Genomic DNA, 60,948 nt, shown 5'->3' with positions numbered 1-60,948 from the left:
TGACTGGTCTATTTGGCAGCCCGTTACCACCACCTAGCGACATTATAGCGTTTACATAAAGTGTGCGTTCTCGTGTAAAGGGTCAATAAAAACTGAGAACGCAACAGGACTTTGCAGTTTTATCTGGAGATGGTCGCCGTGTAAAAGAGGCCTAAATCTCCATTGAATGGTAGTCCGTGGCTCAAATGCAGAAAACTTGATGTGAAAAGGGTTGAAAACCACTGCTATAGTGTCTGTTCAGCAGCAGTGTTAAAGAGCTTTTTATTGTGATAGTAATTATTGCTGCAGAGTTTGTTTCTGTTGAGTAACAGGGGTCTCCTCATCTCTAATTAAATACATTTTCAGGTTGGCATACCAATTTCATCAAATCAGGAGAGAACTCACACACAATAAAGGATATAAAAGTTAAACAGAAAGTGATGAAACAAACATTCAGAACTGTAGCACAATGGAATACAATAGAAGCGGATTTAAATTGGTGTCCCACCTGAAAACACATGTTCTGTTAGTGTTATTGAACAAACACTATATAGCAGTGATTTCTGTTCAGAATCTAGAGCTTTAACTTTTAACAAACTTTTTTTTAACAAAAAACATCACTTACAGTACCATAAACTAACGTTTTTTCCCCCAGTCATGAGTTCGCATGTGTTGTTTCACAGCACCCGTCTGAGTAAAGCTTTTACCACAAACTGTACACATATAGGGTTTTTCCCCTGTATGAATCCTCATGTGTTTTTTCAGAGACCCCGTCTCACTAAAGTTTTTACCACAAATTGTACACATATAAGGTTTTTCCCCTGTATGAATCCTCATGTGTTGTTTCGCATAACTCATGCATTTGAAGCCTTTACCACAAGCTGTGCACATATAGGGTTTTTTCCCCCCTTCATGAGTTCTCATGTGTCGTTTCACATCACTCATGTCACCAAAGCCTTTACCACAAACTGTACACGTATAGGTTTTTTCCCCTGCATGGATCCTCATGTGTTTTTTCACATTCCCCATACTAACAAAGCTTTTACCACAAACTGTACACATACAGGGTTTTTCCCCTGTATGAGTCCTCATGTGATTCTTCACACTACTCAACCCACCAAAGCCTTTACCACAAACGGTACACAGGTAAGGTTTTTCCCCTGTATGTGTCATCATGTGTCTCTTCACACAATGCATATGATCAAATCCTTTACCACACACTGTACACATATACGTTTTTTCCCCTATATGAATCTGCAAATCACACATTTTATGAAAGCCTTTACCACAAACTGTACACGTAAAGCGTGTTACCCCATGAGTGATCGTGTGGCTCTTCAGTCTGGCCTTACGATTAAAGCTTTTGCTGCAAACTTTACAAGTAAAGGTATTTTCCCTTGTATGGATCAGTGTGTGCCCCTTCAGATCACTCTTTAGTCTAAACTTTTCACCACACTCTGTACAAGTAAACTTCTCTGGGTGACTCATGGAGCATGTTTGTTTTGATGATTTCAGGTCTTGGGACCGCTTGTTACTCAAACACAGTCTTTGTTGTTTCTTGTGTGATCTCAATTTGTTTAAAACTGACTGATCTTCCCTAGTCTCCTCCCACTCATCACTGTCTTCAGTGTCAGATTCAGAACAGTGTGAAGGGAGGAGCTGATCATCACTAGTTGGTTGTGATGTTCCACAGTCCTCTACACCAACGTGTTTTTTCACGTGTTCAGTCGAGTTTCTGGCTACAGGCTGATCCGTCTCTCTATCATCATCACTTCTCACTGCTAGGAATGTCAACGTTGACCCATCAGCCTCCTCTGGTGTTTGAAGAAGCTCCTCGAGTTTCTCTTCAATCTGTGGAGGTTGTGGTTCGTCCTGGACCAGACTGGAGCTCCTCTCCGGAGAAACCTCCTCTTTACACACAGTGAGGTGCAGGAACTCTAGAATAAGATACAATGAGAGTTGAACACACACACACACACACACACACACACACACACACACACACACACACACACACACACACACACACACACACACACACACACACACACACACACACACACACACACACACACACAGAGGTGCAGGAACTCTAGAATAAGATACAATGAGAGTTGATCATACAGTGCATACACACACACACACACACACACACGCGTCCGGATCTACCACTCGGTGATCAGAAAGGCTGACCGCGACCATTACAGCATTGGCTATAGACCGTTGAATAAAGCTTGTTTTGACCAGAAATGCCATCTGGGACAACGAATTGGAGATAAAGGCGATCGAAAGAAACAGACAGAGTGGGCGCACACTTCAAGATGCCTCACCCCATTGCAGCTTGACAACATCAGCTAGCAACCCAGTGCTAATGTAAGTAGCATCACGATGTGATCGATCACAAGCACTATGATAGATCAATTGGCATAGATCTACGCTAATGGCGCTGGGTCTGATTAATTCAATTGGCATAGATCTATGCCAAAGGCGGGAATGGGTTAAGAAATGCAGACAAATTGCACAAAAGTTTCACTATTAGAAGCAGCATTTGAAATACATCTGAACTGCATCACAAGGTTAGGCTAGCAGTTTGGATGGGAACGTTTGTGTTTGTACTGGCTAAATATGGCATTATGAATTTCTATCGAATATCTTAGTTACAATGAAATTGAGTTGACGTGTTTGCCGTTAAAAAAAAAAAAAAAAGTATGGTAACTTGCATTGGGCCAGTCCCGCGATCTACCCCAGTCACCAAGCCCCCTGTGTCCCCACTGAGATGCTCTAAACCTGAGTCACCAAGCCCCCTGTGTCCCCACTGAGATGCTCTAAACTCCAGTCACCAAGCCCCATGTCCCCACTGAGATGCTCTAAACCTGAGTCACCAAGCCCCCTGTGTCCCCACTGAGATGCTCTAAACTCCAGTCACCAAGCCCCATGTCCCCACTGAGATGCTCTAAACCTGAGTCACCAAGCCCCCTGTGTCCCCACTGAGATGCTCTAAACCTGAGTCACCAAGCCCTTTGTGTCCCCACTGAGATTCTCTAAACCCCAGTCACCAAGCCCCATGTCCCCACTGAGATGCTCTAAACCCCAGTCACCAAGCCCCCTGTGTCCCCACTGAGATGCTCTAAATCCCGGCCGAAAGTTCATGGTGACAGCCTGGGAGAATCAGGCTCTGTGTAGCCTACTCGCCAGCGCGGAAAGTCATTTTCATGTAAAGTCACTAACTGATTTAGTGCAAGGATCTGGTGCGGGCGAAGGAAGACCGACATACAGTACACAGAGTAAGATTAATTTCATTGGTTTAGATTTACAGTACATTCCTGATGTTACATCATCAAAATATTAGCTAATCATATATCCCAATTTCCCCCTTTGTGGATGTCACAGGCCTTTTTTTTTATGTTTTTTTTTGTGGCTTTCACCTTTATTTTATATATTTTATGGAAGGACAGACAGTAGGCTGACAGGAAATGGGGAGAGATAGGGGGAAGACATGCAGTAAAGGCCGTCGGGATCGGGAGTCGAACCCGCGACCCACTGCCAGACTGAATTACCAGCCAAGGTGCCTGGACCACTGAGCCATGGCCCAGGCCGTCACAGGCCTTTTAACCGTCTGCCTGCCGCCATTCATTAATCCCTCGATTGCGTATTGCCAAGGTTTTATCGCGCGTAACACTTACTTTGAAGATCCAAATATCCGTAATCGCATTGTTCCTGTGAAAAGCTGCTGTGTGTGGTATCATGACCGGTTGTTGTTGTCTCGCTCGGCGGTGGAAAAAGCTGACCGCGAGTATCACAGCGCCTGCTACAGGCCGTTGAAAACGCTTGTCTGGGACAAAGCGTCCTCTGCAATGTCGCTTCTGTGAGATAAAGCCGTCTGAAACCAGAGCCGGCAATGTAAGTGGATGCGCGCGCATTTTCAAAATGGCCGCGCCCATTGTGTCAGAAGCATAACAAAGCTAACTGACGGTAGATTTCGATACGATCGTATTAAAACATGCATTAATTAATACATCGCTGTTAAAACGGCTTTTCCGTTTGTGGCAGGCCACAAGATTCTACGTTTTAAAATTCCTATGTTCCCGGCAGGCCTCGTGTTAAGGGTTTTCATATTGATTAAGTTTGATCACACTCTTCACCACCGTATGAATATCTCTTTTGCTAGGCGGTAAACAGGAAATGAACCGGAAGTGAAAAAGTCTGCCTCCATCCGCCCGCTTCAATATAAACAGGTTTTTTTTAAATAGATTTATCTCAAATGTGTTGTTTACTTCCAGCTCAGTTTCGCACGAAAAGTAGCAGTGGCCAAATAATTAAGACTAAGTACCAGTCTTAGTCTAAGAAATCGCCTTAAAATAATATAGTGGGCATGTGCAGGTTCGAAAACATTTAAACCGGCTCGACATTTCATTTAAAACCAAATCAAACGATAATACCGGGTTTTGACCACTCAGGGCCATCATACTGAGGAAGATCTGTCGTATATTCTGGCCCAACAAAATTTCCAACAAAGATCTCTACATCAAGACTGGCTGCCGAGACGCAACCCCAGAAGTTAAGCACCGTCGTCTAAAATGGCTTGGACACGTACTCCGAATGCCCCCTGAGCGGATCCCCAAAGTGGCCCTCAGATGGACACCCCCAGGGAAAAGGAAACGAGGCCGACCTAAGATCACCTGGTGCAGAACGGTAGAGGCTGAGTTGCTGGAGATGGGTCTCTCAAGGGGCATGGCACAATTGGTTGCCAAAGACCGTGATAGGTGGAGGAACATTATCGATGCCTTATGCCCCATTGGGGGCGAAGAGCATAAGTAAGTAAGTAAGCTTCAAAGATCAGTGGGACTGGAATACTGAAGAAAAGGCGGCGATCAGAGCACTCAAAATGTTATAAAAATGAGGAGAGGGTGTGGTCTTGTCCTCACCAATGATTTTACATTGGTAGTAATAAAGTTCTTACCTGACTGAGCGCTGCTCCACACCTTACGAACTGGTAATGTCAACGCTGACCCATCAGCCTCCTCTGGTGTTTCAAGAAGCTCCTGTTGTTCTTCTTTAATCTGTGGAGGTGGTGGTTCCTCCTGGACCAGACTGGAGCTCCTCTCCTGCTGTTCAGGAGAAACCTCCTCTTTACACACAGGGAGGGGTGGGAGGTCTAGAAGGAGGAGAGAGGAGGTAACATCAGCTCAGAGAAACTCAATGGCCCTTATTTATCAAAGTGGTGTAGACCAAATAATTGGCGTACGGCGAGATCACCGCAATTGTCGGCATATATCACACCACCGTGACTTTAACTTGAACATACGGCCAAATTTCACACCAGGTCTGAGCACATGTAGGATTCGGCTGCACCCGTTTGTTCCATCCGACCATCCGAAAGGCATCTACCTAAACATACGTATTCACTCTGGCCTATAGCTATTAAAAGGTTATGTTCTCTGCTTAAACAAAAACAGGTTCCATGTTCCCCACACACAGAATCCAATAACACTGTGCTTATGTTGCTTATTAGGTTTAAATAAGCACATTTATATTATATAAAAGAATCCAAACTTTCCAAAGTGTCAAAATATCACAGCTGTTTTGCAAAGATATTTCAAATTACTCAAAATCAATGTATTAAAGGGAATTCCACTAATTTTCAACATTTTACTATGTCATTAATATACCTTAGAGCTGTTGTGTGGAAATAATAAAAAGTCCCCCCATTCTGTGTTTCCTAGAACTGGAGGTCTGAAAAAAATCATTAACATGGTGAATCGCATCTTGATGTCATCATGAGTGGAATGCCCCTTTAATTATTATTATTATTACTACTACTACTAATATCAACAACATCAACATTACAAAGTGTTTTACACACAAAAATAAATACAGGTACAATACATGCCTAAAGGACAACTTTGCCCATTTTCAACCAACTGTATCTTCATATAATTGGTCCTCACTAATGGTGCAGAGACTGCTGTGAAACCTGCAAGGAGGGTGTCAAATCCGCCTCAGTGCGACTCGAGAGCTAGCCTGTAACTCACCAATGCCGAGATGTTTGCTGTTCAGCGGCAACGACGATGCAACCCAAAGAAGGATTCCGCACTTCTGGTCAGAGGAAGGAGGAGCCAGGCCCGGAGGCAAGCCACAGTGCCTGGAGCCTCCTGGTGTCGCCAACATCTCATCAGCCACCTTCCCCACTGACTGTCTCTGAACCCCCAAGAGACTGCAGGGGGCTGTAGCACACTTGGACACAGGCCGGGGGCTGATCAGCCGTGGTCGGGTTGCCTGCCACTTGGACACAGGCCGGTGTCTGCTCAGCCGTGGTCGGGTTGCCTGGAGGAGGGTGTCTGTGTTGTACAGGGTTTCCTGCAAACCTTTTTTGCCCTGGTGCCGCACCGTGTCTAAAATTTCTGGCAGTGTGCCAAGACAAGCCAAGAAAAGAAAAACGTCGAGTGAAATAAGTAACATTATACTGCATGTGTGTCAAGAAACCTCTCTAACTTCTCTTCTATTTTGAGGGCAATAATAAGTCATCAAAATAATATCGGCGCGCGCGCTTCGGCCGTGTTTCGAGTTAGCACAGACACCAGGGGAAAGCTTTTCCTGCAGGAATGCATTATCATCTACATCTCGGACATTTATGACGAACCAAACCATTTGAAAATCGGCTGAAAGCTTAGAAAGTTATAGTTATTTTAAAAAGTACATGCACCATAGACACAATGTTATGAGTGAGCGAGCTGACTGTAGCAGCTCGCTACAGTCAGCTCGGACTCCATGTAGTGACATTGCTCTCCATTTTATAGCAGTATAGTTGTACAGTATGACTTATTTTTCCATGTTAAGTTGTGATTTGGGGAGCAAGGTTATGTCCAGCCAGTCATTCTGGTGTTGTGTTAAAGTGCACTTACCTGCAGAGGCTGGGGCCACAGTGGAGGCAGAAGGGATGGCCGTGGAGGCTGCCCCTGTGCACGTCTGGACATGTTTCAAAATATTTGTCTGGGTTCCATACCCTCCACAGTAGCAGCAGTGGAAATGGGGAGTTTTGATACATACTCCATAACACCTGTACATTGTATAATCTACAACAAGAAAAAAGAAAAATCCAGTTCACAAATGACTTCATTCTTCAGGCAAAATAATTATGTAGGCCTACACTGTATTGACATTTGCGTTAGAATATTAGTTCGTAGTAGCTAATTAGTTAGATTAAAACTATATTCGTACATTTTGGAAGATATGCAACATTTATTTAGATTAAATAAAATACCTCCATGTTTAACGGCTGTCCTCCTGTGGGTCTGCTGATGTGCCACAGTTTGTCCATAGTCCCCCACCTTGTTGCAGAATATGCACTTGTACTTTAGGCCTTCACATATCGGTGGGATAAGGGCATCGCCCTTATAAACAGTTGGGTGAATCTGGAAGCATATGAAGATTTTGTTTTTATTTGCACTTCCAACACTAAACATTCATATCTATAAATGCACCAAGTCTCAGTCTGTACGTCTGTCTGTACATCTGTCTGTATGTAATCCACGTAACTCGAGAACCATTTGCCCCACCGACTTCAAATTTTACACACACGTACCATGCCACCGCAGGGTGTGTAGTGGCCGGTTTCGATTCGGTCTGACCCACGGTTGTCCAGAACCGCCCCAAAAAGGCCTCTACCCAGGCTCTGGACAGGGTCCAGGGTCCATATATGGAGCTGGCCTGTTCTGACATCATTCTGACGTCTGCATAGACTCCATATTTGGGCATGCCTGACAAAGAACTCCATATATGGGCATAAAAGGGACACAGACATAATATCTGGGTGGGGCATGCATTTCCAACTTGCATCGTTCCAAGTAGGCCAGTGCCCGTTACCGCCGTAGAGGCCCAACAAGCACCGCTCTAGTCACATAAATGACAGGAATCATTTTGAAGGAGATTTTTTATATTAATTTAAGAGGCAACACATCACAACAGCAGTTACAAAGAGGATAATTCAAGCTTTCCGCACAGCTGCAATGTTGGCGAGTTTGACGTTGTTTAATACCATCAGATAGGACTTTTCTGTTTGGATGAATGGGCTGTCAATGGGAAGTTGCACCTAGTTAGCACCTTGCTGGCAAGATAGCCGCGTTCTGAATATTTGCAATGGTCCCGAGCGCAGAACCCGCTGCCTTCGTAGCTACTCTGAACATGTACAAATGCAAAATCTAACGTGCTTACCCTAATGCCCCACTTGTCAGGTTGGCTTGCGTCTAGCGTAGAGTTCTCAAACTCTGCCCGAACCCGACCTGGCCGAGCCAGGCCCAAAAAATATGCTAATTAGTCGGGCCGGACCGAGCCACGGGATCTGACTTTCCTTGATTTTTTTCCCTGCTTTTTTTAAGAACTATACCTGTACGTGCCCGTCACCTGTACCAGCCTGCTTGAGAATGATGCAACTTGGGAACCTAATAATACCCGTTGTCAAGTGGACTGGTTAAGTAGGCTAATAAATTGTCAGGTGTGGGGTTGCCATGGCAATCAATTGGCTGAGGCAGAGGCTGGAAATTGCACAGGTGAGGAGATTCCCACTGGCAGAGCCTGAGCAGAGCCTTTTGTGGTGGTTCTGGAGAACCGTGGATCTGCCCGACTCGATACCAGGCACTGCACTCCCTGTGGGGGTGTGGAACGCATTTGTCGAATATGAAGTCGGTGGGGCAAATCGAGTTACGTGCATTACAACCGTACACACACGCAGAGACGCACGCACGCAGATACGTGGCACATTTATAGTAGGATGTTATTATAATAAAAATCACACCTGTGTGAACTGAGTGGTGCAAGGTCTTATATAGCCTGATCAGCTGTGGTCTGACGTAATGTCAGTGACCATAGTAACCATGCTCATTCTTTTGGGCCCCACGTACAGGTACACACAAACACGGATACAAACAAAGCTGGTTGTTGGAGTGGTTTGCACCACTCAAAAATAGCAATTCTGGTATTTGTGTAATATGTATACATGTATTTAGTATGAAGAGGGCTGCGCTAGGCGATTTACTTGTGACAGGAGGGGGAGGAGTGGATGCGCGGGGGGGGGGGGGGGGGGGGGCAGCGCACTGGCAATGGCATTTCAGCAGCACGCACTGCAGGCAGCACAGCAGAGAGAAGTGAACGGTGGTTCTTGAGACTTGCTACCGCTGGCGGGCCTCTGGTTTGCGCACCAAATGACCAGTTTTATAAGATCAATCGGATTATCACACGATAGCTGAAGCGTCAGGTTTTCGTCTATCTCGTTAACCCAGCTGGCTGCGATGAATAACCTAATCATTAATCAACGTCACCAGTCACCAAACGATCCATAGAAGTGATATAACGCTACACGTAACAAGCAACTTAGCAAGTGTATGATGATCACGCAATGTTACAGTCCACTGCAGGCTACAGGCTATTTGATTTGCAAAATGCTGAGGATTATAATAGCTTTTTTCGGGCTTCGGCTTAACATTATGGTATTTGTTTGTTTTTCGGGTCGGGCCGAGCACGTTGAGAACTCTAGTCTAGCGTTTAAAACCCGTAGGTCTGTAGTTTTCAATAAAAAAAGCGTTTGATCCACTCTGTCTCGGAATCTGTCATCCATCTTGGATCTCTCCTCATCTCCTCCAATGAGTGCAACTGGCTGCGCAACCCTGACCGCCAGGGGCGCTGTTGCGCATTTACAATCGAGGAAATATCCAAGATGGATGAGGTTTTTGAGCGAGCAGCAGGAAAAGCTATCGGATGTTTACTTCAGTTTGAACGGGAACTACAAGTCTACTACACATCTCACAGCAGAGCAATGGAGGTTGTTTTTCCAACCGATCATAGTCATATCCAAGTCAAATTAAGTTCTAATCAAGCCCCATATATCACATTTTGAGCACATTATGAGCCATAATGCAAATAAAGACGGCGTGCGTGCGTGCAGGGATTTTGGACGTTTTTACATGTACGTGAAAATGCTAAAGAAATGCTGTATAGGCCTAAAAAGAAATCTTTCAACTGGATTAAACCACAATTAATCAAATCTCATTATCTTGGGCATGGCATCTAACCAGTTAATTAGCAAACTAGGCTGGATCATTCACTCTCATCTCATAGATAGGCATAGAACTTAGAAGATATTCTCAGCAGGGAGGACATTCATAGTTGGGGTGGTGCACTGTATGACATTGGCAATTTTTTTTAAGACAATATTTACACTATCAGACAGACTCAGTCAAGGTGTAGATTAAAGTCGAATGCACTGATGCAAGATGGAAAGCAATACCTTTGCATGCACAGAACATGTCAAGTTAGCTTGTAGAGAGAGAGAGAGAGATCTACTTAGGTGGGTGATTAAATAGATTGTCAGTCTGTCTTATCAGATATCAGACATGACCAATAGAGTCACCATCTCTTATTGACCTGGTGCAAAACTCACTCATTTTGTTAAATGCTATCAAAGGGTTGCATCATTCAGTATCATAATGGCACATAGGCCTATATGTGGCATATACAAATATATGATCATATATTTTAGTTTTTTTTTTTTTTTCTAGGGAATGTCTGTATTCCTCTAAATCAATGTTTTAAAAAAGGCCAAATCGACTTTAAAAATGCTTTTATTTATTTGTTCGCCGCCGCCGACCGAACGCATCATGACCCTGTCCGAGTCTCACTCTTGCCATCTGCTGAAAGTTGGCAGCCCTGGTTACAGTACATAGGGCAGTACACTGTTTCTTAGCATCATCTAAGTGCTGGTTCAGCATCTAACTTAGATGCTTAGATGATCTAAGCATCTACGCTGGTTATCTAAGCAATCTACTGTCCCTGGTTGGACAGTCGATTGTTTACTTTGGTAACACGAGACAATTCAAATGACATATTTCGGAAAAAGCTCCTATTAGCCTACCATCTTCTCAACTTCCTCCGCCATCTTGAAAGTAGCGTCAGCCGTCAGTCATCTGACCAGTGTTGCCAGATTGTGTGAGAGAAAAAGCAACAAGGTCCATGAAAACAAGCCCAAAAGAAGCCTGACTAGGTCATTTGAAAATAGCTGATGTACAAGTTCACAACGTGTCGCAATGCGACGTGATGTGAGATTCTATTTTTTTCCTTCTATTTTTTTGTTTTGGAATGTTCAAAACAATCATGGAAAAGAAAATGTGACAAAATGTGGAATATTGTTTGAAAATGTTTAACAACAATCTTGTATGGGGGTTCCTTCCAGGCACAAAATAGGCTATATAGCGTCCTCAGCTGGATAAATTATACATTAATCTGGAGGTCCTTGACATGGAAATGTGTGAGAACAACATTAGGAAATAAACCCAAATAAGCAAATATACATGTTAGAAACAAGCCCAAAAAAGCGAAAAACAAGCCCAAAGTAGCTTATAATAAGCGGACATGGCAACACTGCATCTGACGCAATGAACCCATCCGCCCCTGCCCCCTGTCTGTTGTCTATACTCTATCCCCCTTTCTGAAACCAGCTCCTCGCCACTCGCTCTACACACTTGCCCTCGATATGCGCGTTCACGCGAGGCTGCGCCATATTAAGTGTCGTCCGAAACCAAGCAGCCTTGAGTGGAAGTGGCTTATAAAGCCCTCAAGAGCGAGTCTGTGCCGATCTAGACTCGATTGCCTTGTGCAGCCCTGTTCTCTGTCCGCATGGAAAACGCGACCTACAAATGTAAGTACCACCACAAATAAATGATAAATAAACTCCTCCTAAACAATCTTCATCTGATGCAGAATAGACAACACTCCAACTGATGTTCACAAGGGCTCTTTATTTACCCCACCGTGAAAAAAACGATAAATGAAAGTTATGAAACCACACAAACAAAACAACTTATGATTTATAAACACCATGGATGTATATGACATGTCATTTTTGACACGCTGTATTAACTTTTTCCATATTAATGAAATCCACATGTCACAAACATACACGATAAAATGCAATATAACTGTACAAACAAAATAACAGGTAACACAATTGCGTGATGGTAACCATGGCAACGAATGGTGTCTGTTTCCTGTTTCTGCACAAGGAGGGCGAGTGTATTTCCAAACAGTTTTTTATACCCAGCACCCTAATCAATGGAACTTGATTCAGCTGGAGGGGCACTTTCTGACGAGGGAACCTCCCGAGAGCACTTCAAGTCAAGGGACTGGTTTCAGAAAGGGCTATGGTTGTCTGCTCTATCTGGCAGTGTTCTGTTGCCAGATATTAGCTAGAAGATATAAGACTTCCGGTAGACGAACTCTTCAAAATAAGAGTACACTCTAGTAAACAGAACCCATTGAAAAACCATTCATTTGCACATTAAATCTATGAATTAGGCATTTAAACCATGCTCTACAACTCGCATTATGTTTCTGTGTCAAAAATAAATAAATAATAATATTAAAAATCACACCCGTGTGAACTGAGTGGTGTAAGGTCTTATATAGACTGATCAGCTGCGGTCTGACGTAATGTCTGACGTAATGAAATCACACCCGTGTGAACTGGGTGACCATAGCAACCATGCTCATTTTCTTTGGTACGGACAGACACGTAAACTAACAAAGCCAGTTGTAGGAGTGGTTTACACCACTCAAAAATATATCTAAATGTGGAGCTGTTCACTGGAGTGCATGGCCTTTACAAAATTGGACGCTGGACAAAAAAAAACGGCTGACGGCTCTTCGTATCAACTGGTCTGACATGCGCACACGTTCAGGCAGACCTCCTCTACAACACGCTAAGCAGGTGTAAAATAAAAAGCGACGGGCCCTTCCAGTGCGGCAAGAGCGGCGTCACCCCCATGACAGCTCATGGTGGACATTTTCTCAAAATCAAAAATGTCCCACCTAAATATATAGGTATATAGGTCAATTTTACCAGAAACCATGTATACACAGGTTAGGGAAAGCTAATATTTGACCAACCATTGTAGGTTAGGTTATTTGTATATTTGTATATGGCTACAGAGCGTTGCAGTCCCGCCCCCTTTCATGATGATGCCAGGCCCAGGAAATGAATCCCAATGCATTTTTCCCATAGACATTTCACAAAGTATTTATTTTAAGACCTTTTAAGCGTAGTACGAAGCCAACTCGAGTCGTGACAAATCATGACAACAAACACAATATTTTGGACCAAACAAATAATTACAAAGAAGAAAAACAACAAAAAAAGTGTTGTAACCTGCCGTTTCTTTCTACATTCTAATTCTTTGTTTGGCCCAAAACATCGTGTTTATTGTCATGATTTGTCACGACAAGAGTTGGCTTTGTCCGCGGCATAAACGTCTTTAAATAAATACTTTCTGAAAAGTCTATGAGGAAAATGAACAGGGATTTATTTTCCGGGTCTGCGGGACTGCGACGCTCTATAGGGGGGAAACAACCTAAAGCATCCGTCTTATACAGAGCAACTGAGGGGGTTGATCCCATGGCTGGACCTGGCTGATCACTGTGTGTCAGTGTTCCAATAATACCAATCGATATAGGCAGATCTTCATGCTTTAGACAGATCTATTAGGCTACTTCACCGTGTACAGCATCTGCGTGATTTCAAATAAACCATAATTAGAACAGACGAATATTACAGACACACATTTCGCTCCACAGTGTTTGAACAGTGACTTACCTGCTGTCAAAAACCATAGCCCTTCTGGGTCAAGCCTCCCTACAGATGCCAGTGAACCTGCCACTTATAAAGCCAACAGCGCCACCACATGGTCACACAAATTCACCAGACATAATTGACTTAATTTGGCTGTTACAATAACTTTAAACTGTAGTGCACATGAATCAAGCATCACAGTACGGCACGCATATCAGACAATTGGCTGACAGTGGTTAGACATTTTCTTAGATATGTGACTGACCTTCATGAAATAAATACAAATAATTAATTTAACCATGCAGTGGCCTCAGAAAGGCTGATACGCAACACAGGTTACTGTTTCTGTGACATTTATTTAAAGAGAGCAATTTAAAGAGAGACTTGAATGTAGGCCTATTATATATGTCCACTTAAATTATGTCAAAATGAGCGGAGGAGGCGCCTCTCTCTCTCTCTCTCTCCCTGCTCTTCTTGTCTCTGAATTGAAGAGGGGTGTGGGGGGGGGGTATATGTCTGTCTGTCCGTCCGTCCATCCGCCATGCAGTGTCTACAGTGAACAGCAAAGATAATAGGTCTACTAGGCTATAGCAGTGGTTCCCAAAGTGCGGTCCGGGGACCCCTAGGGGTCCTTGAGGGAGTTCCAGGGGGTCCTAAATGATAGTTAGGAACCAATGGAACAAAAGGATTTGGTTCCATTTGTACACTCTCAGAGTTAAATTATCAGTGATTTAAATGGGGGTGTCAGAGACAGAAATGCCATTAAATGGCGGTCCGTATAGACTAATGCATGTTAAACTGGGGTCCTTGAAATTAAATGGGTTGAGAATCACTGCTAGAGTCATAAATATATATCCTCAGTGATGTATCCCAAGGTCATCGGGGTTTCGGGTCTCGCAAACCATCATACCCCTCACTCGGGTGATCAAGTCCCGACTTACGTCCCAGTTAGAGTTCTCAATTGTTAGGGTCGGCCCGACCCTAACAATTACCATAATGTTGGGCCCGAAAATCCGAAAAGGCCAGAGTGAAAAAAAGAAAAATGCCACTATGGCCGCGGCGCTGTGGATTATTGAGACGAGTGTGTCTCAACGCACTAAAAGTCGCCGAAATAATGGATTTATGTAACTCACGTTAATTGACTGAAAACATTCTAATGGTTTCCAGCAATTTCCAGGGGTGAGTAAACATCTTCTGAATCAAGTGCAGCGATCCTCTGAAGTGACGCAGTTAATATGTCCAATACTGTCCTGTTAACAAAGTGCAACTTTTTCATCATTCACCGTTGTGCAACAGTCCAGAACAGAGCGATACAATATTATGACAACTGTCAACTTGGCTATAATCTACTAGGTACTGTATAGTTTAATCATTGCCTCTCAAACCCACATACCACACGTAATGTGCATTACCTAACCAAAAGAACAGACATACAAACAATCAACATGCCGCTCGATGGCGTGTCGACAGCTTGCAGATCTTTTATTTTGGGCAGTGGGCACACGAGGCGCGCTGCGCTACTATGGGGAAATTAAATAGCTGTACAGCGAGCTGCGCTACGATTTGGAAACCAAATAGCTGTAGCCTACAGTGGACTGTAACATCATGTAACTATATTACGTGTATGCAGTGAACATTAACATTAGCGCTTTCATAGTTATATATGGAGCATTTACCGTGGTGAGTGGTGACGTTGATTAGGTAGCCTAATTTAGCTTATTCACCCAGCTGGGTTCAACAAGCTATTGCGGATGAATCGATGGTCTTATAAAACATTTAAGCATATGGCAAGTTAACTTAAGTTATCTAGTTGATGCTGAGCACTAAGCAGCTCATTTGGTTGGTAAGCCAGAGGCCAGTCAGCGGTAGCAAGTTCAACAACCACCGTTCTATTCTGTCACTTCTCTGGTGCGCTGCTGCTGATCATCGCCTCCTCCTCCACCAGTTTAGTCACATAATAGCATAGCCTAAACTGTAACAGTTAATCACCAACATTCACCAGCTCAGCCCTCTTCATATTAAATAAATACATTACACAAACAGAATTGTTATTTTTGTTATAATAAAATTATATAGGCTATATATGAAAAAAATCACGGAAAATCACAGAGCCCGAGGCTCAGCCCGGCCCGACTAATTATCGTGCATTTTGGGCCCTACCCTACCCGAAAATGTCAGGCCGGGTCGGGTTTGGGCAGAGATTGAGAACTCTAGTCCCAGTAGCTACCCTCGATCAGACGCACTAGGGAAAGACCAGGGCCACACAATCCATTGGAATCACTCCGGAACTACTCTGCGGCTCTGCCGGGACTGGGAGGTACTATTCTTGCATGTGGAGGGACTAGGCTCTGTGGGTTGACTCCTGTCCGGGCCCCTCCTACGTCTCATCAGGTCCACTCCTGCTCTCACCAGGAGTACAGCTAGGACCTGTGCGTTGCACCAGACTCCCAGCACCAGACACTTCATTCAGGAGTGGTGGTTTCTTGAGCCGCAATGCTTCTGCAGGCTCCACCGCAGGGCAATGGTGGTACTGCAGGCTCCACTTGCGGCTCGAATGGCCCTCCTAAAGGCCTCATCGATTTAGGGCGTTTTTGGGCTTCCTCCACAGAGGATGCAGGCTGGGGCGCTAACCCATACTGCTCCCGGGGTGCCGTCATAGTTAAACAAGACATTTAATTTGAATAGAACATTACGAATATATAGAACATTAAGAATATATATAAGCCATATTTTGTTCAAGAAAATACATCTTTGAGTGAATAGCAGTAGGATATACAGTATTTCGATTTGCATTATATATAGCACATTTCATACACAGGGAACAAATCACAAGATACACAAAATAGGCCTACACAAAACATGTTATGTTGGCAATGCATTGTTTAATTCAATTTATAAAATGTGTCTTAGTACAACATGGGTAAGTACAACAAAAAGTGATTAGATTATACTTTATATGGCTAAAACAATGTCGCTGATGTTGACATGAGATATGGCTCTAAATTATTGTATTATCTATATATGGAAAGGTTTTGATGTGGCAGATTAGTGGGTCTTATAACATTATAAACACATTAACTCTATCTCTACCGCTAGCTGTTAGCATAAACCCCAGTTCCCAGTCCCAGCATACGCGTTCACTTTAAAAGAAAAATAAAAAGCTTTTTTAGAACCCTTTACGCCTGTGCGTTGGTTAAACAAACATTGAACCAATGACAAGTATTAAAGACATAGTGAAATGAAAAATGGCACACTTTTAGACCATAGCCGAGGTCATCATAATAATGGGCATAGCTAACAATGGATGCCAAAACAATGGGACATTTTCAATTGTTGTGCATTTCTATATCAAAAGTCCATACAAATCCAATTAGAAGTACTTCCACGTGATGACGTGTCGAGTCCTGCATGAATACAAATTGAATGTTGATTTAACCCATTCTGGACGGGAACCCCTTTTGGTGTTTTAACCCGTTTTGGGCGGGAACCCCTTTTGGTGTTAGCATTGTTATATGCTTTAGCCATTGAAAAATGGCAGATCTACAAGTTCATAGCGCGCCACCGAGTGGCGCGCTATGAACTTGTAGGTCTGCTATTTTTGAAAAATCGAAGAACCACGGACATAGAAACATGGCTTTTTCAGAAAACTGTCATGATGTAGAAGAATTTTTAGAATCTGATCTCAGGTCAAAATGGGTTAATTATGCATTATGTTATACTTTAGCTATTGAAAAATAGCAGATCTACAAGCTTCGAGCTTGTAGGTCTGCTATTTTTAAAAAATCGTGAAAATGTGGCACAAATCTTTGAATATATATTCTTTCAGAAGACTTATTATTTATTTCGACGTCAGGCCTAAATGGGTTAATTCACCCGTTTGATTAACACACTCGGTGCCGGAAGTCCTTCAAAATAGAAGCTCTGGGGTGCCGGAACAACATGGCCGCTTTTACTCGGAAACCCATGACCCGGAAACAATCCACTAATTTGAATACATTGCGATCGTTTTAGTTTATACGATATATGATCCAAAAAGCGTTCATATTTTGCGGGAGAGACGGATGAGGAGCAGAAATGAGCTGTGTTTTCCTCCAAAACACAGCTGATGTCGACTACAGAACTACTCAGCTTTTAATCTCTTTCAAGGTGACATCCAGACAGTGTATTATTCATTTTAAACTTAATCAGCACGCTACAATAATGTATCTGAAAACATTATAGGTTAGAAATAAGCCACGTAGTAGCTGCATGCTCTGTATCTGACTTGTAATGTTTTTTAAACAAACAACTTCAGCGTCACGGAGCTATACGACCCATAGGACTTCTGTTTTAGGCTGAAACTTCAAAATAAAATTCCCCCAAAAAACCTTTGCACCCAGTCTTTAAAATGCGTTTCGGACAAAAACTCCTTTGGACCCTCAAACTGTCTGCTAAAGCAGCTAACTCCACCACATCTCTCCCTCTCATGCAAGTAATTGACAATATATAAATTGTCAATTCCAACTTTGATGAAGCAGTATAAGGTTTTCTTCATTTCCTGAAACAATTATATGTTGGTGTGTGCCAAGCCCCCAGTAAGGCTATCCAACGTTGAAGCTGCCTACTGGCGAAATGTGGAATTGCAGCACTTTCATGGAGGTGGACGGACGTTCATGACGTCGCGTGCGTAAGCCCCGGACCTCAAATTTGAGGCCATCGAGTTGTACTTCCGGCAGTCTTCCAGGTGCTTCAAAACACCACTGAGCAACTTCCATTGAAATGAATAGCGGGGGGGTGGGGGGGCTAACACTCCGGTTTGGTCTCTATCCTTTTATTACTCTAATAATAATGTGTGCATGTGGATGTGTGGGTGGGTGCGTGTTTGTGCTGCATCAGTAAGTGTGTAACCTACAGTAGCTTACAGTGTGATGTGGTTTCAGGTGACAAACTAACACATTCACCTGGAATGTGTTAGTGTTAGTCTAGTTTTAGTTGACTGAATGTCATGAGATTTTAGTCGACTAAAATGTATTTTGGCGGGCCTTGATGCAGTCGCAATGACTGATTGTACACTTGCTGAAAATAGCCGATCTACAAGCTCACAATGTGTCGCAGCACGACGTGTTGTGAGCTTGTAGATCAGCTATTTTCAGCATGCAACAAAGTGTAAAATGACTTATACTGGATCTCTTGTCCACTTGTCCCTTCCTTTTAGTCTAGTTTTTATTTGTGGACAAAATTGTCAGTATATTTAGTCTTAGTTTTAGACATCACAGCTTAGTTTTCATTTAGTTTCCATGTAGTTTTCGTCAGTGAAAAAAAGGTAGTCGACGGACATTTTTCGTCATAGTTTTAGTCGACGAAAACAACACTGGTTCTAGGGCTTCTCTCCTGTATGAATTCCGCGGTGTAGTTTCAGCATATCGAGTCTTCTGAACCTTGCTCCACACTGGTCACAGCGGTAGGGCTTTTCTCCAGAATGAATCCGCTTGTGACATGTTAGACTACTCTTCAAGGTGAATCCTTTCCCACATTGGTCACAGCTGTAGGCCTTCTCTCCTGTATGGATTACCTGGTGAGATTTTAGATGACTGTTCATTCTAAAACATTTACCACACTCGTCACAGTTGTAAGGTTTCTCCCCTGTATGAATTCTCTGGTGACGTTGCAGATCAGTACTCAGGTTGAAATTGTGACCACACTGATCACAGTGGTAGGGCTTCACCCCTGTATGAGTTCTCATGTGAGAGTTGAGATGAGTGCTCTGGCTGAACCCTTTACCACACTGGCCACAGTGGTAGGGCTTCTCTCCTGTATGAATTCTTTCGTGGGATATTAGACTACACTTAACGCTGAATCCTTTCCCACAGTGTTCACAGTGGTAGGGCTTCTCTCCTGTATGAATTCTCTGGTGAAGTGTTAGAGTCCCATTATTGCTGAACCCTTTCCCACAGTGTTCACAGTGGTAGGGCTTCTCTCCTGTATGAATTCTGTGGTGAAGTTTTAGATTTGTATTTGTGCTGAACCATTTACCACACTGGTCACATTGGTAGGGCTTCTGTCCAGTATGCATTTGCTGGTGACCTTTGAGAGTCTGTTTATGACTAAAACTTTCCCCACACTGGTCACAGTGGTAGGGCTTCTGTCCAGTATGCATTTTCTGGTGAGTTTTGAGATTACTGCTCTGACTGAATGCTTTCCCACACTCAACACAACGATAGGGCTTCTCTCCTGTATGAGTTCTCATGTGATATTTGAGATAAATGTTCTGGCTGAACCCTTTACCACAATGGCCACAGTGGTAGGGCTTCTCTTCTGTATGAATCTTGTGGCGTTTTAGACTATTCTTCATGCTGAATCCTACCCCACTTTGGTCACAGTGGTAGGGCTTCTCTTCTGTATGAGTTATCTTGCCATGCTTCCCACTCTGGTCACAGTAGCTATGTTTCTTCACTGATAGGTGGGCAAGACATCTATCTGAAATGGAGAATGAAGGGAGAATAAAAAAACAAAAGGTTTTGAATACAGCATTATTGTCTCCACCAGGCCGAAGGCATGGGGAGAGAGTATGTTTTGCACTCTGTCCGTCCGTGGGTCCGTCTGTCCGTCCATGTGTGTGTCCGTCCATCTGTGGACAGCTAATCTCCGGCACCGTTAGCTTGATCGCAGCCATACTCTGCACACACACTCCCTGAATGCCACAGCTGAACCTCTGTCCCAAGGTTTTCACATTGGCCTCTTATAGCGCCACCAGGAGGCCGCTTTGTGCAAAACATTTTTTGGACAGTACACCTACAGATTTTGTCCAAACATCACGCAAATTGGTACATAGTCTCTCTAGAGCCATTCAACGAAACAGGTCTTTCAGATTTTTCAGACTCCATCCTGATTGGCTAAGATTGGCTACCAAAGTTCACAGGAGTGCACGGTTTCAAACAAAATGCTGCAAATCATGAACACATCGTGTGATTTCTGTGAAATTGTGCAAGCACATTCCCACTAGGCCGAGGAAGAAATGCCACTGGAACATTTTCAACTCGGCCTCATGGTGGCGCTATAACTAGCCAATTTGTGTTTTTACCTCTAACTGCACGGATCTGTGTACAACTCCTAAACATTTTGCCAAACATCACACACACTCCTATCCTCCTGGTGGAGACCTGTGCCCAGAAGGGCACTTTTTCTAGTTTGTTATATATTGTGGGACATTTAATTCCTTGTCTGCCTGGTGACTGATTTGTCCCACAGCTGGTTGAGATTGGAATGCAACAGGAAATTATTATTCCATGACTGACTGACTGACTGACTGACTGTCTGTCTGTCTAGACAGACAGACAGACAGACTCCTTGTCATACCTCCATATAATATTTCATATGATCATAAATATTTGATAAAAGTGTGCCATATCTGCTTGGCCTATGCATGTTATTGTATTTGATTAATATGCATGTTGGAACGTTTAAAGGGTCACTTTGGGGGTTTTTTTCAATCAAGGTTCATGTTTTAGGTTATTAGAGAAAATATTTTTTTTTTTCCATTTGCTGCTTTCTTTCGTTTTAGCGATTTTGGCTGTTTTTGACAGGGGGGCGGGGGCATTCGAACATGGGGCTAAATATGTATTCAAAAAAATATGTTGATTTCTTATTAAGGGACCAAGAAGTCACAAAGTGACTTTGGTCACTTATTGTTTTTGTGTTTATTTTTCTTCTTCTTCTTCCACCAAAACTTGCAGTTCTGACTGAATGGTGCAGTCGGTTTTTGCAAAACGCGGTAAAAAAGGGCCATGCCAAACGGTGACTATGCGAAGCCCATGACGATTGGCCAAATGGTGGCGCCATAGCGCTCAATTGAAAATGCAAACTTTGAACGTGCATATCTCATGGACTGTTTGACCGTCGGCAATGACACTTTGATACACATATGTGTCTCCTCATGCCGAACAACTTTCGTGTTCTGACTTTTGACCTCTGACCTTTAGATCACCCGCCATTTTGAATTATATGAAAAACAGTTCAAATGTATCTGCTCCCAGGAAATGAGGACACACATGATTGTTATCAAACACACTGAATGATTTTCCTGTAGTCACTGATTGTCTCTGTGTAGCTCAGTCAGTAGAGCTCTCACCTTTGAACCACAAGGTTGTTGGTTCAAATCCCGGTGCTGACAACTCAGCCCCTTAGTCTCATTTGTGCATATTGTTCTTATTGTTCTTATCTTCTTCTTTCTTGGTCCCGCCTTATCGCTGCTTGCAGCTATATTTTATTATTTACTATAGTCCTACTAGACCCCAAGAAATTGCATCTGGCCACAAAAGATCACAGGATCTATTGAATGTGAAGGGGGAGGTGACAAACTGGCACATTGACCCTACGACACACAATATGGCACCCCCCTAGTCCCTCTACCATAGACATAAAGGTAGACGCCCCATTCGGCTCTGGAGCGTATGTGCTCAAGGGAGGGCAAAACATTCCTGAGATTCCTTGCGAAGCCTCGCGGAAGCATGAGCGTGCGTCTAGAGTGCATGTTTGGGTCTGTAAATCACGGAAAAAAGATGCGCTGTGATTGGCCAGTAATCACTCGAGTGGCAGCGTGACGTAGCGTGCCTTCCACTCTTCCGCCGTACTTCCTATCCCAGTGTAAATTCCTCCGCCCTCCCGTCGACACACATCTATTTTTTAATAACTATGCCCTCTACCTTCACATTCAGTAGAGCCTATGATCTTTTGTGGCCAGAGTTAACTTCCTGGGGTCTAGTAGGACTCCTGTCTAATGACACTCGGACCAATGTCGGAACTAAGGCCTGCACCCAGGTTGAGACGAGCTCAACACATCAATCACTGTGGATCAAAAAAGATCCATGGTTAAATGATTAAAAAAATTACTTATTTTCTATCAATTGCACACCGCATTAAGCCTTGAATTCACAGCGGATTCGACCGTTATCTCTGCATTGGAACGGCGAAATCATCCGTTATCAGCACGTTTGAATGGTGCCAAAATGTCCATACTGGCATCCTCACCACATAGCCTGGTCAAGGTTTCCCCTGGTGGACGTGTCATTTCCAACTATTGTCGGTGCACGGAACTAGGAGCTACTAATATATACTATTCTCTGCCTATCAGGACGTAACTCGGACGGCGCTGAGTCGGGTCTGGTGGCCTTCGCAACGCTCGGCACAGCGACTCGCTCGGCTAGCGCCTCGCTCGGCGGTGCCTCACGTAGCTCATGGCCACCAGACACGGCGCGCCTCCGTCAGGACATCAGTGATAATGACAATGCTACAATCGCAGATAATGACATACTGAACAGTGAGGATGCCAGTATGGACATTTTGGCACCATTCAAACGTGCTGATAATGGATGATTTCGCCGATTCAATACATGATACCAGTCGAATGGGGTGTGAATTCATGGATTTTTAGCAATAGACTAGCATATTCGCTGATACCGATATGACCTGATATGACAAAAAAAGAGCAGATGTTTCATTGCTGGCGGTCAAACTATTCTTAACCCATTTTGGGCGGGAACCCCTGTTGGTGTTTTAAGAATGATGTTATACTTTAGCTATTGAAAAATAGCAGATCTACAAGCTCATGGCGCGGCACTCGGTGCTGCGCTATGAGCTTGTAGGTCTGCTATTTTTGAAAAATCGTGAAAATGTAGTGCAAACGAACGTTTTAAACTCTTTGCTTCTGGGGGGTCCCTGGAACAACATAATTTCAGATGGGAGTCCACGGCCAAATACAGATAATTCTGGGGGTCCTTAACATGAAAAAGGTTGAGCACCACTCATAAAAACCATAGAAGCCTTAAACGATTGGTCGATTTGCCGGTCTGCTTCCTGATTGGTTAGTCATTGCGTCCGGGGTTTTTTTTTCCGACCAATGACAAAGCTTCTATGAATATCTTTGAATGCAGATTGCGGCCCCTAGATGTGTCACAGAGACAATTTTTTTGTGGGAGCGTTCCACCCATTGCTGGCTGTCTGAATACCAAAAAAAAGGGTAATTACAAATTTGACATAATACTGCTTAACCCATTTTGGGCGGGAACCCCTTTTGGTGTTTTAAACATTATGTTATAATTTAGCTATTGAAAAATAGCAGATCTACAAGCTCACAGCGCGCCACTCGGTGGCGCGCTGTGAGCTTGTAGGTCTGCTATTTTTGAAAAATCATGAAAATATTTATTTCAGAAAACTGGAGGATTTAGAATTTTTTAAATTTTGAGGTCAGGCCTAAATGGGATACTGCTTATAGCAGCTTTAATAGGAGACATAGGCACACATGGAGAAGGTGTGTCATATGACCAATAGGCTGACTGACCATCTCTTCAACTGGTGCAACTCGTTCACTCATTCAAAAGGTGGGTTATTATTAAATGGTAAATTATTATTATTATTCAGCATCATATGCTAGCTATCATTTTCTTCTGCAGTTTAAGCAAAATATATAGCCTATATATATATATATATATATTAGGGCCGGGACTTTAACGCGTTAATTGAGATTAATTAACTACAGAAAAATTAACGCGTTAAAAAAATTAACGCATTTTAATCGCACTATTTTTTTCACCGCGGAACGTTGTCACTGGACAGTTTTCAGATGGACCGGCGAACCACCCAGTTCACCGAGTGAAGTGTCCGTTGTTACAGGGAGTGGAAACCACCCCCCTTTAGAATGGTATGCCCCAGCAGCATTGGGGGAACAATAACACCACCAGACAGTTCACCAGACCGGGGGAAGCCGCTGAGATCACTTTGCTTGTCCCGTGGATTGGAAATAGGATTTAAAATGCTATCCGATGATAGCGTGGATTACAGCACAGTTGTGTGCAATTATTCAATAAAGAATTCGCATATCACCGAAGACCGCACCTCGTCAAGCCTCCAGTATCGGCTCGATGCGAAACATGTTGCACCGAGCCTAGCCTGGAAGCTAACGTCAACAACAGTAGCTCTGGTCCTTAGCGTAGTTAGGACTCAGGAGGAGTTCTATGGTACTTGATTTGATCCTTTCCCCTCACACCCACGGAAGTGCAGGCTGTGCAGCCCCTCGTTTTTAGCACAAAAAAATATGTGCAAGCCTACTTTCCTCCTTCTAACACTATGGATCAGAGCTAACGTTATTCCAACTACCAGTAGCAATTCAAGGACCCGACCAGATGACATGGTTTCTAACTAAACGGTTATGGCCAAATAAAATGTAAAATCTGTTAATGGCTGTTACTGTATGTCCACGGAAGAAACACAGAGGTGCTTTGTTATGGTCATGTCACATATTTGCTGCACCAAGCCCCCCCCCCAACCCTGTGGAATGCATTCCCCAAACTCTCAGAGACATGCCCCCACCATCCAAACCTTCAATATTGCTTTCCCCAGCTATTTCATCTATTTAATTCCTTAGTGTTTTTCCTCTAATAAAGTTGTTTTTGATTTATCATGTCCCCCTTGTAAAGCATTTTTGGGTACTCAGAAAAGCTCTATATAAATTATTAAATTTGAGATATTATTATAATTTATTACCCCTATTATTACTACAAAAACAATGTTTTATTGCTTAAACTTATGTATTCACTATTCATTGATTCACTAGTATACCAAAATCCATTTGAAAAAATAGCTTTCTCACTGTTCTCGGGTCAAATAATGATATGCGATTAAAATGCGATTAATCGAGATTAATTAACTACAAAGCCTCTGATTAATTAGATTAAAAATTTTAATCGAGTCCCAGCTCTAATATATATATATATATATATATATATATATATCCACAAATATGTTGATTTTAGGTCTGTATCCCTCTAAATCTATGTTAAAAAAGGCTAAATCGACATTAAAAAGGCCAAACGCATTAGGACACTAAAGGCTCACTCTTGCCCTTTCCTGAAATTCAGCCCTATTCAGATAAAGAATATGCGCTAAATTTGCGATTAATCACGATCGCCCCCGATTTTTTGATCACGTGATCGGATCGGGACAACCCTACCCTCTACCATATTGCCACATTTCGTAAAAAAACGACTGCACGGTTTGGCCTGGAACGCCGGCAGAAGGAATTATTTATAATTCAAAATAGTGGGTGGTCCAAAGTCAGAACACGGAAGTTGTTTGGCATGAGGAGACGCATATGTGTATCAAAGTTTTATTGCTGACTGTTTTATTGCTGACGGTTCTTGGGAGAAACCAAGCAAGTATATGTTAACCCAATCTGGACGGGAACCCCTCTTGGTGTTTTAAGTATTATGTTATACTTTAGCTATTGAAAAATAGCAGATCTATAAGCTCATAGCGCAGCCTACGAGCTTGTAGGTCTGCTATTTTTGAGAAATCGTGAAAATGCGGCACAAATCTTTGAATTTATGGGGTTCCTGGAACAACGTTTTCAGATGGGGGTCGGTGGCCAATTACATATATTTTTGGGCTCCTTGACATGAAATATTGAGCACCACTGATAAAATAGGGTTAAAATATTGACTGATTCGACAGCCAATCTGAACGGAAAAATCCCTATAGTGGACTACCGGTCGACAATAGGCAACATTTGGCCAATCAGATTAGACTATAAAAATCCTTAGTCGGGGACAGCTCTAGTGTGCATATTTAAGTAAACTAATTGAATAAAATAAACAGATTAAACTAGACTAGATGATTACAGTAAACGTGTTAAAACTAGACTAGATGATTACAGTAAACATTAAAACAATACATACCTATTCGGTGTAACTTGATCACTGGTTCCAACATGGAGGTCTGCATCGCTGCTACAACTCTGTTCTCTGATCTGGACGTCACATGTTTTATCAGTCGATCTGGATCTATAAAAAGAGAGATAATAAAAATGAGTGAGCGGCGCCTTTGCAGGTGTTAATATAGAAAAAGGTAATGACATATGGCTGCCATATGATCTTCAAAAAACATGTATTGGAGCCCTCAAATATAGGCTGTCAGATAACTTATCGCATACTAGAGATGGGATTTATGGCTCTTTGAAAGGAGCCGGATCTCTGGGATCCGTTCCTTTCAAAGAGTCGTTCAAAAGACTGGCTCTTTTGAACGACGTTCCCGATGGGGGGGGGGTGTGGACGGGAAGGGGGGCAAAAAAAAAAAAAACTGTCTGCCCAGTGTCCCCCCCAGTGCCTCCCCAGTACCTCCCCAATATCTGCCCAGGGCCTCCCTAGGGACTCCCCACTCCCCAGTGCCTCCCCAGTGTCTCCCCAGTGCCCCCCCCCCAGTTGAAACCCCCCTGCCCCCCTCCTCCTCTAAAAAGGAACGGCTCCCTACTGTGAACCGGATCCCATCGTTCCTTTCAAAGAGCCGTTCAAAAGATCCGACTCGTTCACGAACGTCACATCTCTACCGCATACTACATGTGTTGCTGTCGGGAGGAAACCTAACTCCATTTTTGAGGTTTTTGATTTGTCAGTGCTATTGAACACCCTTTACGTCTGTGTGTTGTTTCGAAAATATTGAACCAATGGAAAGTAGTTCAAAACGCTTTGGACAAAACCTCTTAACTCCATTGGACCCTCAAACTGTCTGCTAAAGCAGCTAACTCCACCACCTATCACCCTCTCAACCTGTCTGCTAAAGCAGCTAACTCCACCACCTCTCTCCCTCTCATGCAAGTCATTGACAATATATAAAGTCGCAACACCAACTTTGATGAGGCAGTATTTCTTTGTAAAAATATAACGTTTAGAACTTAATTTCCTGTTTTTTTTACCTAAAAAAAAGGAACATTTTGGAGTTAGGTGGTTTCTTCCCGACAGCAGAGATATAATCGTTTGCGGGGATGCAGAGATAAGAGAGGGGGGAAGAAAGAGAGAGAGAGAGAGAGAGAGAGACGGGGAGATTGTGGAGATAGAGAGGTCACTATATTATGTGTAACCTCGCGTCACCAGGCTTTCCTCCCGTGTGAACCGGTCTGGAGCGGATGATATCGTTACGTCATGTTGTGACCTCTCAACAATGAGAGGTTTAATGTATGTCTTGACAATGACATACATTACATGTCAATACATTACATGTCAATGGCAATGACAGGATTAATGTATGTCTTGACAATGACATACATTACATGTCAATACATTACATGTCAATGGCAATGACAGGTTTAATGTATGTCTTGACAATGACATACATTACATGTCAATACATTACATGTCAATGACAGGTTTAATGTATGTCTTGACAATGACATACATTACATGTCAATACATTACATGTCAATGACAGGTTTAATGTATGTCTTGTCTGGACAAACATTAAAAACGCCATTGACAATGGACAGAGTTTAATGTTTGTTTTGTCTGTCACTGAGCAAATCGGGATATGCATGTCAGAGCCTCTGCCAATAAGCGACCACGATTAAGCAGTTGTCATATATAACGATGGTGTAAGATGATAAGGGTTGGTAAAGAGCCCCTCACTTCACATGGGTGTGATTTTTGTTCGTAGTAATCAGGCAGGAACCATCATTTCCTTCAAACCGGAAGAACAACAATAAAAGCTGAGGGAAAATGAGGTTCGAGATTGATGGTTCCTGCCTGATGACTACAAAACAATGACTACAACATGACGTAGCGATATCATCCGCTCATGACTGGATCATAAACCCAAAAAGGAATGCTGCCCAGGCTACATGTGAGGGCTGCGTAGTGGCCCGAACCTGACAGTCATTAGGGGTCAAGCACTTATTGAACACTATTATTGTTCCATAGGCCATAGGCCTATATGAGTTGTAATGACCATAAAGGGGCTTGGAGGTCGGATCTCTGAGATTGTTAAAGGGCCACTTCACCCCTTTTGCAACCAGATCTAATTTTAATTATGTTTTTGGAGACAAGAAACACTTTCCTGGGGTTTTTATGTGGGTAATATGTGTTTTTAGATATTTTAGTATTTCAGTGTCCATGGGCTCCATGATGTCATGGACACTGGGCTCACTTCCTTCCTGGACTACAATTCCCATAATGCTTTGGTCCACTGCTCCTCCTTGTGGATAGGGGGGGCTGTCTTACTGAGACAACATGTAGTCCAGGAAATAAGTGAGCCCAGTGTCCATGACATCATGGAGCCCATGGACACTTTGAAATACTAAAATATAAAAACACATATTGCCCACATAAAAACCCCAGGAAAGTATGTCTTGTCTCCCAAACATCATTAAAATAAGATCTTGTTGCAAAAGGGGTGAGGTGGCCCTTTAACCCCTTCTCCCACTGAACGCCACCCCCTGGCTCTGGGTTCTCCTTGAACACAAAGGCGTTGTATTTGAATGTCTATGGGAGGGTCGCGCCACGTAATGGACACGCCCGTGAATGGGCTGGACGCAGAAGCAAGTTGGAGTAGCATGCTGTCCCATTGTTGTTCTAATTTGGCGATTTAGTCTCACTGTTTTCAAGGGCAGGCGAGATTGAGACTTGGACAGACGGCGGCCTCGCCTTATTGTGAATATAATACGCCTCTGCCCCCATCTGGAAATATGTTGTTACAGGGACCCCACAGAAGCAAAGATTTGAGTGAAAAATGTTTGCTGTGAAAGAATATATTAAAAAAGCCCTCGGTGCCGCACTTAAATGGTTAACGCTACGAGGCTTGTTATTGCCAGAATTGTGGAGCCTTACATAACCATTAAGTGACGTTTACGCGCGATATTTATACTGGAATACATTTCACCATGCTAGATTGCATTTCCCTTTACAGTAATACTCTATCTACTACTAATACTTGAACATCTTCTTTACAAACATAGCAACAACGCTGGTTAACAATTTGCCCTCCCACTCTGGGCTCTTTGGTGTAGAGCACATTAAAACCTTCTACAGAAACCTAGGTGTTTGTAAAGACGATTTTAAACTAGTTATGGTAACAACTGATGAGGTACTTAAGAAACTGAGTGCCCTCCAACCCCACAAGGCCACTGGCCATGACAATATTCCCTCCAAATTTCTCAGAGACTCAGCCATCTCTATAGCTCCAATCATCACCCACATAGTAAACCTCTCCATCAAACAGGGACAGGTCCCCCTAGATTTCAAACTGGCCAAAGTAACCCCCCTGCACAAGAAAGGGAAGAAAGGGAGTAAATTAGACCCCGGCAACTACCGCCCTATTTCTATTCTAAGCTCCATCTCGAAAGTGATGGAAAAAATAGTCTATGAACAGGTTGAAAAGTATCTTGCCACTAATAAATTATTGTACAAGTTCCAATCTGGCTTCAGAACATCCCACTCCACTGACACATGCCTTCTCTATTTGAGCGACCACATCAAACAAGAGGTGGAAGCTTGTTAACCAGCTTTTAGCTGGTTAACAAGCTAAAAGCAATTGGTTTCGATAGCACATCAGTGAGCTGGATGCAATCCTACCTGGAGGGGAGAGAACAGATGGTGGAAGTGAACGGAACACTGTCCCCCCCCCCCTCCCAGTGAGCTGTGGCGTTCCACAAGGAAGCATAATAGGGCCTCTACTGTTCCTAATATATGTAAACGACATGACTTCAGCTTGTGACTGCAACTTGTTCCTGTTCGCAGATGACTCAGCACTGCTGGTCTCTGACAGGGACAAACTGCAGGTTGAAAATGCCCTCAGCTCTGAACTCGGTAGAATCTGCACCTGGCTCGCTGATAACAAACTATCTTTACACCTGGGAAAAACTGAATCCATTCTCTTTGGATCTAATAGTAATCTCAGCAAGGCAAATGGCTTCTTGGTTAGAGTGGGTGACAATGTTATCACACGTAAAGATGAAATTACCTACCTAGGTTCCATCCTGGAGGCTAATCTTTCCGGTGATAAAATGGCCACCAACGTAATCAAAAAAGTCAACCAAAGAACAAGATTCCTTTACAGGATCTCCTCACTGGTCGACAAAAACACCTTGAAGACCTTAACAGGAGCCCTTGTACAAGGCTTCTTTGACTATGCATGCACCTCCTGGTACCACAGCACCTCAAAGGCCCTTAAAACTAGGCTCCAGACCTCCCAAAACAAACTGGTCAGGCTCCTACTTGGCCTCACCCCCCGAACCCACCTCTCCCCTGCCCACTTTGACAGACTGGCATGGCTTAGGGTCGGCGACAGAGTACAGCATCTTGCAATGGGTCTGGTCCACAAGATTCGATACTCCACCAAGATACCCATGTACCTGTGTAGATACTTCCTTAATGTTAACGAAGTCCACACCCACAACACCAGAGGGAGTGCAACGAACCATGTTCAACCCAGATTCGGCACAAACAAGGGACTAAATTATTTTCGCTCCTATGCCACCAAAATGTGGAACGCCCTACCAACAGTCATTAAGACATGCAAATCCCTTGACTCCTTCAAAACCGCTCTCAAAGGGCACCTACGGATGGCTGCAATTCGAAACTGGCCCCCGTAAAATCTGATCCCCCCCCCCCCCCCTTTTCCCCTCACTGTATGTTTTTTTTCCCTTTTTACCTCCATTATGATGAATTCCTGTACTGTTCTTTGTCTATACAGAAGTGTCTATTTGTACGTCTCTTAATGTTTTGATGAATTGAACATGGTGGACCCTGACCCAAGTGTAATGCTTATTTGGGTCGTCCACTCACAGTTAACAGCCTTTGTATTGAGTTTGTGCTTGAAATGTACTGTAATTCTGCAAACTGTTAATACAATTTTCAATCAATCAATCAATATCTTGCCACTACAACAGTAAACGGGCATATTAGACTAGACTAAACTATTACAGCCCTAGCTAGACTAGAGATTACAGCAAACTAGACTAGATAGATGATTACAGTAAACGTGTTAAAACTATAGACTAGATGATTACAGCAAACATTAAAACAATACATACCTATTCTGTATAACTTGATCACTGGTTCCAACATGGTGGTCTGCATCGCTGCTACAACTCTGTTCTTCACTCTCTGATGAGGACGAATGTTGCTGTTAGATCTGGACGTCACATGTAGGCTATTATCAGTAGACCTGGACCTCTATTAAAACTATACTGAATCTATTCCTCTGGCATTCCAATCGTGCATAAAGGCCCACGATGTTGTAGTATGTAGAGCAAAACAACACTGATCTTCTTCACCCTGCCCTAGAAAGACTACCAGTGTCGAGCCGTCGAGGGCAGTTTTTTTTGCAAATCTAAGCTAGCAAGTATAAGACTTCCGGTCGACGATCTCTTCAAAATAAGAGTACCCTCTAGAGTATTTGCACATTAAAACTATAAATTAAGCATTTAAACGATGCTATAGGACACACATTATGTTTCTGTGTAAAAATAAGTAATAAGTAATGTTTCTGTCTAAAGATAAGTAGGCCTACATACAAAGTTATCAAAATGGATAAATGCTATTCACTGGAGAGCATGGACTTTATAAAGTGGACGCTGGACAAAAATCCCTGCTATGTTTCGACTAGTGTGACATACGCACGCGTCCGGGGAGACCTCCTCTACAACACCACACCCTCCGCTAAGCAGCAGAGGTGTAAAAAAGAAATTGGCACGACATACAGTGAGGTCAGGGGTCAAAACATGTTGAGCTTGTAGACAGAACTGGATTTCTGAAGTAGACTACTGTTTAATCACTGCCCGTTATATAAAGTGTGTCAGGAGTTTTGATGTGAACCAAAATATTGAAATGCCATCTGACCATGCCCCTATGTCTACTTGTATTCCCTGAAGAAATGATAAATGCAAAGATTTTATTACAGCATGCTCAGGATTTGTGTGTGAGTTCTATTAAGGCTCACCCTGACAAACCCCGATGTATGAAACCAGTGCACTTTACAAATATTGATGTAGAACAGTTTGCTCTTAATATACGTTCACTGGAAACATCTGTCATCAGCATTGGCCAGAATTTGGATGATATGGCTATGTAGTTTGCTGAATCTTTGTATAACTGTGCTGCCCAGAGCAGACTAGTCAGCCCCCTGGCACACAACCCGCCCAGAAACCAGCAAGCACTCCCATCCCGGTGGCAGCGTATATTGGAGTGTGGTGATGCAAAAATGCTATGGAAAGGTATAGATTGGAAGGGGGAGTTTTCCACATCCCCTCGACAAGAGATGCCTTCTGAAAGTGACTTCCAAGAGCATATGGAGAGGCTGCTGAACCCTCCTGTCGGTGAGGGAGAAAACCTGCAACTGGAGGACTATAATGTCAACATGCCAATTACAGATGACCCTATCACTATGGCAGAAGTTCAATATGTAATTGACCGCCAGCTAAAGGCAGGAAAAGGAGCGGGCCCTGATGGTGTAAGCCCAGGTGTTTTCAAGCTTCTGCCAGTTGAATGGGTCACGTTTCTATGTACACTCATGAATTCCATATTTCTAACTGGCTATCCAATGAACTGGGCCCCTGCTAGACTGATGATGTTATTTAAGAAGGATAACCGACTTGATTGTGACAATTATCGGTGCATAAGTGTGATCAATAGTGCAGCAAAAGTATATGACTATGTGCTTAATAACAGACTGATGTGCTGGTATAAGCCATTCCGAGAGCAGGCAGGAGCTCAACCTAGAAGAAGCTGCATAGAGCACATTGTGGCACTTAGGCTTATAATTGAACATTGTGTCAGAAAGAAGCTGAAACTGTATGTTGCCTTTATAGACTTTTCCAAAGCCTATGACAGGGTGCCAAGAGGAAAACTGTTCAAAGTATTAAAGAGCCTGGGGTGTGGAGTTACTATGATCTTGGCCCTGATTTGACTTGTTGTCAATGTACAGTGTGACAACAAGTATCCTGGGATCCACCACAATAACAGCATCCACTGGAGTGAGGCAAGGATCCCCTACATCCTGCTTCCTGTTTGTAATGTTTGTCGACATGCTCATCAGAAAGTTGAAACAATGTGGGGACGATGGTTTCCTAAAATGGCTCCATGTTTTAATGCTAATGGATGACACTGTTATCCTGGCAACATCAAGGGAAAGGCTGACTGAAAAACTGAAATATCTGGAGGAATATTGTGATGAATATGGCATGCTTGTTAATGAAAGTAAAACCAAGTTTATGGATATATTGGGATCTGATGAAGACAGGCAACCTATTCAGCTTGCTTCCCTTACAGTGAAGCATTGTGACAGTTATATATACCTTGGAGCCATCTTCACTGCTGATGGAAATGCCCGAAACTCACTTGCCCTACATGTAAAGGAGAAGCACCTAAACAAACAAACAGATTATCTTCCTGTCCACCAACTATGATGCTCCATTCTGTGTAAAACGCAAGGTTTTTGAGGCTGCTTTCTCATCAGCTATATTGTATGGGTGTGAGGCTTGGTTGAAAATCCCCTTAAAGTCTGTTGAAACTCTCTACATGTCTGGAGTGAAATCCCTACTGGGTAAGGGTTACTACCCCTAACTTAACCTGCCTGTTAGAAGCAGGACTGCCTTCAGTGCAAGCTTTGGTGAGAGAAAAGCAAGCCAGGTTCTTCACCAACATACAGCAGCGAAATGGCATGCTTGATGACCCCTTGTGGTATGTTCTTCAATTGCTGAAGAAGGAGAACCAAGTCATGTATTCTCATTTATCTGAGATAATGGAAAAACAAGATCATATTGAGAGTGACCGAAGGGACATGATTCATAAATTACAATCCAAAGAGGGAACAAGATACAAGACATACCAAGCCATCAACCCAGATCTATTTATTCACCCACTCTATACCAGCACCAGCAGTACACCTTACATTGAGGACTATTTGAGGATAACCTTTACACGGTTTTGGTTGTCCGCTCATAGACTGCTTGTGGAAATGGGAAGATGGAGCCGCATACCACCTGAACAGCGGTTTTGCCAATGTGAGACTGGTATTCAAAACGAACAGCACATACTGGTGTGTCCCCTCACACAAGATATCAGAGTGAAATATGGACATGAGGGTATTGATTTGAGCTCACTCTTTGTGGGCACTAACAGAGACTTTGCGTATGCTACATGCCTGCCTGTCACTTTTAATGTATTGTACCCTTTAAAGTTTTTGATTCATGGGTTTTTTATTATTGTTTGGACCCAATGTTTTATACATTTGTGTCAATAAAGTAACTAACTAACTAGATCGGCTATTTTTGCCACCAGATCAGACTAGTCTTGGTTTGACTTAATTTGGCCCCAATAGAGACGTCAGTAATTCGTCCAGGTCCTGACCGTGCTTGCTGGATCCAGTCGAATATCATGATATGGATATTATATTGATATTAGGGATGTCCCGATCACGTTTTTATTTTTTATTTTTTGCTCCCGATCGTGATCGGATCGGGACAACCCTACATTCTACAGTTGTGGCCCCCTGCCTAATCTTGTTGAATACCCCTGGAGTACGACATCAACATACCAGGCAGAGAACACACAAGGCGCTGCAGTGGAGAGGGTGCAGTGAGTCCAAATACACCTAGGAGTGTGTGCACACATCATCTTTCTCAGGTGACTGAAGAATATATCGATATATGGGTCCCTGTAAGTAATACCGTTCATGCTTAACATGAATCACAACAGCACTGAACTTCAAGCACAATGCAAGATTAAGGCGTGTAGATTCGAATTTGGAGAGCTTATAATATGTCCTTTGTTGTAAACTAGTTTCACAGTGTTTGTGACAGAGAAGTATTGCATTATATTTGTGTCCTTGGCAGAGTAGTTCTGGAGTAGTTGCAACGGATTGTGTGGCCTTGGTCTTTCCCTAGTGGGACTGATCGAGGGTAGCTACTGAGAGGTAAGTCGGGACTTAATTGATCACCCCGGCTGGGTCACCTGAGTGAGGGGTATGATGTTCAACAGACCCGAAACCCCGTTGACCTCAGGATACATCACTGACTATACGTCCCAGGTGCATCCATGCGATGTGTAGTTTATTTTTGTATCATTATTTAATTGGGAGAACACTTGGGCTACGAGTGAACAGTCACACATGCAGCTCATTTTTCTGAAAGTCCTGTGACTGTATTTTGACATATAACAGCATACTGTAGACTAGTTTTGAATCCCTCAGCACAGGTTTCTCCTGTTCTACACATGGAGTTTCTCAGTCAGAGGGTCGAGTATAGGAACACCCTGTCTGTCTCACACAATGTGCCAGGACTCGTGAAAGGATAATTGCCTCCCCTCCACTCCGTCTCCCAGTTTTCTTTGGCACATGTCCAGGGACTGCAGTGTGACTCATCATATTGTGAAACAACACATAGCTAAAGTCAAGCCATATGTTGGTCTGACTGGAATAGCAAGCAGTGTCCCACCAACAACATCGCCATGACCCTATTAATAGCCTTTTCCCAGAAATAAGGCATATCTTCTCTGTCTTGGCCTTTTTTTTCCCTCAGTCTCTTCCCAGAAGAGGTGGACACTTTTTACACTCAAATGAAGATCTCCCCCCAAAGCAAATCTAGTGTAATACCCTTGCTGTGAATGATGGAGCTAATGCAATATGAATTTGTAAACCTGTGGCAGTGGCCCGTATTTATTTAAGCCATTGTTAAGACCTCAATTTGAGACGATTTACGTACACTGTCAAACCATTTACATGGGGAGTAAGTGTCCACATGTCTGAACACAGTGGGAACAACATCCCCCCCCCCCCCCCCCCAAAGGCTCTGTGTACTCAGGGAGCTGCCTCGGGCTCACGTGTGCCTCGTGGAACACAGATGGCTTTAGCATTACATACGTACCTAGTTTGACGGGTTTCTTCTGGTTCTCAGGGTTCAACTGAGGACTCTCGTCAGACCCAGACTAGTTAGGCATTGAAGGTGGGCTGTGTATATGACACCATGATAAATCAGCCATCACCCCAACACATGCACGCACACGCACGCAGGAGCATGCACGTGCACGCACGCACGCACGCACGCACACACACACACACACACACACACACACACACACGTAGCAGTTTTGTATCTCTGCTATATGCTGCTACACATACGTCTTAAAGCGTCCATGCCACTCTGTGGGATCATAAAGCTCTCACTAGTCTCGTCTGTAAACACAACATATCCTAAGATTAAGTGAGATCAAGGCCGAGATCACGCTCTCGCATGCGTGTGTGTGTGTGTGTGCGTGCGTGCGTGCGTCCGTGCGTACACACACACACGTTTCCTTTCGCAAGTCCTTTGAAAGCATAATAGCCTCATGTAACCTCACTCAGTGAGTCTTTCCTCCCACCGAGTGCCGCACTACGAGAAAAATCGTGAAAATGTGCCTCAAATCAGCTTAAGACCGTTTTGCGCTAAGGTGTGGAGACGGTGTGTGACTTTGCAAACAAACAATCCCCATGTGCATGCACGATTGGTTCAAAAACACTATGCTCCAAATAGCCATTGAACCCTGTCTTTAATATTTCATGACTTTTCACACAAAAAAGAAAATTAAAATAGATATCATGGGGGGTGGGGGGGGGGGGCTATCATAGAGGGGCAAAAACGGTGAAAATAGTGGGTATTATTAAAAAGAATATTCATTTAAAAAAAGACTTAATGGAGTGTAGGGGGAAATTCACCTGCCTGTAGAAAAAAACAGGGATGTATATAGGCAGGGAAACAAATCTACCTTCTATGTCACTTATCATGGAGGTGCTGAAAGACCCACCCACCTCAGACATCAGCAACATTATGATGTCACTGAGCATCATGAAGGTACAAAGACCCGCCCACCTCAGACATACAGCAACATTATGATGTCACTGAGCATCATGAAGGTACAAAGACCCGCCCACAGTAGGAGACCGCGGAAACGTGTGCGAAGCACCGTTAAATCGGCGTTGCCGCTAAGTATTTTTTTATATTTTTTTGAAGTTTTGGCTTCTCTGAAATTCTCTCTTCCTAACTTCCCATGTCCTGCCTCCTGGGCCCCTACTGGCTAGCTGCACGTCCTAGTTACTGCCTCTGATTGGCCAACCGCGTAGCCTACATGCTGGATGTTTTTAATGCTGCTGTGTCGTGGGAACTTAATAACTCCTGTTATGGACAATCTTAGCTTTGGTTCATTTCAAAATAAGAAGAGGACATGTTTCCTCTTTAAAACTAGCCAGTCGCGGTCCGGGAGGCGGAACATGGGAAGCCCTCGTACAAGATATCTTTGACTATGCATGCACCTAATACAGCACCTCAAAGGCCCTTAAAATAAGGCTCCAGACTTCCCGAAACAAACTGGTCAGGCTACTGGGCCTCACGACCCCCGAACCATGAGCAACCCTGATTCAGCACAAACAAGGGACTAAATTAATTTCGCTCCTATGCCACCAAAATGTGGAACGCCCTACCAACGGTCATTAAGACATGGGAATCCCTTGACTCCTTCAAAACCGCTCTCAAAGGGTAGGCCTACCACAGACGGCTGCAATTCGAAACTGGCCCCCGTAAAATCTGAATCCCATACCCACCCCTTTTTCCACTCACTGTAGCCTATAGCCTATGTTTCATTTTTACCTCTATGATGATTTCCGGTTTTTGGCTATAGCCTATAGTACTATAGAAGTGTATATTTGTACGTCTCTAAATGTTATGATGAATTGAACATGGTAGACAAGTGTAATGCTTTATGGTGTCCAAACAGTTTTGTATTGAGTTGTGCTTGAAATGTACTGTAATTCTCCAATCTGTTAGGCCTACATACTTCAATCAATCAAAAACAATAGTATTACTGCTGCGCCTGCTAGTATTAACTACTGGTTGTTTATGATCACATGTATAACAAACAAGCAGGCGAGAAATACGACTCATGTTCCATCTTAAAAGATGAGTCAATAAACGATAAATAGGCCTACATGAAACATGTATAAAAATAAGCAGATATAAGAGAAATACGACTCATGTTCCATGTTAAAAGATGAGTAAATATAATGAAAACCACAAGGTGAATAAGTTCAAATACCTGCTGTGTTTCAGGGTTGAGCTGCTTAACGACGACACTGTTTTCAAACGACACGTTTTAGTTTTCTTTATATTTAATAAAGTGTCAACAGTCAGACGAACACACAGTTTGCACATGTGCACTAGCGCTGCTGGAGCGTACGGTGCACGTACCATAAACGGTCACTAGGGGGAGCCATGGTACAGCGTAATACAGTGGGCCCAGCTATGGAACAGCTAAACTTCACTAACCTTAGAAACCATTTGATGAATCAAATCTATCACACACACACACACACACACACACACACACACACACACACACACACACACACACACACACACACACACACACACACACACACACACACACACACACACACACACACACACACACACAATTATAGCAAATAAATTACACCAATATTCCCTTTATTCTTACTCCAGGTAATCCAGGTCTTCATCTGTTCCCTCCTTTCTTCTACAATTTAGGCATTCAGCAAACGCTCTTAATCCAGAGCCATTCACAGTAAGCAAGAACTTCTGTATACTTCCTGCAGCATAGACATACAGTATGCTCTACTGCAGTGGTTCTCAGCCAGCGGTCCTTGAGGGGGTTCCAGGTGGTCCACAGCTAAATGATGGAGAGTTGGTAACCAAATGTACCCTTACGTCGATCTTTAACTCTTTTGAGTGTAAAATGAATTAGCACAAATGTATGTCAAGAACGCGGGGCACGTAGGCCTACAATTATATATTAAAGCAATGTGGTTATAAGCCCAACAGTGTAATAGGACATGTCTCCCTTTTCTATATGCCGGGCCGACCTGTAATGCTCAGGATTGGTGAAATACACAAAATGCATATTCTGTTGAAGCTTTCAGGAGTTTTATTTTAAGGTACAGATCAATACAAAAATTGCTATCAGGATAAACAAAACAAAAAACTGTTTCTAAAGTGTAGATTGTTTGTTTGAATGAGTGATTGATTGATTTGTATGCGAATAGTTACATTTCAAACGAATGCTCAACTCAATACACTTTTCCTTGTTGTTTATACCAGTGGTTATCAAAGCTACTGGTCTATAATACATTTACTGTTGTGAACATAATAAGTAAATATGGTGTCCAAGTAGGTCCTAATTAATAAGAACAAACGTGATCTTAACTGAACAAAGTTTATTAAGTTCAAGCAGAAAAATCCAACTCATTCAGCCCTTTCATTTTTAAATCATTCTATCCTTGATATATTTAAGTCTGAATAATCAAGATTTCAGGCTTGGATTGTTTCAACATTACAGATGGAAGCTGAGCTCTGACCTTATTTAGAATGTTCTGCTGTGAAGATTAATAGAATAAAGATATGATGTAGGCTAAACTAGGTCCTAATAAATGATAGATTAATAGAATAAAGATATGATGTAGGCTAAACTAGGTCCTAATAAATGATAGATTAATAGAATAAAGATATGTAGGCTAAACTAGGTCCTAATAAATGATAGATTAATAGAATAAAGATATGATGTAGGCTGAACTAGGTCCTAATAAATGATAGATTAATAGAATAAAGATATGATGTAGGCTAAACTAGGTCCTAATAAATGATAGATTAATAGAATAAAGATATGATGTAGGCTAAACTAGGTCCTAATAAATGATAGATTAATAGAATAAAGATATGATGTAGGCTAAACTAGGTCTTAATAGAATAAAGATATGATGTAGGCTAAACTAGGTCCTAATAAATTATAGATTAATAGAATAAAGATATGATGTAGGCTAAACTAGGTCCTAATAAATGATAGATTAATAGAATAAAGATATGATGTAGGCTAAACTAGGCCCTAATAAATGATAGATTAATAGAATAAAGATATGATGTAGGCTAAACTAGGTCCTAATAAATGATAGATTAATAGAATAAAGATATGTAGGCTAAACTAGGTCCTAATAAATGATAGATTAATAGAATAATAAAGATGTGATGTAGGCTAAACTAGGTCTTAATAAATGATAGATTAATAGAATAATAAAGATATGATGTAGGCTAACCTAAGTCCTAATAAATGATAGATTAATAGAATAAAGATATGATGTAGGCTAAACTAGGTCCTAATAAATGATAGATTAATAGAATAATAAAGATATGATGTAGGCTAAACTAAGTCCTAATAAATGATAGATTAATAGAATAATAAAGATATGATGTAGGCTAAACTAAGTCCTAATAAATGATAGATTAATAGAATAAAGATATGATGTAGGCTAAACTAGGTCCTAATAAATGATAGATTAATAGAATAAAGATATGATGTAGGCTAAACTAGGTCCTAATAAATGATAGATTAATAGAATAAAGATATGATGTAGGCTAAACTAGGTCCTAATAAATGATAGATTAATATAATAAAGATATGATGTAGGCTAAACTAGGTCCTAATAAATGATAGATTAATAGAATAATAAAGATATGATGTAGGCTAAACTAGGTCCTAATAAATTCCAACATCCAAGAACATTAATTGTTGCGTTTGTTTCAGAGCTACTGGCTTCATTGAAAAAGAAGAAAAATAAAATACAAAACAAATGCAAATGAAAACAATCCATAAAACATGAGCAGGATAATGTACAGTTAATTATGGAACAACAGAAACACTGTGGGTCCCCACTGTGTCCCTCTTTGCTCTGTTGTATCAAACAGTCACAACAAACTATAGTGTTCTCAAATTCTGACCCAACCCGACCCTAAGTTTCTTTGGGGATGAACCGGGCCACAAATGTATGCTAATTAGTCGGGCAGAGCCTTGAGTTCCATGAAAAACATTTATATGTATTTTCTTTTAATATTAATACAAATCATTTTTTATCAACCGGAAGTTAGTTAGTTAGAAAAAAATACCTGGGCTTTAACCAGAAGTTAGCTCATGGATAAGCAATAGATACATATAATACATAATATAGAACAATCCATAAATCACTTTATCACCCATTACAGAACTAGAACTAGACAGAGTGCAACCCATAGATCACATTATAATCACAGAATCACCCATTACAGAACTAAATGCCACAGGGAGGTGGGGGGCCGGGCCCAGTTCATTTTCAGGCCGGTTGAAAACTCTACAACAAACACATCAAGAGTATATAGAGGAACAGGACATGGAGGGCAGTTTACCACTAACACCCTATGTGGGACCCACTGGAGTCCCCCAAGGCTCTATTCTAGTGTATTTTATGTTGGTTTTGATGTATGTTTGTGTAATAGAGACCAGCGGGTGGCGGATTTAGCCGTGGGTGAACCGCAGTTTAGGGTGGATTAGGGTCAATTCAATATATTATAAATTAATATTGGATAAACCGCGGGTAAAATAATGCGGGAAATAAATGAATGGCATCTGTCTATGCTTATTATAGCTTTTAAAACGCACACAATCTCGGCGTGCGTGCGTTAGTAGTATTTTAATGTAATCATTTTCCATGATCTGGCACAAATTAGCCGCCTATGAAGTTGGGTCCTGTTGCACAACAACAACAACACAGTGGACTGGTCTCCTACAGCCTACAGGCAGCTACGCTAAAGTTGCTAACAGGCAGCTAGTGAGTCTGAGAGAAACTTAAAACTAAGTAAAACAGAACAGTGGGACTGGGAGTGATTAAGTTCTTTACCCTGCCGCCGATGACCGCTGGATATGCTGTATGAAAATACGTCACGAAAACGTGGACGGTGTGTTACCATGGAAATGGATATATACAACCACTACGTAACATTGGTGAACTGTCGAGAGAGTGGTGAGTGACATTGTTTGTACAAGTAGTATAAATAGCTGATCTACAAGCTCACAACGCGTCGCAGCGTCGCGTTGTGAGCTTGTAGATCAGCAGATTGGCTGCTGGGCGCTTCCCTGCGCAGCGGATTGCGGGTGGTGCGGATTAATAAATTGGATTAATTAATAAATTGCGGTCGGATAACGGGCGGATTATAATTATGCACACGCGGATTCGGGTGTCAAAAAAGCTCATCCGCTGTTCTCTATTGTGTAAGTATTAAATTACAATTATTGTTACAGCTGTTGTTACAGTAGCCTCGGAAACCCAGGCGTTTTTATTTCCAGGGCGAAAAAAATAGTCTGGGTCCGAGTCCACTTCAATTTGGCATAGAGTAGCGCAAACGTTGATCACTCTGCTGATTTCTGATTGTCTGCACCTTTGTTAAATTGATGCACACCCGTACACACACTAGTCTCTTTCTCCCGGCGGATCCTGCCGGGAGCTGCCTATGCCATAGAAAGCATAGGTGAGTTCCAGGCTATTGTTACAGTGGTTATGTGGATGCAGGTACAGGCATAAGTTCCGACATACTAACAGTCCCGACAGTCATTAGACCGACCCCCTACCCCAAACCCTAACCTAACTGCAAGCACGACGCAACACATGTCGGGAGCTACGGGTGATTTGCACATGTCGGACTTTTGGTGTGTCGGATAAGCGTGCGCACCCCTGTGGATGCGCTGATGGAGTGTGCGGATGGTGTGTTCTATGTCTGATGGTGGATTCTCTCATGTTTTCGTAGATGGCCTGATGTAGTAAAATTACTCTCACACTCGCCACAATGAAAGGGTTTCTCTCCAGTGTGAATTCTCTGGTGGATTTTAAGGCTGGATCTCTGAGAAAACTTGCTCTCACACTGGTCACAGTGGAATGATCTTTCTCCGGTGTGGATTCGCTGGTGTGTTTTAACGTAGGACTTTGTAGTGAAGTGTTTGCCACACTGGTCACATCCATAGGGTTTCTCTCCTGTGTGAATTCTCTGGTGTTTCTTTAAATCAGCATTTTCCTTAAACTTGCTCCCACACTGGTGACAGTGGTATGGTTTTTCCCCGGTGTGAACTCTCTTGTGTCTTATTAAGTCAGCCTTTCCCTTAAACTTGCTCCCACACTGGTCACAGTGGAATGCTTTTTCTGGATTTTCTCCAGTGTGGATTCTCTGGTGTGTCTTAAGGTTGCCCAGTTGAGTGAAGTGTTTATCCACACACAACACATCCATAGGGTTTCTCTTTCATGTGCGTTCTCTCGTGACGTTGTAGATCTCCTGATCCAGTAAAGCTACTTTCACACCGACTACAGTGAAAGGGTTTCAGTCCTGTGTGAATTCTCTGGTGTACTATTAAATGGACTCTGTGAGAAAACTTGCTCTCACACTCGTTGCATTGATAGGGCTTTTCTCCAGTGTGTACCCTCTGGTGCGATTTAAGGCAGTCCATTCTAGTGAACCTTTTTTCACACTGGTCACATCCAAAGGGTTTCTCTCCCGTGTGAATTCTCTGGTGTAGTTTAAGGCTGGATCTCTGAGAAAACTTGCCCTCGCACTGGTCACAGTGGAATGGTCTTTCTCCAGTGTGAACCCTCTGGTGTAATTTAAGATGGTCCATTCTAGTGAACCTTGTTCCACACTGATCACATCCATAGGTTTCTCTCTAGTGTGAAGTCTCTGGTGTGTTATTAAGTTGGATCTGACAGAGAATTTGCGGTCACACTGGTCACAGTGGAATGGTGTTTCTCCAGTGTGGATTCTCTGGTGTGATTTAAGGCAGTCCATTCTAGTGAAGTGTTTTCCACACTGGTCACATCCATAGGGTTTCTCCATACTGTGGGTTTTCTGGTGTTTTAGTAATGCAACATTTGTCTTAAACTTGCTCCCACACTGGTCACATCGATACTGTTTAAGTGCTGTGTGCACTAGCTTGTGACAGTTTAAACCATTTGATTGATTAAAAGCCTTTCCACACACATCACAGTGATAGGGTTTCTCTCCAGTGTGAATTCTCTGGTGTGTTATTAAGTAGTGTCTGTGAGAAAACTTGCTCTCGCACTCGTTACATTGATAGGGTTTTTCTCCAGTGTGAATCCTCTGGTGTGTTTTAAGGTAGGACTTTGTAGTGAAGTGTTTTCCACACTGGTCACACCCATAGGGTTTCTCTACTGTGTGAATTATCTGGTGTTTTATCAAATCAGCATTTTCCTTAAACTTTCGCCCACACTGGTGACAGTGGTATGGTCCTCCTCCGGTGTGAATTCTCAGGTGTGTTTTAAGGTGGCCCATTCTAGAGAAGTGTTTTTCACACTGATCACATCCATAGGGTTTCTCTCCTGTGTGAACTCTCTGGTGTGTTCTAAGGCTGGATATTTGGGTGAAGTGTTTTTCACACCGATCACATCCATAGGGTTTGTCCCCAGTGTGAATTATCTGGTGTATCGTCAATTCAAAATGCCTCTTAAACTTGCTCCCACACTGGTCACAGTGGTATGGCGTTTCTCCAGTGTGAATTCTCGTGTGTGTTTTAAGGTAGGACTTTGTAGTGAAGTGTTGTTTCCCACACTGATCGCAGCCGTGCTGTTTTGGTTTAGCCAAGCTCCTTTGTCCCTTTACTGCTGGTAGGACCGGGAAGCCAGATGGATTGAAAACAAAGAGAAAGGGAATCTAGTTGAAAGAAGTGACGATTGCTACACTTACATGTCCACATATGTGCTCCACAGTCCTCCCTTTCATTTTGGGCGGGAACCCCCTTAGGTGTTTTATGTTATACTTTAGCTATTGAAAAATAGCAGATCTACAAGCTCATAGCGCGGCACCGAGTGCCGTGCTATGAACTTGTAGGTCTGCCATTTTTGAAAAATCGTGAAAATGTGCCTCAAATCTTTGAATATATATTCTTTCAGAGTTTCAGTTTTTAACTCAAATCTTTGCTTCTGGGGGGTCCTGGAACAACATATTTTCAGATGGGGGACGGCGGCCAAATGCATACATTTTTGGGGGTCCTTGACATGAAAATGTATGAGAACCACTGACATAGAAACATGGGGTTTTTAAAGAAAACTGTCATGAGTTAGAAGACATTTGTAGAATCATCCTCAGGTCCAAATGGGTTAAATAAAGCCGTGTACTAAAGCATCATTCATAGTTAGAGATCCCTCCCTTCACTTTCAACACACTACTGCAGTCATGAGTATCGTTGAAATCTCTCTGCAACACTGTAGAGACCTTCTATTTGTTTGAGACCAGAGAGTGGTATACCAACCCCTCCAACCAACTGAATGCATTGACTTTCACGATGAAACGTACCAAGGTCCAGATGTTCTTCTTTAACCACATCTTCGGGTTCCTGTTTAATAGAAACGGTGCTGGTTGGTGCTGGAGAACCCATCTTCACCTGCAGGCTGGACTCCACACACTGTTCTGGAATGAAGGAATTGAAGAAGTTGAATGTAAAACAGAGAACAGGTTTGAATATGAGGTATTCGAACATCAGCTGATGAGGATGTTGGATGATTGACACAGATATGAACCAATAAGGTTGAATGCTCATCACACATCAAGAGCCTGATGCACCAGTTTATATCCTTATTGTCAGACACAAATGTTGTATCTCCAAATGTAACTGTTGTCAGGCCAACCAATGCATGCATGCATGCATGCATGCATGCATGCATGCATGCATACATACATACATACATACATACATACATACATACATACATACATACATACATACATACATACATACATACATATTTACACTACAGGGGTTACCTGTCTGGCAGATATATGAATGCAGGGAGACATCGAAGAGGAAGGATGGATGGGGAAGGATCAAACATATGGAATGTCAGAACAGGTCAGCTCCATATATGGAGATCTAAGGGTTTGAAGGTTTGAGGTCAGATGTAGAGTTGCTGGCCAATATTGATGACATCAGGGATCTCCATTTATGGGCTTAATATATGGGCTGATGATGTCACGTGCTCCATCCCTGATGATGTCACGTGCTCCATCCCTAACACACTGACGGGAAACGCACGATTCCATAGTATGAATCACTACATACCTATCCTGTGCAACTTCACTACAGGTCTCATCCTTGCATCAATCAGTCCACATCTCTGGTCCATCTCTCTCTGTTCCTGTTTGAAGGCCATGTTGATCCAGCAGATCTCTCCCTGAGGTGATCTGTGGAAATCACCAGTAGAAAAAAAAATAGCATTTTAGTTCTCATTCAGTAACCATACATACATACATACATACATACATACATACATACATACATACATACATACATACATACATACATACATACATACATACATACATAAGCTCATAGAACAGTGGTTACATTCAGTAACCTATACACAACCTATATACATATTTTAGCGTGATGATTAAGTTTAAAACGAGCAAATAGACTGTCTGGGTGTCATCTTGAATGAGATTACACCACCAGGCAGATAGGGACTGCCCTTAAATCAGTCCTCCTGTTAGTCCGACCTGTACTGCGGGTTACAAATCACCCGTGCTGCGGGTTACAAATCACCTGTGCTGCGGGTCTGGCCTGCATAGAATAGGTTAGTCCCCACTCCTTTGGGGTGTTTTTTGTCACATTATGTGTATATAGGCCTATAGTATGCACATATAGGTGAGATTCGTCCTCTGCATTTTAACAAAGAAGCAACTAAGAAGCTTCCTTCTATCTCACATACTCACTCATATTAAAGATGGAGTGCCGTGATCCCCCCCTCTAAAACATGATCATCAGGTAGGCCTTGTACTAGGAGCAAGATTTTTATTTTTTTTATTTTTTTTAAGTGTACAGAATTATGTTTATGTGGCCACAACCACCAGCTCATTATGTATTCCTGGATTTTACCTTAGCACCACCCACCTGAGCTTAAGCCTCGCCAACAGCTGTGTGTTGTATGATAATGGGGGAGGGGTTAGGGTCACAAAAATGGTGTATTTTTGATTGGGCCTTTTGACTCAAAGGCTTTCAGCTTTCAGGAAGACGACATATTTGAATATTCTAACCACACCTGGGGGTCTATTAGTAATGCTAACTCCATAGACACATACAAAACAGAAAAAGTAAAAAAAACTCCATCTTTAAGTGAAGCCAGACCTAGGTTCTATCACAGGGAAGACTATTCACACTTTCACATGCCTTCACAGAAATGGAGGGCTGAGTGTGTGCACTGTAACTGAGCTTTTTTTTGCACTTGCACTGTACTGCCCAACACAACCCTTCTTATATTTGCAAGAGACGAGTTCATAACTGGTCTGGCCTGCATAGAATAGGATAGTCCCCACTCCTTTGGGGTGTTTTTTGTCACATTATGTGTACTAGCCCTTACCCGTTGTGAGATATTGCCCCCCCCCCCCCTTGTGGCCGCCGGGGGTACTGCGCCCTGGGTGCGTTTTTAATTCACTAATAAATTCATTATTAATCATTAATGTGTAAAATCAAAAAAAGGGCTTCATTAAGACCTCCATATTATTATGGTCAATGGGAGCGATTGGTGCAGGTGGTGAGGAGATACAGTGGTGTTTCTGACACACATTCATTCATTCAGACAGACATTGACTGAATTATAGTATGATGATGATGATGATATAGGCCTATAGTATGCACATATAGGTGAGATTCGTCCTCTGCATTTTAACACATCCAGTGGTATTACCGCACGTGCAGTGCCCAAGACGTCTGTGGACGTCTTTGAAAAAGAAAATCAAAGAAATGTTTTTATACGTGGTGCCAAAGTTTGTGTTTTCGCCATTGACAATGCATTGGGCGTTTAAATTAAATAACTCAGAAACTATAAAACATTTCAAAGTAAAAAGTTCCAGCATGTGTCTCCACAGTCAGCTGAATTAAAACAAAAAAAGAATGGATTTTCTAGGTGAAAGTGATTTTCACCCACTTTTGTGTGGGCACACAAAGTGTTAACCCATCCTAGGCTACAACAACAGCCCACAGTCTTTTTTCCCATGGCCAACAAAGCTTGACACAGTGTCACAACCAAGGGGGCAGGCAGACTTTCCAACGTTGAAGCTCTGGGTCCTAGTGGTAGGAGGAGGGACTACAGGCGGACCCGTGGATTCATGACCGGGAAACCCCGTGCAGCTGGGCTTTAACGTTGAGCGCTCGGTTGCCCTACGTCACTCAGGACCTCAAAGTTGAGGTCCTGGGAGGGACTTCCGGCAGTCTTCCGGGTGCTTCAAAACGCCACTGAGCAACTTCCACTGACATGAATAGCTGGGGGGGCGGAGCTTCGCGCCAGTTCAGTCTCTATTATATATATACTCTATGGTCACAACCCATATCAGCACCATAGGGGCAGCAGTGGCTCAGGTGGTATAGATGGCCGCTTGGAAAGCGGAAGATTCTGAGTTCAATCCCAGGCTCACCCAAAAGTTAATGTCAAAGTGTCCTTGAGCAAGACACTGAACCCCTAATTGCTCCCGATGAGCAGGCTCTTGCATGGATTCCTCTGCCATCGGTGTATGAATATATGAATGTTTGTGCCTGTGAATAGGTGAATGTAGCACAATCTCTGTAAAACGTCTTGCATAAAGGCGCTATATAAATGTACCATTTACCATAGTCAGTACAGTCCGCACGCGCACACACACACACACACACACACGGTTAAGGTTTGTAACATGAATGGAATTCCAACAACACAATAATCACACATCTCTGATGATCTGTCTCTAGGACTAGCGTTAGCACTGCAGCTATGCTATACTAGCACACTATAGAGCGCCGCAGTCCCGCCTCCTACCCTGGACCAGGAAATGAAACCCAATGCATTATTCTCATAGACATTTCTTAAAGTATTTATTTAAAGACGGTTACGCCAGGGACAAAGCCAACTCGAGTCGTGACAACTCATGACAACACAAACAATATTTTGGACCAAACAAATAATTAGAAAGAAGAAAAAAACGGCAGGTTACAACACTTTTTTTGTTGTTTTTCTTCTTTGTAATTGAGTACCACAGACGAAAAACAGTCTAAGTCCAAATTTCAGACTGACCGCTCCACGAACAGGCCTTGTTGTCCTGAACCCTTATCTATCATTTATATATTATGGATCCATAGTGTGGACTTAGACTGTTATTCGTCTGTGGTACTCAATTATTTGTTTGGTCCAAAATATTGTTTGTGCTGTCATGAGTTGTCACGACTCGAGTTGGCTTTGTCCGCGGCGTAACCGTCTTTAAATAAATACTTTAAGAAATGTCTATGAGAATAATGCATTGGGTTTCATTTCCTGGTCCAGGGTAGGAGGCGGGACTGCGACGCTCTATACGTAGTTGTTAAACAGCGTGCATCACGTGACACAGTAACACATCAAGGGGCCATTCATTGTGCAGTGAAAACAACAAACACATTTGGAGACATGTTATTTACCAGCGTTGCTCTGCTCTGGGAACTATTAAGGTCCAAATCCAACGTGCTCCCTTACTGACTCACTGAGCAGCCATGCTGACTTTGGACGAATTCCAACAGCCACAATCTAGCTGGCCACTCGCTCACTCACACACACTCACTCACTCGACTCCAGCGTGTTACGGTAAAACTGGCGCCCTTCCATGGCTGAGGGAAGTAGGGGTGCTGGGGGGGCTGTAGCACCCCCTCCCCCCAGGCACAGCCCCCCCTCGAACAGGAGAGAAAGAAAAAAAAAGAGATTTAAATATGCTGTATCACAGTATTGGCACCTTATCCTGGTTAATTGCCTGTGTCAGTTCGTTCATATATAACTTGCGTGTGGAGAGGGAAAGTAAAGGCCACGTTTGCGCGTGAAAATGCGCGAAAATGCGCGTGCATGATGCGCGTGCACGCGCATTTTTGCGGCGCGCGCACCCCCAGGTACACGTTCAGCCCCTGCTATTGTAAAGTACTTCCCGCGGGCCTGCGCCCTTCTGAAATATGTGACCATCTTGTGGACTTGGAGTTGTTTAATTAAGTTCCGGATGATTGTTGACTACAAAACAATACTACAACATGACGTAGCGATATCATATATCAGCTCCCGACCGGATCATCGTAAACCCGAAAAGGAATGCTGCCCAGGCTACGTGATGTCTACACGATGGTCACATAATTCAGCAGGTCACCAGTGTCACCGTAACACTTCCATGCTGGAGTGAGAGTGGCCGAGGTTTTGGATGTTGGAATTGGGCTTCTGGCAAATAATTACCAGAGTTCATGGCGTTTAGCGTTACCAGGGGAATGAGGGGAATCAATCCATGCAAAAGTCAATCATTTAAAGGAACTCTTCACCACTTTTCAACCTCTTCATATAATAGGTCCTCGCTAATAAATAATAATCATGATAAAATGGCACATTTTCTCTCTACTCAGTCTGTGTCTCATAGGAGGGCTGTGGGCAGTTCAGAAACCCGTCTACCAGTGACATCAACGTTAGGCAGATTTTTTTTAAAACAAGACAGTTTTACAAAAAATGTAGATTTGTATTATAGTGAGAACAATATGGCTTCCATGCGCATTGCAACTTTTCAGGACTAGAAAGCCTGCAGTTTCTATTAGCTTGGATTCACCATCGCTCCTATGCCACCAAAATGTGGAACGCCCTACCAACAGTCATTAAGACATGCGAATCCCTTGACTCCTTCAAAACTGCCCTCAAATGGCACCTACGGATGGCTGCAATTCGAAACTCGCCCCCGTAAAATCTGAATCCCCCACCCACCCCTTTTCCCCCTCACTGTATATATATTTATTTTCCCTTTTTACCTCTATGATGATTTCCTACTTTGACTATATAGTTGTAAACGTATATCCATAGCCTACGTCTCTAAATGTTTTAATGAATTGAAAATGGTGGGCCCTACTGTAAATAAGTGTAATACATTCATATGGTGTCGTCCACTCACAGTAAACAGTTTTTGTATTGAGTTGTACTTGAAATGTACTGTAATTCTGCAAACTGTTCTGGTTCTGAACTACCCACAGCCCTCCTATGAGACAGAAATTAGTAGAAAGAAATTGTGCCATTGTATCATGATTATTAGTGAGCACCTATTATATGACCCTATGGACCCTATAGAGCGTCGCAGTCCCGCCTCCTACCCTGGACCAGGAAATGAAACCCAATGCATTATTCTCATAGACATTTCTTAAAGTATTTATTTAAAGACGGTTACGCCGCGGACAAAGCCAACTCGAGTCGTGACAACTCATGACAACACAAACAATATTTTGGACCAAACAAATAATTACAAAGAAGAAAAACAACAAAAAAAGTGTTGTAACCTGCCGTTTTTTTCTTCTTTCTAATTATTTGTTTGGTCCAAAATATTGTTTGTGTTGTCATGAGTTGTCACGACTCGAGTTGGCTTTGTCCGCGGCGTAACCGTCTTTAAATAAATACTTTAAGAAATGTCTATGAGAATAATGCATTGGGTTTCATTTCCTGGTCCAGGGTAGGAGGCGGGACTGCGACGCTCTATAGGAAACAAGTGTAATGCTTAATTGGGTCGTCCACTCACAGTTAACAGCCTTTGTATTGAGTTTGTGCTTGAAATGTACTGTAATTCTGCAAACTGTTAATACATTTTTCAATCAATCAATCAATCAATCAATGAAGATAGGTTGAAAAGTGGTGAGTGGTCCTTTAACCCATTCTGGACGGGAACCCCTTTTGGTGTTTTAACTAAGCATTATGTTCTACTTTAGCTATTGAAAAATAGCAGATCGACAAGCTCATAGCGCGCCACCGAGTGGCACGCTACGAGCTTTTTTTGAAAAATCGTAAAAATGCGGCACAAATCTTTGAATATATATTCTTTCAGAGCGAACGTTTTTTTTTTTTTTCGACGTCAGGCCGGAAATTAGTTATGAATCGCGGTTAGAATGTCAACTTTCTCACTGTTCTCAAAGGGAGACAGAATGGAAGATAGTATGATTGTATTTAATAAAGTAAAAATCACACCCGTGTGAAGTGAGGTGCGCTCTCATCATCATACATCATCTTATTCCGGCCAATCACAATTTGCGTCCTCACCTTCATCTCCAATGTTTGTGTGTACACAAACATTCACAGCTGGACATAGGAGGCCCAAAAAATAAGGCAACATGATGATAAATGACCACAGTAAAAAATAATATGGAAATGGTAAGGGATATTAAGGGATACGGATAATGTATGGCTGAGAACATGGCAGATCTACAAGCTCACAACACGTCGCAGCGCGATCGGCTATTTTCGGTCATTAGTTATTATCAAACTAGCAATGGAATACAAGTTTATAGAAGCATCTTTCAGAAAGGTGAATGGTCTCAGAAATGTCATGATTTCTTCAGCTGGACGGCCTAAATATCATCATTAGGCTACATTTTCAGTCTTGAGATTTTATTTTGCTTTATTCCGTGGCCATCACAGGGGGCGTAGGCCTACGTGTTCAATCAATTATTCAAATCAAACAATAGCGGTCTCAAAATGTCCAATAATAATGGACCTTGACATGAAAAAGGTTGAAAACCAATGGTCTGAAGGCCTATTATACGTAAGTAAGTAAGTAAGTAAGTAAGTAAGTACATTTTATTTAGCACCTTTCAAAACAATGTTAAAAGTGCTGTACAATGGACACAATATCAACAATCAAGTTAAAACAGGGGAAAAAGTGTAATATAGTGTAATAATGCAATAATACGGTACAAAAAGGATTCAAACTAAACATACCATACAAGAGAGTCTAGACAAGAGAGTCTATACAAGAGCACAGACACTGCAACTGCCCGGTCACCCTTTGTCTTGAGCTTGGTCCCGGGAGTTTTTAGAAGACCTTTGTCAGAGGACCTGAGAGGTCTCACATTATCTTTAGGTCTTCAACCAGCCAAAATGATCACATGTCTCCCCCCTTTTTCCGCTCCCTCCATTGGCTCCCGGTCAGTGCCCACACAGAGTACAAAACTCTGATGCTGGCCTTCAAAGCAACCAAAGGTATGGCACTGCAAGTCCTGCACGCTCAGATCAGCCAGCGCAGAGAAGCTGGAAGTACATTCACAAAAAACACCGGGACAACGCTCCACACGTCCCAAACTCTTCTCCCTTATTCGGGCTCCAAAACTATGGAATGCACTTCCCATTGCAATCAGAGCTGCAGACTCACTCCCAAGCTTCCGCCGTAGTCTGAAAACTCACATCTTCAGACTCCATCTTGGCCAGTCTATGGCACTGGGGACTGGGAGTATGATTGATTGATCATACTCCCGGTCTTCACCGCAGTTCAAGCAAGGAACTGTACCCAACTGTACCTTTTTCATGTCAAGGTTTATTCTGCATTTGAGCCACAGAGCACCATTTGATGACATTTAGCCTCTCAGACCCAATCCTTAACTATTTTCTTATCATTGGATATGATTTTGTCCACAATGCCATGCTGTATTGATGCAATTAGGAGAGATAACATGCAAATGTTGATCAAAAATAACAATTCTTCTACATTATCTAATTGTGTAGACTTTTTGTAAATTAAGTAATGCAGATGTTTAACAATAACTTTACTCTTGAGCGTAAAATGAAACCAAATGGACCTGCAAGAGTACATTTGGTTTCATTAAGAGTTGAAGGTCTAATTTTATTACATTATGAGCTGATTATTACATTATGATTTGTTATTACATTTAAATTATTACATTATGATCCCGTAGAGCAGTTATTGCATGATTTGCTATTCTTGCTATTCTTTATTCTTTATTCAGATGGATCCCCATTAGCTGCCACCAAAGTAGCAGCTACTCTTCCTGGGGTCCATGACAAACAATACATATAACACAACACAATACAAAATAACACAATAAAAACAGGTGCAATCTTGAAAAAAATACATTCATAGTACAAAATACAAATGCATTTAAGACATTCAAAATACAGAAAAAATAAAAACACTAAACAAGACATCCCCTTAAATGATGTCAGTTCATTAAAATTAAAATTGGGGTAATTGATCAGGTGTCTCTTAAGGAGCCTCTTAAAACTAGCCTTACTGGGTGCTTCCGTGATTATAGTTGGTAACGTGTTCCATACTGAAATAGCCCTGAACATTACAGATCTGCAAACCGCATTTGTTCTGGGTTTTTCATTGACCATGTGGCCACTAGTAGCCTCCCTGGTAGCATGACTATGACGATCTCTCACATACTGTATTTGTGAATACAGACAAACTGGTTGTTTACTATGACAAACATTCCTAAAGAAACTCACTAAATTGCATGCCAACCTCTCCTCTACTAGTCTGAGCCATGAGAGACTGGCATGCAAACTTTCTGTACTCTGCCTCACACCCACTGGACAGTGCAGTGCAAGCCTTGCAGCTTTATTCTGAGCTATTTGAAGCTTGGACAGATGTTTTTTGTCTGCACCCGACCAAATTGTAGAGCAATAATAATAATAATAATAATAATAATAATCTGTATTTATAGAGCACCTTTCATACACAAGTGTCGTTCAAAGTGCTTTACATACAGTAAGAATAATTCACATAAATGCAAAAAATAGAACAAGGGTAAAAACAAAAGTAATAGCTTCAAATCTGGTCAGTAGAATTCGTTGAAATCAAGAGTAAATTTAAGATAAGGAATGATGAAGGAAACAGAATCAGTTAAAGGCGAGGTCATAGTAGTGGGTTTTTAGCCGCTTCTTAAAGTAATCAAGGTGAGATAGTACTAGTGCCTGTGTCACTAGCACTCTAGAGGCTGGGGTCAAAAACGAGGAACACCTTTTGATGCATGCTATTCCTCTGCCCATTTTCTTAACAATATTTTCAATATGTTTCTCCCATGTTAGCTGTCCATCGAGTGTGACACCTAGCAAAACTGCCTCTTGAACCTGTTCAATATTTGAGTCCTTAAGTGATAGGCACAGCTGACTAACCTCCTTAGTAGCATTTCTAGCAGTGAACACTATACTTTTAGTTGTGGCTACATTCAGAACAAGTCTGTTCTCAGATATCCAGTCAAATAATAGTTTCAGTTCTGATTGAAGTGTGTTTTTTATCTCAAGTAAACTGTTTGATGCATAATAAACAGTTCATCTGCAAATAAAGTACAACGACTCTTATCTAAAACAAAAGGCATGTCATTTGTAAATATTGTGTAAAGTAGAGGGCCAAGGCAGCTCCCCTGGGGTACACCACACTGTAAACCTTTAAAAGAGGAAAAACTACCATTATTTCCTTAACAACAACCCATGATCTACAACATCAAATGCTGCACTAAAGTCTAGTAATACGGCTCCAACCATAATCTTTTTGTCAGTATAAGACAACCATTTGTCTACCATCTCTGTCAGGGCTGTGCCTGTAGAATGATCTGATTTATAGGCATGCTGAAAATCTGAATTGAATTGATTACATGAAAAATAATATAGTACCTGCTCAAGAACAACTTTTTCCATTAGCTTACTCAACACTGGAAGAATACTAATGGGTCTGCTGTTGCCAGCTGAGAAACTGTCCCGTTTATTTTTTGGAAGGGGTACAACCTTAGCTACATGTGTAGGCCCATAGGACTGGGTGCATCTACTTTTAGAAGTGTGGGGGGGGTGCATCCATACAGCTTTTTCCACCTCTACACCAAATCTCTTTGGCCAAAAACAAGCTTGACGGTGAATGAAGAATCAAAAATGGAAGGAGAAAAAAAAAAACACAGATTAACAACAGAAAACTATAATATGTATAAAAAAAGAAATTGTCATCTCATAAGCCTGAACCCCCTACCCCACCCCCCCGGTTGGTTAGTTTAGCTGGTTTACCAGGCTGGTCAAACTGGTCAGGCTGGTGTGTGTGTGTGTGTGTGTGTGTGTGTGTGTGTGTGTGTGTGTGTGTGTGTGTGTGTGTGTGTGTGTGTGTGTGTGTGTGTGTGTGTGTGTGTGTGTGTGTGTGTGTGTGTGTGTGTGTGTGTGTGTGTGTGTGTGTGTGTGTGTGTGTGTGTATGTTTCTTTTCCCTTTTTACCTCCTTTATGATGAATTCATGATCTGTTCTGTTCTTTGACTATATAGAAGTGTCTATTTGTACGTCTCTAAATGTGTTGATGAATTGAACATGGTGGACCCTCTTGTAAACAAGTGTAAGGCTTAATTGGGTCGTCCACTCACAGTTAACAGTCTTTGTATTGAGTTTGTGCTTGAAATGTACTGTAATTCTGCAAACTGTTAATAAATATTTCAATCAAAATCAATCAATCAAAAAGTGTGTGTGTGTGTGTGTGTGTGTGTGTGTGTGTGTGTGTGCGTGCGTGCGTGCGTGCGTGCGTGCGTGCGTGCGTGCGTGCGTGCGTGCGTGCGTGCGCGCGATAATGTGAACGAGTTTGAACCTCTTGCTATGGCTGCTAGTTTCTGTCACACAATCTGGCAACACTGTAAGAATTAGGACGTCAACTCAGTCCTGCTCCACTATACGTTCATAGAGGGTGAGACATTTTACGTTCTACATGGGAATACATTTAAAACGTATTCTATGTTGTTAAAAAGGTTTATTTAAATGTTTTATAACTTACCGTGTGTTCAGGTTAATTTAGTTTGTCCTAGTGCATTCACTTCTAGTCATTTTTACTAGTTGCCTAGTTTACTAGTCGACTAGTCGACTAGTTGTTTAACTACCTATTATGTAAAAAATGAAATATATATATTTTTTGAGAAATAAATATTTGTACATTTAAAAACTGTGTACATTGGTGACTATAACTATAATCTACCTGATCTTGAGGCCTACAAAATCAGGGAAAAAAATACAAAAGATAAACTTTTTGTTTTTCTTATCAACTAGTCAAGTAGTACCAACAAGGTCGACTAGTGGATTTACTAGTCGACTAGTAAACTAGTAAACTAGTCGACTAGTTGCTTAATGCCCTAGTTTGTCCCCGAGGGGCGATTTGTTGTACAGCAAAGCATCATAACAGGCAGACAACATAAATCACATAGAATACAGTAAAGACACATGTTACACATAAAATCAATACAACGGGATGGCAGTTCAAGTTATCAGTGCAGCATTGGAATTCACCATCACTTGCAAGAACAGTTGTATATTAACCCATTTTGACCTGACGTTGAAATAAAAAAAATGTAAATCATGACAGTTTTCTGAAAAACCTGTGTTTCTATGTCAGTGGTGCCAAACCTTTTTCATGTATTTGGCCGCCGACCCCTATCTGAAAATATGTTGTTCCAGGGACTCCCCCAGAAGCGAAGATTTGAGTTAAAAAGCTCTGAAAGAATACTATATATTCAAAGATTTGCACCACATTTTCAAGATTTTTCAAAAATAGCAGACCTACAAGCTCGTAGCGCGCCACTCGGTGGCGCGCTATGAGCTTGTAGATCTGCTATTTTCAATAGCTAAATTATAACATAATGCTTAAAACACCAAAAGGGGTTCCCGCCCAAAATGGGTTAAAACATACAAGAAGTGACAAAGTTACCTCCTCCTCATATCAGCATTTACGGCCTGAATACGGCCACGAAGGACAATTTATTTATTTATCTATTACTCGTGGCTATTACTTTAGGCGAAGGCCAGAAGGGAGCAGCCTGTATTCAGAGCTGAGGGGATGAGAGTTGTCCATACGAATGGACTTGTGCATCTTAAGCACCTGTCTTCGGAATACTTGATCCAGGCTACTGAAATTTACTCCGTGACTACACGTGAGTTTATATGTTGTATAACTTATTCTATATTCTAGAAGTTAATTGAAATGTTTATAACTATACCTTTATTACTATAAAGGTAATGTCGTCTAAGTGACTTATTAGTCCGGGAGCAGAAGGCTGATTTTTGCCTGAACGTGGTTTCGTCAGTAAAAGTTTTTTTCTCAACTGATTCTTGTAGCTTGGGGTCACCTCTTAATAATTCAAGAGGGTGCCCGGTGATATCCCTTGGGCATTTTTTGTTATTAACCCCTTAATGCCCTCAACACCCAAAATAGAGTTTTATGGCATTTCATGCAAAATACTTGGTCTAAATGCATCAAATTAGCTTTCTACAGTGTTTATCAAAGTGGATATGCACAACGTATTTGATTTATGATTAATGCATTATTAATGAATGCTTATTAACCCTTCATGCCCGAAAATCCCCAAATTCCATAAAATATATATTTTGAGATTGTATGCACAATAATCATGTCAAATGTATCAACTTTGCTTTCTACAATCTGTATTAGTGAAACTGTAGCATATTTATTTTCAGGTGGTGGCATATTAAAGGGACACTTCACCCTTTTTGCCAAATAATATATATCAATGACGTTTATAAGATTTAGAACACTTTCCTGGCGTTATTTTTTGTGTCATCTCTGGGTTTAGATATTTTAGATTAACGGATGGCTCTGACGTCAGTGACACTCTTCCGTATTGCTACCGGACTACATTGTCTCCTCACACTGCAGCTAGACCAGCCCCAAAACACAGCCGTCACGGACACTGCGATTTGTTCCACCTACAACCTTCGTTGACCGCACCCCCACATGCGCATTTGTTATTGTGTTTGTGTCATGTCGCCGTTGTCAGCAGAGCAGCACCAGAGAGACGCGCTATGTTGCCACGAATCCCCCCCCCCCCCCCCCCCAACTCTAGATTTATTATAATGATATGACGTGACTTGCCATAAACCATCCATTAACTCCCCATTCATCCAATTTGCATCTGCTTGTATTAAACAACATTAAACTCACCAACATTGCAGCTGTAGGGAAAGCTTGAATATCCACTTTCAAACTGCAAAGCTTTTGTTTCATAAAAATCCACCGAATCTTTTTCCCACTCAGCTCTGCACTTAGTTTTTCTTCTTTTTTAGTTCTATCTCACTACTAGAACTTTCTGACTCTGAGGTAGATAAGATTTTTGGCTGTCAACAGCATCCATTTGTTTTTTCAATGTTGTGGACCGGAGCGTGGTGAAATAGTTGCTAAGATACGATCGTACCGTATTTGGCAACTAAAAGACCTGTCCCGTAATGAACCGATACGGGACGCACTTTGTCTCGTGGAAAAATGACAGCGCGTTATGGTGATTCTCAGTCACTCGCTCCCATGCAGTAATAAGAAGGGGCAGCCGACTGAGCTATAGGAACAGGAAAGCAAGACACTGGAACCTGGTGTCTGGAAGGGCGCTAGGCTCAGCTCATTGGTCAGTACTCTTCATAGGCATGCAGCAGAGCCAATCACTATGCAGTATCGTATCTTAGCAACTATTTCACCACGCTCCGGGTCCACAACATTGAAAAAACAAATGGATGCTGTTGACAGCCAAAAATCTTATCTACCTCAGAGTCAGAAAGTTCTAGTAGTGAGATAGAACTAAAAAAGAAGAAAAACTAAGTGCAGAGCTGAGTGGGAAAAAGATTCGGTGGATTTTTATGAAACAAAAGCTTTGCAGTTTGAAAGTGGATATTCAAGCTTTCCCTACAGCTGCAATGTTGGTGAGTTTAATGTTGTTTAATACAAGCAGATGCAAATTGGATGAATGGGGAGTTAATGGATGGTTTATGGCAAGTCACTTCATATCATCAGGGGCGTAAGGTTCTTAAAACGTCAGGGGGTGCTCCCCAGCCCCGCCTCCCAGTGATCTTGTCGGCCGGGGTGGCCGCGGCGGCGGGCATCGTGATCTTGTCGGCACCTTATTAGCATTTGAATGAATGAATACCTGTTCGCCCAGACAGTGGCCCAAGCACCTAAAGGTGTGTGGAATGTGCCTACGTGTCTTGTTTTTGTTTTGACTTCAGTGTTGCCACATTGTGTGAGAGAAATAAGCCAACCCACCTCCAAAAACCAGGGAAGGGGATCTTCAGCCCTTGATTACGTGACAAAATGAGGGGATATCTCAGTGGGTGCTATTTGGCTTATTAATTTTTCAGGGGGTGCCCAAGCCCTCAAGCACTCCCATAGTTGACGCCGTTGCATATCATTATAATAAATCTAGAGTTGGGGGGGGGGGGGGATTCGTGGCAACATAGCGCGTCTCTCTGGTGCTGCTCTGCTGACGACGGCGACATGACACAAACACAATAACAAATGCGCATGTGGGGGTGCGGTCAACGAAGGTTGTAGGTGGAACAAATCGCAGTGTCCGTGACGGCTGTGTTTTGGGGCTGGTCTAGCTGCAGTGTGAGGAGACAATGTAGTCCGGTAGCAATACGGAAGAGTGTCACTGACGTCAGAGCCATCCGTTAATCTAAAATATCTAAACCCAGAGATGACACAAAAAATAACGCCAGGAAAGTGTTCTAAATCTTATAAACGTCATTGATATATATTATTTGGCAAAAAGGGTGAAGTGTCCCTTTAACCCTTTCAGGCCATCTATCGAGCATCTTGCAGGGAACATTGCCCACAAAAGTAGTTATGAGATTTCATGCAACGATACTATCAAATCCAATAAAATGTACTATTTAATAAAATAGAGATGTATCCATATGGTCATGTTCAATGTTTTGAATTGACAGAGTACTTTAACCCCATTAATACAGGTCTATAAAACACAAATATTATTCCATCCAAAATGAATAAAGCTGAATAAAGTAGCATTTTGTAAATCATTAAATCATTACAGCTATGAGGACCTGATGAGAGCCTTGAATCAGATTGCAATAGCTGATGTCATACATCTAGTCTTAACATGAGATGACTGACTTCTCCATCTTCTGATGTTATGGCCTCTACTACCTGAA

The 60,948-nt window shown here is 42.3% G+C and overlaps 2 protein-coding genes across 2 annotated transcripts; both read right to left on the bottom strand.

Annotated features, from left to right (window-relative positions):
* Nucleotides 1-244: 244 nt before the first annotated feature.
* On the bottom strand, nucleotides 245-10,929 carry LOC306926704 (uncharacterized protein). Its single transcript, XM_079506107.1, has 6 exons — nucleotides 10,883-10,929; nucleotides 7,241-7,391; nucleotides 6,882-7,052; nucleotides 6,012-6,380; nucleotides 4,940-5,134; nucleotides 245-1,916 (listed from the first exon to the last, which is right to left on the bottom strand). The coding sequence occupies exons 1-6, from the start codon at nucleotides 10,904-10,906 to the stop codon at nucleotides 616-618; spliced, it is 2,211 nt and encodes a 736-aa protein (XP_079362233.1). The 5' UTR covers nucleotides 10,907-10,929; the 3' UTR covers nucleotides 245-615.
* Nucleotides 10,930-18,703: 7,774 nt separating this feature from the next.
* LOC306926102 (uncharacterized protein) lies at nucleotides 18,704-31,661 on the bottom strand. Its single transcript, XM_079505361.1, has 3 exons — nucleotides 31,419-31,661; nucleotides 26,299-26,403; nucleotides 18,704-20,047 (listed from the first exon to the last, which is right to left on the bottom strand). Exons 1-3 carry the CDS (start codon nucleotides 31,462-31,464, stop codon nucleotides 18,948-18,950), a joined length of 1,251 nt encoding a protein of 416 aa, XP_079361487.1. The 5' UTR covers nucleotides 31,465-31,661; the 3' UTR covers nucleotides 18,704-18,947.
* Nucleotides 31,662-60,948: the final 29,287 nt, after the last annotated feature.

The sequence above is a fragment of the Electrona antarctica genome, assembly GCF_951216825.1.
Source record: "Electrona antarctica genome assembly, chromosome: 7".
Classification (NCBI taxonomy): domain Eukaryota; kingdom Metazoa; phylum Chordata; class Actinopteri; order Myctophiformes; family Myctophidae; genus Electrona; species Electrona antarctica.
Note: the sequence above shows the minus strand (reverse complement) of the source record. Positions and strands in the feature narration are given on the sequence as shown.

Excerpts from the sequence above, each read along its gene's own strand:
- LOC306926704 (XM_079506107.1), bottom strand. The coding sequence starts at position 10,906 with ATGGCGGAGGAAGTTGAGAAGATG. Across the intron at positions 7,392-10,882 it reads CGGAGGAAGTTGAGAAGATG|ATTCACCCAACTGTTTATAA; the intron begins GTAGGCTAATAG and ends ATATGCTTCCAG. Across the intron at positions 7,053-7,240 it reads GACAGCCGTTAAACATGGAG|ATTATACAATGTACAGGTGT; the intron begins GTATTTTATTTA and ends TTCTTGTTGTAG.
- LOC306926102 (XM_079505361.1), bottom strand. The coding sequence starts at position 31,464 with ATGCAGACCACCATGTTGGAACCAGTGATCAAGTTATACAGAATAG. Across the intron at positions 26,404-31,418 it reads GATCAAGTTATACAGAATAG|ATCCAGATCGACTGATAAAA; the intron begins GTATGTATTGTT and ends CTCTTTTTATAG. Across the intron at positions 20,048-26,298 it reads GATCAAGTTACACCGAATAG|ATAGATGTCTTGCCCACCTA; the intron begins GTATGTATTGTT and ends TCTCCATTTCAG.